Source organism: Phalaenopsis equestris, unplaced genomic scaffold, assembly GCF_001263595.1.
Source record: "Phalaenopsis equestris unplaced genomic scaffold, ASM126359v1 Scaffold000867, whole genome shotgun sequence".
Taxonomy (NCBI): domain Eukaryota; kingdom Viridiplantae; phylum Streptophyta; class Magnoliopsida; order Asparagales; family Orchidaceae; genus Phalaenopsis; species Phalaenopsis equestris.
The window spans coordinates 474,479-544,533 of NW_018165307.1; the positions used below are offsets into that span (position 1 = coordinate 474,479).

At 35.8% G+C, this 70,055-nt stretch overlaps 1 protein-coding gene across 1 annotated transcript; it reads left to right on the forward strand.

The window, feature by feature from the left end:
- Positions 1–15,869: 15,869 nt before the first annotated feature.
- Positions 15,870–54,391, forward strand: LOC110031920 (probable L-ascorbate peroxidase 4). Its single transcript, XM_020735362.1, has 9 exons — positions 15,870–16,156; positions 31,880–32,004; positions 32,079–32,128; positions 45,225–45,290; positions 45,374–45,422; positions 46,980–47,062; positions 47,148–47,227; positions 47,319–47,421; positions 54,054–54,391. The coding sequence occupies exons 1-9, from the start codon at positions 16,044–16,046 to the stop codon at positions 54,252–54,254; spliced, it is 870 nt and encodes a 289-aa protein (XP_020591021.1). The 5' UTR covers positions 15,870–16,043; the 3' UTR covers positions 54,255–54,391.
- Positions 54,392–70,055: the final 15,664 nt, after the last annotated feature.

A 70,055-nucleotide genomic window follows, 5' to 3' on the forward strand; every position in this document is an offset into this window, starting at 1 on the left:
ATAAGTGTGACTTTACAATTATTGAATATTTATTACATCCATATTTATCGAATCTATAACTGTTATTAAGTTTTGGTACAGTTGCTGAGGAATTAATTCTTTTAGCAGCAGTATTAAATGCTTATATTTTTAAGCATATATAAAGTCGCAATCAATTTACATATGAAATGTAGACACGACTCCCGAGTATCAAAATAATTTATAGGACTAAAACATCAAATAATTTCTCTTTCAAAGATGTAAAGCCAAACCATAGGTCGGTTAGAGATGACACTGAATATTCTTCAGTATCTTCGACATCTCCTACTTTTCGCTTCTTTGAATTCCGGAAATAACTCTTCCTATTTGAACCCATCCCACTTGAATTTTCCTGTAAGTAATCATAGAAACCTAAACGCTGAATTCTTGAAGATGAAACCCCAATCTTAATCGAGAGTTTTCTTAGGTGACTTTAATTTCCTAAGATGTAATTAACTATAGGGGCATGCCTCTATCGAGAATTAAGAACCAAAGTTAATCTAAACCCTATCTAATATGTGTATTAGATAGGGGAATTTGTTGACTATAAATTTGCAGACCAAAATAGAGCCATAAACTTTTAAGTTTAGATAGTTAAGCCTACTAATAAGTGATACGATCATCCTTCGAGATGATATATCATTTAGGGTATCGTGCTCAACTATTTAAACTATTAGATATATGAGGTTTATTCAGTCTCACCATTTTCCAAAAATAATAAAAAATACCATTCTCACAAAATTAAAATTACATTATATATTATACTAAATTTAAATTTTAAAAAAACTTATTTAAAAAAAATATAGCCGACAATTTTTGGCGACTCCGCTGGGGATTAGTTCCTCTCTCCATTTTGATCAAGAGGTTTTGTTTTCAAACATTGGTAGTGTGTTCATATCTCTAGTGGGCCAGACTATCATTCTTCCGTTAACGTACTCCGTTCATTTCTTCCTTGAGTGGGTATTGTCAACTCCCAATACATATACATATATACATATATACATACATAGATATATATATATATGTATATATGTATATATGTATATGTATAGATATATACATGTATATATGTATATATGTATATGTATAGATATATATATGTATATATATATATGTATATATATACCATTTTCACAAAATTAAAATTACATTATATATTATATAATATTTAGATTTTTTATCTTATTTTCAAAAAAAATAGCCAACAGTTTCTAGCAACTCCGCTGGGGACTAGTTCTTCCTTCATTTTGATCAAGTGGTGTTGTTTTCAAATATCGGTAGTGTGCCAATGTCCCTAGTGAGCCAGACTATCATTCTTCTGTTGGCGTACCTCCCTCATTTCTTCCTTGAGCGGGTATAACCAACTCTTTTGGGATTCTGGAGCCACTGTTTAATCATCCTTAAACAGCGAGGTTCCGGAATCTTTAAATATAAATGGGATGGACCCATAATAGATGTGGTAGGTTAGGAGCAGTGGGTCGAAATGAGTTCGACATGAAATCGACCTCCTCTAGTCTTGGATAGAGTCCTACACTAAATTCCACTCTCACAACTTTTCATTTTCAAAACAAAACAAAACTTCTTAAAGCATTGCAAATATATAGTAATAAAACAAGAAATAAAAATTCACATAAATAAATTTCAAAGGATGCCTAGTTTATAAGACAAGCGCATTAACTAGTACTGTCGTTGAAATTGCAAGGCACGAGACCCTTCTGATTTTAGGGAATTCTTCAAATAACAAAGATGATGTCAAAGCCAAAATTAATCTCCCCGTTCATCGACAGACTACCCCGTGGCAAAGCTTCCCTGTATGCGAGATCAAAGATCAAATTCGGAACTGGCTTCGACGAGTTTTGAGTCATTCTTGGAAAAAGCACCTTATGTCTTCTTCAAAACCTACAATCGAGTTTAACCTGAATTGTAAGCAATAATTTCCTGCACTCAGGAGGCTCAAGACCAAGGAGACTCTTACCAGATCTGATACTCCAGCCATCAATATCACAATTACACCAGAGCCCGACACAAAGAAGGTAGATAATCCAAAAAACTTTAACTGACCTCAAGATAGTCAAGGGAAAGTCTATCAAGGATACGTTGAAGAGACTCCGAGCCATTGTCTGAAGAACAAAGAAAAGATAAATATGATAAAAACTATGATATATCAAATTATATGGAAGAAGAATTCACAGAAATTAACATCATCGAGACGATGACAACATTATCCTTGCGTGATGCTCCCTAACCTACTAGGGAGAACACCTCAGATGAATTTCAAATGGTCATTGAACAACATGATGAATAGACCAACCGGCTCGAAAAGAATGGAAACATAGTGATCTCGAAATAATATTTAAGAGAACCTAAATAAGGTTCCATTAATATGATTTTGATTGATCCAATGATTCCAATGAACCCCGACACACTAGAGGAAAGATGGAGTACAACTTGGGCCAAGTCATCAAACTGTTTTAATGCAAACTGTAAGGCAGAGTTCAAGGACTGTTACCTTTCCTGCCACCACAAGTAGAAATATTCCGACATCATATAACAATAAGAGCTTACTTGACAATGTATCTAGTTTGCACACCAGGGACTGCACTTCTGACCAATGGGTCGATGTTATTAACAGGACACCCCGTCTTGAAGCATTGACATCGGATAAGAAGTGGTGTAGACCTAGGGCTACCAGACTGATACTAAAGGAAAGGTCTGAGGGCTACCTCCTTGAAGAGGAACATGAGTCAGATGTTATGGTTGCCAATGACACAACACTATTGCTTGATGAAAGGAACAATGCTCATAAAAAAAAAAATTCTTTGCTGAAGGAGTTCCTCTTCCGGAAGAAACAGTTACCAAGTATCATCGATCAATTGAACAAAAGTTATCCTTTTAAAGATGAAGTTGTGGAGAAGATGTTCTGAATTATGATTAAAAAGTTTGAATTCAAGCTCCCTGAATTGAAGAGACCATACGAAGTCAACCAGAAAGAACATCCAAGATATTGCTTGTACCACAGACTCATCGGACATAACATAGAAGACTATTTCGTTTTCAAGGATTAGTTAAAATACAACTTCAAGAATGAGAACAGAACGATCTAGAAAGGTATTTGAAAGAATCTGAAAGAAGTTCGATCAATATAACTTCAGCTAATCTAATTGTTCAGTTTGACTCCTACACAACTGACGACAAGAGGAATACAGTTTGGGCAAAGCCTTCAAAGATATCAACGGGATTCTTGTTACTTTGTCCCGACCCTCCCACCATAATGAAAATAAAGAAAAGAAAAAAACTTGTTGTTATCTAGAATTCATTCAACATTTGAAAAGCTTATTCAAAAGGAGAGACGCCGTGTTACCCAAATACTGCAGATAATTTGACACCAAAACTTTTTTTTGGAAAACAAGAAATTAGCTCTGACATTCAAATTTTAATCAAGAAAAGGAGTGCTTCATGATAAAGATTCTGGTGTTTATGTAATTATAATTCAAGGGGAGAATGATATTAATGTTTTATCGATTGAGTCCATCACTTTAAGGAATTTCGATTGGGTCCTGAGTTAATTTCAAAATAAAATAGTGTGCTTAAAATATGAGTAATTGACTCCGGATATCACATGCCTTTTAATATCTCGCCAAATGATTGGGTCCTAACTTTTGAATGGACTACAATATCTCAGAATTCACATTAAGGAGCATTTCTGAATTATTAATTAAGGGAGTTCAGACATTCAAATAAGAATTATGTTCTACCAAATATAGTGATTCTCAGAAAAAAAAAGTGAGAGACATGAAGTGTTAAATTATTTATGGCCTAAGAAAAGAAAAGATAAATTATACGAAAAGCCCTTAATTTATAAGAAGGCTTAATTTATGAGAGAGGAAATCTCCCTGAGAAAAAGCTTGAGGTGAGCATAAAATTCAAAATTGGTGTCTGAATTCTCCCATAATTAATAAAATTTAAAGAGCCCTCTTAATAAAACTCTTTCGATATTATATTCAGGAAAAGAGTTTAAGTGATCATGATCTTCTTGGTTGGCTGTTAATTGGCCCCAAGATAGCTTGGGAAAATGAAAAATATTTTAATCACATGGTCAAAATTCTGAAATCTGCTTAAGCCCAGAAAGAAAAAATTAAATTAAGGGTTGTTGTGTTAGAAATTAATGAAATTCAAACCTGAAGTCAAGGCTTTCAATGCCCAGAAAATTTTACTCCAACTTCAACAGAAGAACGTCAGAATATCCTTCCAAGACAACAGGGACAATTTGTGCGAAACAAAAAAAAATCAGTTATAAAGAAATGACATTCACTACATGGAGCTATACATTTACAATCTTTCGAGTCAAACAGAAGCTCTACCAGTCAGACAAGAAATGAAGATGAAGTTTAAAAGGGTTGAGACATTATTGGTTAATGATAATGACAAATTACATGAACGTTGTTATGGGTTGTCACCATTGTAAAATACACAAAGCGGTCTTACAACAACCTCCGAATGTGCTACACTCTACAATTGTGTCGTGGCCATTCGAGTGTTGTTGCAAAGATATCGTGGGCCCTATAAACTCTCTGTCTTCAAAAGAACACTGGTTCATTCTTGAATATACTGATTATTTTTTTTAAGTAAGCAGTAAAAATATTGTTAAGGGAGTTTAAAGCTCACAATGTCTTGCAATTCTTTCAAAAAATCAAATCGTCTACAGATTCGGTTTACCATGACAGGTCCGCATTCAAAATCACCAAGATCAATAATTTCATGATATGGCATAGTATTGATTGGTGATACTCCATGATTTACTACCCGAGAGCAAGTAGACTGGCGGAAGCTTTCAATAAGGTGCTCGTACAGATCTTAAAAGAAACTTTGAATAACAGCAAAAGAGGATGACACGAACAGTTGTTGGAAGCCTTGTGGGCATGCTGAACAACTTTTATAACTCCTACACAATATATGTTGTATTCCCTCGTGTGTGGGTCTGAGGCCACCTTTTCACTACAAATGTAGCTCACTTCCTTCATGACAGTAACAAACAAAATCATGATAGAAGACAACACCAAACTCCATCTTGAAAAATTACAAAATCTCAAAGGAAAATGAATGTCGGCACAACAGATTTCCGAGCTCTAGCAGGCCAAGATCATACAAGCCCGCAATAAGCTGGTTCTCCCAAGGACTTTTAAAGTCGGCAATCTAGTTCTCGTTCTCAGGCGGCCTATTCTTGCACACTGCAACATTGGAGTGGGTCCTACCAACTCTTGAATTATCAAGGTAAGAAGACTGATGTTGTTGATAAACAGATGCTACTTGAAAAAGTACTGTACATCGTGATGTTTTAAAGAACAAGTTTTAGAAATAAAATATCGTTCTTAGAAACACCGACGTCACGCTTGTCTAAGACTGGGTCCAAATCCTAAAAATGAAAATAAGATAAAAAAAATTACAACTCACAAAACTCAAATCGAAATAAGAAATGAAAAAACACATACATCAAACTATAACAAAAATAAACTCAACATCAAATCAAATAAAATCAAAACATTCAAATAAAATCGCAACAGTTTTTGCAAAATTTAAAATTTACACTGCAAATCTTTGCACTCACATTCTCACAGAACATCGCATTGTATAAATTTTCACCACAAAATCTCTGCAAAAATCTGCGAATTTCACAATTTCATAAATTCACATAGCCCACAAACTTCACAATTCACGCAATATTCAACATTACATCTCGACATATTGCCACACAATTACACACAAATCACTACATCTCTACAATTTACCCAAAAAATCACATTCCTACATAGTCTAACTCAATACATCACATTTTTTTGAAATAAATTCTCATACACATGACATTCCGGGATCGGTGCAAGGATTCTGATTCCTTTCACATATTTCCACATTCTATTCATATATTTCTTCACATTCACGATATTTTAGGATCAGTGCAGGGATTCCGATTCCTTCCACATATTTCAACGTATTATTCATATATTTCTCCACATTCACGATATTTTAGGATTGGTGCAGAGATTTTGATTCCTTTCACATATTTCCACATCTTATTCATATATTTCTCCACATTCACGATATTTTAGGATCGATGCAGGGATTCTGATTCCTTTCACATATTTCCATATTCTATTCATATATTTTTCCACATTCATGATATTTTAAGATCGGTGCAAGGATTCTGATTCCTTCCATATATATAGACTCTTTGGGATAGGCTTAGCCCTACTCCTTTCCCAACACATATTTTGGGATCAGAGTCATATTTCTGAATCCGTTCTCAACACATATTTTAGGATCAGAGTCATATTTTTGAATCCTTTCTCAGCACATACTTTGGGATCAGAGTCATATTTTTGAAACCTTTCTCAGCATATATTTTGGGATCAGTGCCATATTTCTGAGTCCTTTTTGGAGCCATATTTTTTAATCTTTTCTCTGCACATATTTCAAAAATCATTTAAAAATTCAAGTTCATGACAATAGTTGAAAATATACTTGTTAATCCCCAGCGAAAATGACTTCACCTCGATTCAATCTTTGGTTTGTCCCAAGTATGGTTACTTGGACATTCTTGCGGGATTGGGTTCATCATTTCGGTCAACGCCAATAGGCGCGACGTACTTGTGCAATACACCACACCTATTGGGATTCCATTTGTTGACCTCAATTTTGAGTTCTTTTTTTTCCCTTTCCTTAGATATCTTAGGATATTGTCTTAGGATTTTTCCTATTTTGACCCTCCTAGAGGACTAGATCGACACCCATAACATTTAGAAATTCAAGCAATTTATTCATTCCTTGAAGTTTCATATGGGCGGTTTGTAATCCTCGACATCTAGTTGAATCGATTAAAGCCGACATATTGAAGCTCTTGTTGAGTTCCCATAGGGATTTGAAAACCATAAGGTGGACCCTAGGACGTTCGACGTCTGACTTTCTACCGAGAGCAATATGCTTGACTATAGTTGTCATTCATACAAGGACCGATCATCGATATATTTATTAAGCAGCTCCGATCGAACCAAACTAAATCTATTTCTCGTGATGCGCACGAGTTATAGTTAAATTGGCGCAATCATCGGTGAACTTTTCCCGATGACCTCAAAAGACGAAATTGACAGCACGATCACGTTTGGAACGACAATTTTACATAGAGAAGATACCCACATTTGTATAATTTCATGCACTACAAATAACATATTATATAAAATAATAATAAATAAAATTTAAATATCTTTATATAAATGCAGGCACCCATCGACTTTGTCCTTTCTTTCTAATTCACACATTATACTTTGGATGCTCCATATTGATTATACTCCATACTTAGATTCACTCAAATTTGGCCATAAAATCCTTTTTATAATATTGTTAATCCATTTCAAATTTTCAAATCTAAGCCAAGTTTAAATACCTTTGACTTCACCAAATTTTGAATGAATTTGGACTTTTCTTAGAACCACATACTTTGATGAACTTACTTGAGCATTACAACAATTATTTGAGTCACTTTGAACACCTTGAAGATCACATTTTGAGTTATTTGAAGCTTCTCCAAGAAGCTTCCTCCTTGGCACCAATAATTATACATTTGGATTACAAGCTAGCCCAAGCTCACTTGTTGGCTTCTAAAACAAGCTACCACCAGCATCTCCTCCGACTATAAATAGCGACTTATTTCTTTAAAACCTAGAGGCTTCTCCTAGTGGGCCGGCCTCAATTCTTTTTTCCCCGCCACTGTTCTTTCCCTGCTGCGTGTGATTCATTCTCCGGCAAGAAGGGTCATCTTCCTTGTCGCAAGAAGATCTCCCTTCTTTCGCCTTATTTGTCGCTCATGTGGTATCCTGCTTCTTGGGCATGCTTCTCTTAACATTAATGGCTATTCTGCCTTACTTGAACCCATCACCTTACACTCCTGCGTCCCCTTGGGACAAACCCTGCTGCGCTCTCCTTCCCTCTCAGTCCTCCACCACCGTCCTTGAATGCACATCAATGGCGTCGTCAACGCATTTCTCTCATCATTCAGACTTTGAAGAGTGAGCTAGAAGGCAAAGATGACTACCATTCAACCCTCAAAGCCCTCAATTAAAGAAACTGTATCGTCCCTAGAAAATCTCTCGGACAGCATTATATGTTAAATTCCAGCATTAATGAACAGCTCTCCGGTGTAGCAAGAGTTGCAGAAGGAGATGTGGTTTTGGAGATAGGGCTTGGAACTGGATCTTTGACGAACATCTTAATTAAAGTTGGCGCCACTATTGTTGCAGTTGAGAAGAATCCACATATGGCTTTGATCGTGAAGGAAAGTGAACAAAAAAGGAGTGGCGAAATATGAAAAGGCGATGGATAATTTCTGCAGAAGTCTGGAACAAGTTATTCTATGATCACAAGCAAAAAATGACAATTATTGACTAGTTCATTACCCAATCATGTTTGAGGATGAGACAGATTTTTGGCTGACAACATTCCAATTACACTCCTCAGACTATAAACTTGTTTGTGAATGTAGGGAAGCAGGAGTTTGAAGCTCATCGCAAGAAGAAGGATTTGCTTTTGGTGCATTTACTTAACCTCTGGGTCTGAATTGAATCAGGCAACTCTATCAAAATAATTTAGCATCAGATACGATGAGTGAACACATTTATTGTGATTGGAGTTACAATGGCAGGAAGCATCACTTTCCTAAAGAGAAAGAGTGATTATTGATCCTGATTTTTTATATGTAAGAATTTATGAAGTTGACACCACTACAACGCCAAAAACTTGATCCATATATGAAACGTAAGTTGTGTAAAATATATATGATTATAGACAATTAATAATGAGAATCTATGCAAGTATAAGTATCGTTATCAAGTAATAAAGGACTTTCTATTTAAACTCCAAATATCGATTCCATAGGGAATGTGTAACTTGACAATTATAAGTTTTACTAGAAAATTTACAAAAAATAAAATGAAATCACTGTCACTAATTTTGAATGTTGAGATGTTATTAAAACTAAAGTACTTAACTATTAGCAAAACAGAAATGCAAAGTTTAAAAAGTAAATACTAATATAAAAAGCATCATTCCCACTACAATGAGGCTATGGTAAAATGAGATGAGATAAATGTTCATAATATGTATTGTGCCAAATAGGAGCAATTTTAATTCTCTACCCTGATATAGTACATAGAAAATCATTGGTTAATCTGAGTGTTTAGTCTCTAAATCTATGGCTAGGCTAGGAGGATACCGACTCCCACTCTAGAGCCCCCACTTCCCTTTGCCTGAAGGCCAACTCTCGCTTTAATTTTTAAACACTAAGACCAAATTGAGGATTTTAGTCTGTCACCCTAAAGATTCTCCAATTCTACACCCAACAAAGAATATTTCCTTATTTATTTGCACTTAATTTCATGAATGAGTTTATCCTCCATGAAATCAAATGTGATCCTCACTCTGTTGTAGAACTCATACTCCATTTCCCTGATCATATGTTTCATAACATATTTTAATAATTTAATTGGTCAGATTGAAATGTAAATTAAGTTCGGAGTTGAAAAATCATCATAATTTATTTTATATTTTAATATTGACACATCATATTACCTCTTCATTTCACCATATCTCAGAGTAGGGAGAAAGATAGAGTGAACTACTCAGACTTCATGAGAAAGACACAATAAAACACAAATTTCATATATAAAAGAAAGTTCATACAACACTAATAAACAAACAAAACTTATCTGAAGCTCTTTCTCAAAGCAAATTCCTTGTAGCCTTTCCTTAGAAATGCAGGAAGAAGATATCTCTCACTTTTCTCCTTATCCAACACTCTTACAGAAAGTTTCACACTAAATCTCACCACACAAACTCTAAGCTATAAAATAAAAATTACTAATATAAATCACTCATTGACTCTAATATGGTAGTGGAATGGAATGATGTGGAGCGAAAAATGAAAGTATAGGAGTGAAAAACATAGAGGAGCTCATTTTCTGATGAATTTCTGCCCCATATAAAGCCCAAGGTCAATTCTCTAAGAGGTACCTCCAAAAACTCTTAAAAAATCATCCAAATACATCGATCCTTCTAAAAACGAGGGTTGAACCACCGTCGGCGCCATCAGCACTGAGTAAAAATTTCAGCTGTTTTGTTATTTTGTGCCGTCAGCGCTGCACTTAGCGCGGTCGACATTGAGTACTTCTTCAAAAACTCTTTCCTCCTGAGGTCTAACAATCTCGCATGTTGTTTGGTCTTTATGTTGTTGTGGAGTCGTCATTTATCTACCAACGTATAGCCTCTATCTTCGAATAACTCTCTCTAATCGTGTTGATGATCTAAAGAGAGGAGAGAATGGAGGGCTAAGGCATACAATGACGGAGATAAACAAAAGAAAACACATGGGGGAAGCTTTCATGAGGTGGACTTCATGTGGATAGCTTCGAAGAATATATCTGATGTACAAACGACTTAAAATACTTTGGAGGCATACTCGTGAAGAAGACCTGATGAAAGCAAACCCACAATTAAAGATTCAAGTTACTGTACCTGTTTTAGGGTTTACTTCCTCCTATAAGGGCAAGCCACTATAGTTAATTATATATTAAGCAACAAGGGAGTACTTAAGAAAACTTCCAATTAAGGTTGTAATTCATCCTCAAAAAGTTTGACTTTTATTGTTTTCATGGAAGGGGTTTCAAAGTTTCATCCTAAAGGAAAGGGTAGGGGATGCTTAAGGGCTTGGTATAACCCTATCAAGGTCTCGTACTATCCTAAGATTTTATATCACATTGAAATGTAATTTCGAGTTTTCCTCCTAATGTCTTAGGATGTTAGGGCTTATGCTGCATGTCATATGATCATGCAGATGCCTAAAATGGATGATTAACATCGTAACTAGACGAACAACCTTTGATTTGAAGCCCAACAAAGAGGTAAGGTTATGAATCCCAATTTGTTCATGTTATTGTCAATCATTTAGTTGAGGTTCATTCCTTCACATCGTGTTATGCATAGTTTGAATGATCGCCCCTGCAAATCAAAGTTAACACACTGTATTAAAATGCAAAGTAAATCTAACATCCGCTATTTATCTTCAGCGGTCCTGTAAAATAAATTTAGCATAATATATTTTTAATTTGATTGATTTATTTTTTATGTTTATTTAAGATGATCTGGTAAAGATGCCCATGATTTTCCATCGTCTCGGGTTTGTCAGGTTCCGTGATCTATTTAGTTTGAAGAGGCTGTCAAACCTACTTTGACCAGAATTTTCCTGTCAGCAACCATGGGCTTTGTCGTCCAAGAGACCTTCGTAGACCCGGGAAGCTGACACGGAGATTTGTATATGCAAATATTTATGAAGTTGACACCACTTAACGGTGCAAAAAACTCGATGCAGATAGATTTATAATAAATATGTAATATAATCCTAACAACACACCTTTTATAAATGTAATTTATCCTTTAAAACTCCTTTTAAACTGTCAAATCTCTCTTAAATATCAACACAAGTATACGTAGATATCGATCTCACAGTAAAGTTGGAAAATCCTAAAGTAAATTTTGGGAATTATTTTATAATAATAATAAAAAAAAAAGTAAAGTGTGAAATTTGAAAATTGACTACTCAAATGAATGCTAATTAAAATACAGATGTAAATCACAGAAATTAAACTAAACTAAATACTAAAATTTTTAAAGTAAAATTGCAAAAAATAAACAAAGTTTTTGTTGTGACAGAAAGTTCAAATTTGAGAAAGCATCCTTCACATTTACAATAAGTATATGGTTTGTAAGAAAATTGAAAAACATTTAAAAATATACATAAAAACTGTTTTGTGCCAAATAGGAGCAATCCTATTGTTTACCCTCTTCCAAGTGCTATAAAAAACATTGACTAATCTAGAGTTTGGTCCCTGATTCTGTGGTTAGGCTGGGAGGATACCGGCTGCCACTACAAAGCTCCCACTACTCTCTTCTCTGAGGGCTAACAATCTTACATTAGTTTCCAATCTACTGAATCAAATTGGGAGTTTTAATCTGTTACTTTAAAATCTCCTATTCTGCATCCAACAAAAGTATATTTCCCTATTTATTTGCACTCAATCCCAAGGATGACATACTCTCACATGACATCAAATGTGATTCTCCCTATGTTGTAGAAATCATATCTCATTTAAGAACATATGTCTCTCAACAAGTTCTCTCAACAAGTTTTAATAACAAGTTTTAATATTTCAATTGGTCAGATTAAAATGTAAATGAAGATCGGCGTTAAAATCATCACAAATTATTATCATTTAAAACCGTAAAAAAAAACTATTCTTCACAAAACCATATAGGGAGAATGATAAATAAGACTACTTAGAATTTATGAGAAAGATACGATAAACACGATTTTCACATATAAAAACAAGTTTACAAAATAAAAGAAATAAAAATACAACTTATCTCACAATCTTTCCTAAGCAAATCCCTTGCAGTTCTTTCCAAGTCTTTCTCTCTTTACAATCACTCTCAATTCTCTCTTAGAAATGTAATGAAAAAGAAACCTCTCACCTTCTCTCTCCTCTCACAAACCTAGAAAAAAATCTCCTCTTCTCTCTCTCTCTCTCTAACTCTCACGCCACACCCCAAAAGCCTCTTCTTGTCATCCCCTCTTTGCCTCTTCAAGTCTTCTTCTTTTATTTTGGGCTGTCTTATTTGGAAAAGAATTCAAAATTCCCTAAAAAAATTCCTCCTCTTTTGAATTCAAAAGATGTGACATTTGATTTATAAGTCATATCCCTTCATAAAAGAACCTTTTAAAGTGTCTAGATGCATTTCCCTTCATAAAAGAACCTTTTAAAGTGTCTAGATGCATTGAATTACTCCAAGAGGTGTGTAGAACAAGTGTCCCTTTGAAAATTCACGCAAAATTTGTCTCGAAGTGCCTTAATTTGAAAAAGTTATCTCTGGCACATCATGCACCAGCTCTCTGGATTCTGGCACATTCTGACGCATCATGCGCAAGAATCCAAAATTGGCTCTTTTTGCTCCAAAACTTTGTCATTTTTACTCCAAATGCCTAAAAATGATATACCTGCAACAAAAAACATAAAAATACCCTTCTTTAAAGTACAATATCATTAAAAAATAAGCATAAAATAGGTACTTAAAACATTATATTATTTTGGTGTATCAGTAGCATGATTAAATTTACATTCGGTGATCTTGTTTATTAGTGTTTTATTTAAGTTTTAGTGTCTTTTTCGGATTTTAGGGGGTGAACATTTTAGGTTGCTTAAGACTTCTTAGTCGATTAGATTTTGTGAATTTTTTTTTTGTATTTTATTTGAATGTTTGGGACAATATCCCATGATTCCATTCTCCCGGGGTCATTGGGGTTTGCAGTTTGATTAGTGATAAGTAACTGGATGGTACTTTGTTAGCAGTCATGGGTTTCCTTCTCTAAAGTTCCTTCTTGAACCATGTTGCATTTTATAGTTAAAGTTTAAGTTTTTAGCGATGTTTAGGCAGAATTATGTTCTGTGTCTTTAATGTTAGTTTGGAATGTTAGCCCAAGTTGTTCTTAATTGATGTTAAGTGTGCTTTTGTTCTCTAATGAGATGTCATACACTCCTTAAGCTCTATTCATCTAAGACTGAGTTGGTTTCGGATTAGCCCGAGTCATATCAGATTAATGGTTGAGTTCCTGACTGATATGAGTTAGCCCAAGTTGGGTTGATTTTGCCTCACGTTAGTTCTGAATTGGTTTAAGTTAACCTGAGCTTAATAGGATTGACCCAGGTTAGCTTAATTTGATCAAGGAACTGGCGATTAGGGTTTTTTATAGCCAAAGAGAGAAAATACCTACCATAAAGCTTACTGGCGACGAAAAGAAGGCAATAGGGACCAGGGAAGTGACGGTTAGGTTATGAGAGTGGAGAGCGAGTAAATCTCTGACAAGGAGATCCTCCCACATGAGAGGGAGAGCTCGCGGTTCTGTTAGGGCACAAAGAGTTTTGGACCGAAAAGGAGGGTGGCTAAGGCGTCGAGTGAGGCGAGGGTAGAAGTGCGAGGGATTTATTCTCTAAAATGTTATTATTATTATTATTATTATTATTATTATTATTATTATTATTATTATTATTATTATTTTGAAAGAATTGATTTATGTATTATTGCCCCGCATATGAAATTATATCAATGTATATGTCCTCCTTAGATATAATCAACTCTCGGGACGTGTTTGTTCGGTCTGTTTTGTCGTCCGAGGTCTTTTGGACAAACTTGCCATCAATCAAACTAATTTAGCTCTGATTCACACACTACGTGACTAATGAAGTCGTTTAATTTGATCAGAGCTGTTCAAGGAGCAAAATAGCTGACAGGTCCTTGCTTAAGCAACAACCAAAGTCTAGCAGACTGTTCGCAGAGGGGAATCGCTTTTCACATGCTAAGGGTTTTCTTATGGGTTTTTTTAGTCTTTATACGAACTCAACTTGAGTTTTAATATGTTAATTTTAATTGATTCAACTAAATGTTGAGGATTTAAAATCTCCCATATGAGATTACAAGGAGTCAAGACGGGTTCAAATTTCTAAGCAGTGTGAGCCCCAATACAAATTCTCCAGGAAAGTAAAAAAAAAAACATAAGGCTAGATTCTAGGTCTTAGAGAGTGGAAAAGGAAGACCTCATAAAAATGAGGTCAACAATGATCCTGAAAGAGTATCTCATAGATCCATGCCAGGATTTTGTGAATGTCATTTTAGGTGATCCATACATACATTTCGTTTCATTATATTTTTTAAAGTTCATTACTTCTTGTGAGCATCTAAGGCAGCTAAGGGCTTATTATTCAGAATGACCGAGGGAGCTCTGTTACCATTAAGCAGACAGTTCAACAACCAACAATTCCCCACGATGTTAGGAGGGTAGCTAGACCAACTATTGTCACTACTCTTGCACCATTTGTACCTCATGTTCTTGTTTATCTTTGTATTGTGTCTGCGGATAACGGTGTCAAACCCATCATTCTGCTTATCCTGTATGACTAATACTTTGTTCCCTCACGATCTACATCAATGAAATAAGGTTCTACATATGTATTGTCTATCTCCCCTGTTATCAATGAAAATTTGTACTAATTTGTAAAGATTTTGAAAATTTGTATCAAACTTAATAATTTCTCACATGGTTCATCATTGCAATTATATAAAAGTAGGCACCATATCTAGATTACCCACCACATAACTACCAAGTACTCTAATGTGGGGTTCAATTTTGTCTTTCAAAATTGCCTTCAAAATTTAAGCACTAATAAAAAATTATAACAATATTGCTAATCATAAATATGACACTACTTAAAAAAATACAGATGTAAAAACATAGCCCAAAATGATCACTCAATATTTGTGTCGGCTTGTAAAAATATTCATAAATTATTATCAGAAAAATAAGATTTTTATAAATATTATGTATACTTTAGAAATTTTCTTTTTTTTTGAAGAACTCAAATATCAACATTCTCATGCTGACTATATTTTAACATTTTTAATTATTAAAATTACCTCTAAATATTAAACATTATGAAAATAAAAAAATATGACCAATTAAAATTATAATAATTTATATCTTAAGCATTAAAAAAGAACCAATCAAAATTATAATAATTTTAAGATCATGATGAGCGACCGTGGCCTCCATGCGCCATGGATCCAGACAAAGGCCCACTGCAATAGAATATGCAACTTCATCAATCTCAGCCGTCCATCAAGTTTTCCCAGGTACCACTGCAAAAATTATGCCACGTGTCCGAAATTCTGATCGACCCGACTCTTCATATCCTTGACTGGTTATCGATGAGCCATCAATGGAAACTTTCCCATCCCTTCGCGATTAATCCTTTTCTTGGCTGCTGGACAAATCCCATTCCTTGCTCTCTTCTTCCTCTTCTTCTATTGCTTTGTATTTTTCACTTTGCACACTTTCTTGTTAGTGTTGGACCGAGTGAGGTGCTCGAGGGTAGGAAATGGCACCGCCGGTGATCGACGGGGAGTACTTGAAGGAGATTGAAAGGGCCCGGAGGGATTTGAGGGCGCTTATCTCTAGCAAGAACTGCGCTCCTATCATGCTTCGACTCGCGTGAGTGCCGTTGGCCCGTGAATTTTCATTGCATTTCTTTCTTACTTGATTGTTTTGTTCTCTTTTTTGCGAATCGACGCTATTTCGGAACGGTTTGGATGTAGTTTATGTTTTATTTTTCTGTTCATGTGTGTTGATGTGATGGTTATTTTTCCAGCAGAATTGGGTTCTACAGACCAACTGAACGGTACCTGCACTTCAAATTTGTTTTTTTGTTTTACAAGTGTTTTTGCGTACAAAAAATAGGACAATTTTTCGATCGTGGAGATGATATTGAATAGTGTTGGCTCCTGAATTTGTACGGGAAAGGTGGAAGGATGTGGTCTGATGTATCCGTTCATGATCGTATTGCATGCTTTTCTTTTGGCGCCTTTTTGGTGCTGCTCTATGGGTGACACCCGTCCTTTGAGGACACGGTCAGAAGCTTTTATCCGATTTCGGGACCTTTTCTAAAGGTTTTTATTGTGAGAGTGTACTCCAGTTGCCATCAGTTGTGGTTTTTGTGGAAATAGTTTGAAACTCGTCACTGAAAGATCGTTTGCTGCGCTTACTTAGCAGATGGACCCTCGGCGACAGATGGTTCCGATTGGAGGCCGATTGGAGGAATGTATTGGGGATAGGCAACTTCTTGGGGAAGGATGAAGAAAAACATGGCATACACCTCTTGGTATGGAGACATGAGTAGATATCTCCTCTTAGGAGATGCTGAGAATGCTAGAAATAGGAGGGTAAACTGTGGGAATGCTTGTAGAATGCAGGAAAGAGGGGTTTAATTCCTTATGCTTCATGTGGAGAGTGTTTATCTCACTGTGAGATGTGGGAGGGGTGGTGAGGGAGGAAGCCATTGTACATTGTTTGCTATTGGGATTTACGGAAAAAAAAAGAAGAAATTATGGTGGGGGTAATTCCCTTGAAAGGCACGGTGTTTTTGTTGGCCAAATGCACAATCATGTGTCTAGAGCTGATGGACGTCTGCTTGGTACACTAAAACACACAATATTTGAAAAGGGTTGTTAACTTATCCCAAAATTTGTTCATTTTAGGAGAAGCTAGTGCTTAGTTGTTTGAGTTGAAAGAAAAATTTTCTTACTAACTTAGAATGGGCTGGCTCTTCTTTCATTGCATCATTTGTCTCCTTGAGGATGTCACTACTTTAATTGTAGCTTAGGCCAAAGTTTAAAAAGCCAAAATCAAGAATTGAAACATTTTGCTTTGCTTAAGGGAAGTGTAAAATTTAAAGTAGATGGAGGTTTAAGTCTTTGACTAAAAATTATAAAAAAACTCGTATCATCATAGTTAATAACCATGCCATAAACAATCAACAAGCAGTTAAAGATTCAAAAAAATTAACCATAAATATTATAAAAACTAGCCAATGAAATGAAAAGGAAAAGAAACTTAGTTAAAAAGATAATAAAACATAGTTACAAATGAAATAAAATGAAAACCAAACAAACGAAATGAAATTTAAAATGAACTTAAAAGAATGTAAAAAACTAACAAATTTTAATTAAAAAAAAGTATAAAGAAAACCTAAAAATTTAAGTTCATGTCCATATGAATCTAACCTCTGTGTATTTTGTTTTCCAATTAAATGTTAATTTTAAGTGATCACTTTATGCACATTGAGGCATATTGCCTATAGACATGTCTTGAATCAAATCAATTTCTAATTCACGTAGATCATAAATTTATAAGCCTTAATGAGTTTACAGGGAGCTCGATGGAGAGGATCACTTTGAGTTGGATGTCTTAAAGATCTTTTTAAATAAGGGCTTAGACTCTATAAAAAGATATTATTGGGTTTGGAAGGAATTATCTTGAGGTTTTACTCACTTTGAGTATCAACTAACTTTGATGAACTCAAAGTAATGTAAACTATAAAGCTTAAAATGATTGAAATGTGTATCTAGGATCTATTTTACCATTCATAGACCTTGCTTTGTCTACTCTTTTTTACCCTTTCTTTTGTTTGGTCAATGTTTCTTAGGGTAAATGCTATATTTGAGGTACAAAATTGTGTTATAACATTGAAGATTTATTATATTATTATTATTTTTAAGTCGAGTTATGAGCTTGAAATATTTTTGTGGCATAAGCCTCAAAATTCAATAATTAAACTATTAAAAATTAAATAATTTAAAAAATAATTAAAAAAATAAAACATTTTAGAGTAGTAAATCAAATAATGATGTACCATCTTAAAAAGTGATACAAACTCTCACACTACTAAGTAATTAGTATTGAGATAAACAATTAAAAATAAAGAACTGTAAAATAAACATGTACTAAACATATGTTTAGTTTGACTCGGGACTAGAAATCATTAATACTATCATCACTTAGAGGAGTTTTCCTTAGGATCATCATTGGAATTGATTACTTTTTAACATATATTTTTTTTACTTTTATCAACATTCTTTTAATCTTAGTTATTATTTTTATTCTTAAGTATCTTTTTCTTACCTAATGAACGAAATTTAGTTACATTATTCTTTACAATAATAATTATGCTGACATTTTATAATTTATAATGTATAAAATATTATACTAATATTTTTTGCTATTTTCTCATTGACTTTTGCTTGTGTAAAAAATGATCTTAATTTATAAGAATTCAATGGAAATATGACACTCAATAGGGCACAATGGAGAAAATTAATTCATGTAGCCAATCCCACTTGGTGGGTTAAAGGCTTGTTGTTGTTGTCTCATCAAGTTTTACTATTTATGTTCCTTCTTTATCAAAAAAATCAATATTTAGATCTTCCTCATATAATTATGATGGTGAACCTCCATTTTATTCTACACAAAGCATGCATTATTTAATGATACACTGTGATGAAAATTATGTGAGACTCAACAATTTGATTTTAAATTTTGCTAATTTGGGACTATCATCTCCAAATGAATCCACCACTCAATTAATTTAGTAAAAAATACAATGAGCATAATATGCAAATTTAAAAATCTTCACTATTAAAGATAAATAGCTAGCGTATATAGAAATTAAGATTTTACTTATCATCAAAACTCCCTTATCTCATTCATAACATTAAAATGAATCTCAATTTTAGCATTTTCACTGTAGCAACCATTCTTAATACGTTAACTAAAGAGCTTTGTAGTTGTGAACTTTAGATTTATTTGCTCATACACAACTTAACAACTGTGTAGAAGTGAACTTGTAAATTTTAAATATTTCCCTTCTTCTAGGATACTTGTATGGAGAATTACATCATCAAGGCCAAAGCCTAACTATAATTTTAAGTAAACTTGCTTATCCTTTTTCCTTTTTTTCAAAGCGTACTTATGTTGTGACAAGTCTCCAAGTTTCTTAATTATTAAATCGATACAATGTGCAGTGCATAGGTCCATTAATTTATTCTAGAGACCTTATATGCACTTGCATTGTAACTTGGACAACATGTTCTCCATTTTTGTCAATAGCCTTGCCAAGTAATTTAAAATTTCACTCTACATCTTTTATCTTTTATGATGTTTTATTACACTTTAAAAATATGACGCCAAAGGGGGTGTTATTGATAGGAATGAGACTAATTTTCACAGAGATTAGAGCAAAATAAAATATTTTACTCCATTGATATAAACTAACACAATCCTAAATATATAAAAGAGACATACAATTCGAGGTGTTGGCGATTCTCTCCCAAACCTTAACTCCTAAGATTGAAAACAATAATTACATACCCTAACCCTTATCATATTATGACCCACGAATATCAAATATTAATATTAACAAATGACCATATAGCCTTTTTAGTCTTGCGCCTAAAATAAGTTTTCAAAATATTTGGCAGACTCGATGAGGTTTATTATGACTACGACACCTTCAACCTCGCGTCATACTGAGTTGAGTGATCCCCATAACACTTCTCAATGGGATGGGGATTTTTGTGATTACACTCTATCTCCTACTGCAAACTGCACATCCCTTTGATATCTTTCAGTTTATTTCTTTATAAATGTTCAAGCTCTTAATAAATTTCCTATTAATTCTACCAACACCTTATCCCTTTCTTTTAAGTTCTGATCCACCAGGGATATTAGCATGGTGTTAGGTCCATAATGCATCAAATAGGGTGGATTGGGACCATACTCGATTTTAAAAGGAGTGCAGTGAGAAACTATATGATATGAAGTGTTGTAGTAATCCTCTTCTTAGGTAGCCATTTAGCTCGTAGCTCGGGTGCGTCCGATACAAAGCAACGAAAATAAGTCTCCACACATTGAGTAACAACTTTTGATTGTCCATCAATCTTTTTGTGTTACACTATACTTCTCTTTAATACAATCCCTTGCATTCTAAACAAGTTTCTATATTAGTGACTCAAGAAAATCTTGTCTCAATCCAACATTATCAATTATGGAATCCCATGCAACGAAAAAGCTTTCGTATAGAAATAACGACGACCTTTCATATAGAAATAACGACAACCAAAATAATAGTGCAGGGATGATGTAGAGAGACAGAGTGTGCGTACTCACTCAACTTTCCACCACCACCAAGAAGATCGCAAATCCTTTTGATCGACGTAAGTCTTAAATGAAATCCATCGTCACATCATCCCATTCCTTCTCCGGTAATGTCAGAGGTTTTATCAACTCTATGGTACTAATGCCATGTGTTGTTGGTGCACATAACGCCTTGAGATCATGCCCTCTACATCTTTTCTCTTTCCTAATCTAGATAATTTTGCTTTTATCCTCCAGTATATTTTGAGCACAATTGAATGTCTTTCGATAGCCCCGCCGTGAAACTTCTTTATTAATTTTGGTATGCATCTTGAATTTCAGGGTAATTATAGCTTCCCTGGTAAAGTAAATGTTGGTCATTCAATGAATATCCTAGATTTTTGTTCTTGCCATTCAATAAGCCGACCGAATCTTGCCTAATTTCTCATTTGCCTCACTCTCTTGCCCTAGGACCTCCCAATCTAAAACCAAAGGTAATGGCAATGCCAACAATTGAGGTTCCTCCATTCGTCGTGATATGGTATCAATGACCTTATTCATAAGGACCGTGCTTAACCCATAGCCTGAAGCATCGATCTCTATAATAAATTGATGGTTGAAGGCAAGTAATGTTAGCACCGATGCACTTGTCATAGCCTTCTTTAACTTCTTAAAATCTTGGTTCAATGCTTTCCCCACTAAAAGTTATTTTCCTTAAATTTCTTCGTTAACAATCCTGCAAGTGAACTGTAACCCTTCAAGAATTCTTAACAGTATCTTGTAAGTCCCAAAAATTCTTTACAGTATCGAGCACTTATTGAAGTTACCGTAAAGCTGATGCTCACCTAGTTTTGTCAACACCTTCTTCAAGTGATCAGTGTGGTCTTTAAAGGGACAATTGTATACTAAGATGCTGTCAAAGAGCACCTACATAAACTTTCAGAGGAAAGGCTGAAACTCCTTGTTCATCAGTAACTGAAATGTAGTCGTGGTGTTGGTGAGCTTGAAAGGTATAACTAAAAACTCTTAGTGATTATCATGAGTTTGAAAAGCAGTCTTATGCTCATCTGTTGGCCACATTTGAATATAATGATATCTCGACTTCAAAACAATCTTGAAAAATATCACAACCTCAAATAATCTGTTTAATAACTCATCAATCGTTGGGATGAGGAATTTATCATGTACTGTTTTCTTATTCACCGCTTAGTTATCCTCTCACAAATGCTAACTTCAAGAATCTCAGCCCTACATCGCGAATTGTCCTGATCATGGTCTTGAGAGTCACCAAAGTAATGCATAAACTAATGTCACCACGAAACACTAGTATCTTGTCTCCCTCATGAAACTCCATTGTCAGGAACTTCTAGTTCATCTTAGTCTCCCCTAGGGATTACAATTAAGTCCAAGGAAAAAAATCCTCCACCTAAATAATTTGCATTATCAAATTCAACACTTTACAAACTCCTCTGCTCTTCTCCACCAGTCTCATCCCCATCATCACTTCAAAAGTTCCTGTGTCAACTATCTAAAATTGCAATTATTCTACTACTTAGTGGAGATGAAGTTGCGGATGGTTCCATTATCTACCAACACCACTACGTCCTACTCTCTAATATGTTCATGAAGTTTCATAATATGGTTTGGTGTGAGCCCCCCACCACTGAGTTTGATGAGACTTCTGCCACATCCAAGTGAGGGTCTGCCTCCTCCTAACACAACCTTTCCTGTTTCTTCATCCTTTGCCTCCTTCCCATCACACATTGTGAAGACGTATGAGGTCTGTGGTTGTTTCAAATTTTAGTTTAAAAGTTGCTGTGTAAAATTTTGCTGTTTGAAAAATTTAGTTTTGAAAATGTTGTCTGTGGATAAATATATGAAATTTTCCTCTGATCATACTATATTGAATTCATAGTTTTGTTTTAGATATATGCAATATGTACAAATATATGTAAATTCACAGTTTTGTCAGGTCAGTTCAGGTTTTATCTATATGTACAGATCCAAAAATGCTTATACCACTCACTGTTATTGAAAAAGACTCACTTACATGCCAAGACATAAGAGAATGCTCCTTTGATTCAATCAAAGATCAGCTGGTACAATAAACAGTTATCTCTAATGTTCAACATTCTACACATGTTCGACACACTTTAGACCAATCCACTAATCAGGCGAGCCAATCTTCGGATGAAGAATGACAGGTCTATTTCAGGAAGAAGAAGAAGATTGGAGGCCGACTCAAGCTCGGGAACTTATTGGATGATACTTTAGTCACTATGGTTACTACTGACAATGACACTCATCTTACCAATTTATTAGCTAGTTCCTTTCTTAGAACTAGAGGTAGAGACAAAACAAAATTGGGTCGCTTTCTAGCTACCTGATACTATGTTTTTTTGATATTTTTTATTTTTTTCTTTAGGTCTTGTAATTTTCTGTATTTTCTCTTTTTTTTGGAACCATTTGTATGTGATGGTTATCATGAGAGAACGGTGTCATGCTTGGGCCCTTTCTCACAATCTATATGTATCCTTATTTCTTTTTAATATTAGCCTTTGGGCTTTCTCAATATATAATGTATATATACACACACACACACACACTAGACAATACATTTATTTTTATTTGGCATCAACATATTAGACTTATCATATTTAAAGCAAATTATAATTATAACATAAATAATGATACTTCCATCCTTATGAAGGATTTGTATATTAAATTTATTATTGATTATAATGTTAAAATTATACAGAATTAATGCAGTTTTTATTTATAAGTTCTCTTTGATTGAGAAATCAACATTACAACATCTTGAGAACTCAAAGCCACAGCTTGGAGGTTATATATATATATATATATAGATATATAATAGTTTTATATATTATTATTTATCATTCTTCGACTACAAACTTTGTCGTGCGTTGCTCATTAAATATCACATATTAGACGTTGCGGAGAATCATTGGCGAGTCATGGGAAAAAAATTTAGACGCGGGACACACTCACGGATGCGACAAAAGATCTGCGGTCATGATTTCAATACAACGAACAACCACAATTACAAATGTGATCACCCAAAGCTGTATTCAAACACGTGATATTCATGTTCGGTTCGGAAAGTGGGTTGGAAAGTGGAACGCGACTTTTGTTCTTGGGCGGCAAAGTTCTCATCACATCGAAAGCATAACCCTTGACCTACTTCTTGAATCTCTCTCTAAGACTTGAATCTCACTTCTAATTGTGGCTCATTATTCCTGTCCCATCTTCCCTTTGTTATCCCAAAGTTTGAGTTTTTGGTATCTTCGTGGTTGCATCATTTCAATATGACACTTAATTTGTGTTGTTTTTATTAGCCCGTTCCATTGTATTTTTATCTTCAACTAATTGTGTTAGTTCTATAGCTTCTCCCATTCCTTGTGGTTTCAACAGACTAAGCACTGCTCGAATTTCTGGCTTCAAGCCCTTCATGAAGTTTTCTTTGAATACTACTTCTGATATCTTTTTCAAACGACCAGTTAACATCTAAATTTATCTATATTCCATGACAGACTCTTCTCGGATAAATGCAAAAAAATTGCTCGTGTAATTCCCCTTTCCCCTTGGTTCTGAAATACTCCAACAATCAATCCGTGAACTGTTCTCATGTTCTAATTGGTTGACATTGCTCTCTCCATTGATACCATGCTATAGCCTTCCTTCCAAACATAGGGTTCCCGCCATCAATTTTTCTTTATTTGCCAGTCCATTAACAACAAAGTATCTCTTCACGCAATAATCCCAACCATAGACATCCTCTCATTCGAAGATCAATAGCTTCAGTTGTGTTATGCACAAGTCACCTCCTCAATTTTGTTGACTGAAGCTTGTTCCACCCATGAAGTGGTTGTTGGATTCCCTTCTTTTGCCTATATTGATTCCCCTTTTTCCATAAGTTTGGCTTGCTCCATATTCTACTCATCCATCCTCATAGACTCCCGAATCAGCTTTTGATTGGATGGCCGTCACGGTTGTTGTAGCAAAAAACACCAATGTGGTTGGATGCATCCCTCAGTTGGGGCCCCACCCACTGTGGTTCCCTTTTCCAAGTTGAAATCCATCGAATCAATCTTTTCTAGCTCTGAACTGCACTTCGCCATCCCATTCCGCCTGATATTGTTCATCCCGTCGTCTTATGTCATGCGAACCCAATCAGTCGCTCCTTCCAACCTAAATACTACTTAATTCCGTTCATCTAATGCTACTCGAGCCCAATCCACACGTCGTCGCTTGATTTTGCGGTCCTAGATCCATCGACAATAGCGATGCTACACTCTATGTGTTCCCTCGTGCGTGGATCGTGCCAGTGAGTGTTTTCAGAGTCAAAATCGCATCCCTTAGCGTCGGCACTAGCGTTTTTGCCCATCGTCGATGCTATCACATGTGACAACTCCTTGAGCCTTTTCATCATTTCTTCCATGGTCGTAAAAAACCACTCATCCATGGACGAGAACCACACCTCTTCCGAATTTTTCCTCCAAGGCATTGACCTTTTTGGCTAATATTACTACAACTCCGATACCAATTTGATATGAACGAGACCAGTTTTCAGGATGATTAGAGCAAAATAAAATATTTTACTCCACTGACATAGAACAATACAATCCCAAATGCATAAATGATAGACCTAAAATTTGAGAGGTAGACAATTCTATCCCACTAACTCAGATTATAGATAACAATCACATACCCCAACTCTAATCATATGAAGCCCTATTTATCCCAATCAATAATAACTAAAAATGAATATATTGTTCATGTAGTCTTGCGTCTAAAATTTGTCTTCAAAGTATTTGGGGGGCTCGGTGTGACTTCTATGAAACCACTCGAGTCAGTGGGGCATGAGGCGGAGGGCAATGGTCTAACAATTATCTAAAATATTGATTTATCTAATTTTCCTGATATCTGACCGACCATTCTATTTTATTGGGACTCTAATTTGTGATTATGCGTTTTTAATCTCCTTAATGACATTTGCAGGCATTTTCATTTCCTTGTTAAAAATCCAAGTTCTATGGTCATAGATAGAAGGTGATTTAAAGCCTCAACCATATAAATCTATAGAATGATTCACGTTAAAGTATGATTGAGAAGTTGCCACATTAGGAGGAACACATTCTCAAAGAAGAACCTCCTAGTGTCTATACAAACATCATCATGAGCCTCTTTAGCATTTATGGAGTTAGTCGAGCAATTGCCTTTGTGCTGCCATTTTTCTCATACTTTGAATTCATCATATTTCAGTCTACAGTTCCCTAATATCTCCGTTGGAAATTTGTAGCCTATGTGAATAAAGAATCTGTTAGATATGTCGAGCCTGCCAGATAATTTGAAGACTTATTTTAGATGCAATCAATTTAATAATTTATTCTTTATTATTATGTGGTATAAATATGGTTAATATTTTTGGGTTATGATTATGATAAAATTATTATTTTGAGTCTTAGGACCAGGCTTTAGGGGAGACCGCCTATGGCTCAAATTGTAGGTGTTAGGTCTAGGAATTGTGGAGAGTTGATCTACCTCTCAAAACTGTAGATCACCCATTGTATCTTGTTTTTTTGCTTGAAGGGTAATCAAATTAGCCATAATTTGGGTTTTCCCATATATTTCTTGCAATTTTTTTTGCTGATTTTAACCATGATTCATATCAAATTGATATCAGAGCAATTGACTCTTAGTAAACAACGAGATCAATCACGATACAGTCGCAGTAATAGCTAGTTGGGAAGCAAGAAGCCAAAGGCCGGATTGATTGTGATACAAGCACGATAATTCGGAGGGATCAATTGCGATACAATCACAGTAAGAGCTAGCTACAAAGCCAACATTAAGATCAAGACGTACATATCTCGATTTGCTTCAGGATCGCGTCGTCTTCGTGAAGGAATATTTCGGTACAGTTGCGAATGGCGAGTGATTCAAGCAAATGATGGGATTGTGACCACCGAACCTCGCTATACAACAAAGCAGAAGCTTCCTGGGAAGCCAATGATATATTGCGTACAGGAGTTTCGCGATTCAAACAATCTGGGAAGCTTAGGACAGGATCAAGGCTTATGACCTGTCGATATAGTCATGATTCAAGTGATCTGGCAAGGAATCGTGGCTTATAACCTTGTGGCACAGTTGCGGTTCGAGCTACCTTGGAAGCCAACGATCGAATCCCAACATATAAGAGTTCCGCATCCGCGATCAAAAATCTTTTTGGGACTAACTTGACCAAAAAAAAAGAGGTTGTGGAGGATAAATTAGAGTGAGAAGTGAGCCAAATCAGATTGAAAATGCAGTGTTTCTTGTCCAGGGAGATACAACTTTCGTCCTTGGAGGGGAGAGTCACATCCCGGGATGAAATAATGAGAGAGATCGTGGAGTTTCACACAAACCCATCTCCATCTACTGTAGAATCGAGTGATGTTGTTGGGAGCAGACTTGAGCGACAGCAATTAAAAGAATTAATGTGAGATCAGGGCAGTATCACTGCTTTAGGAGAATCTGGGGCCCCACAGGATCAAGCAAAAGAATCAGGAGCAAACTTATGAGCAAAAATACTTGGATGAAATAATGCGATATCCAGAAGATTGTAACGAACAAAAGTGGTTGGATTTAGCAAAGAATTTGGGAGCAAATTCGAGCGGCAGCATCAAAGGGAATTGCGTGGCATCATGATGTTTGGAAAGAGCGACAACAGGTGAAATGGGAAGACGTGTGATTCGGGGTTGGAGAAGATCGATTTGAAAGATTTTGACATGGAACAAGGAACCATGGTGGGTGGGATCCATTTAGAGGGTTGCATTTTACTATTTCATTGCCTTTTGTTGTGGTGCCTTCCAAGAAGAAGGCATGAGTAATCATTGGAAAGGGTCAGGTGGAGAAGATTAGGGGACTTTGTAAGGGATCAATTTTGACACTGCAGAGTGTTCAGGAGGGAGACAAAATGGCAGTTCTTCGTGGTTACCTCACTTTATGCAAAACTTTGGCGACACTCAAGACATGGTAAGTGCAGTTTAGGACGTAGGGTTGAGATTTTTAACTTGGTTGCTTAGCATTGAAGAGATATATGATATGGATTTGACAGATATTAACTTGATTGATGAGCTAGTGGTTGAGTTATTTGGGGCTGCGGTATTCTACATGATTGATTGGAATTTATGACACTATCAAATTTAGATGATGCCGAGGGATTTGTACAATTCAACATTCCGATCTTATGCGAATGACTATGACTCTTCTATTAAATGAAAATGATTATCAAATGATGACGCCACATCAGAGCTACACAATTTGATTAGCTACAACTTTCTTTTTTCCATCTTGAGGGCAAGTTACATTTTTGGAAGGGGAGTAATGTTTGACAAGTCGAGTCAGCCAAATATTTTTGAAGGCTTATTTTAGGTGCAAGGCTAAAAGGATAATTTAGTAATTTATTCTCTATTATAAATAGGGCTATAATATGTTTAGGGCTAGGGTTATGATGAAATTATTGTCTTGAGTTTTAGGGTTACAGTTTGATAGAGATTGCCTACCTCCCGAATTGTAGGTGTTAGGTCTAGAGATTGTAGAGAGTTGATCTACCTCTCGAACATGAGACTACCTATTGTATCTTGTTTGTTTGTTTGGAGATTAATCAAGTTAGCCTTAATATGGGTTTTCCCACATATTTCTTGTAATTTGTTAGTTGATTGTGACTCCGATTCGTATCATAATCTTTGCCACTACCATAATAGAATATATTATCATATTTATAATTAAATTGCCTATATGCTAAATGACAAAATGATTGCTTTATTTACCAGAACATAAATTTCTTATTTCACTTGTACTATGGTAGATGGTGCAACTTTTTCTTGAGTTAGAAAGATGTTATTCCTTTCTTGCAACACTTCATCTTTTTTATCATAATGATTACGTTTCAATTGAATATTAGTCTCACGTGCTCAAACATGAACTTGAATGCTATGCTTCTAGTTCTGTCTAGTTTTAAATAACCAAAAATTGAAAAACTCAAGAACAATGAATAGAAAAAGCTTGCCAGTAAAATGAGTCAGAGAACGAGAATGACGACAAGCTAAGAAAGAAAGAATGGAAAAGAATAAATGAAGGAGTTAATGATGTTTGTTCACAAATATGCTTAGATTGCATAAAAATAAAATAAAATAAAATAGAAAAACTTCATGTTTGTGGCAAAATAGCATCAACGTAATTTTACCCTTATTGTTGGTTTTTGGCTTCAATTTCTTTGTGGAGGTCTCATTCAATGTTTTAAAAGGCAGAGGGCATTGAGTGGGGCATTTTAACTGTTACAGGAAGAGACGTAAGTCTCAAAGCATCAGACACAATGATTACTTTATTTGTGAAAACACAAATTTTTCCTTAACCTTTTGCGTATAACGAAGTCGTCTTCTATATTTAAATTGCTGACAAATAATTTACTCTCATCATTCTAGGTTTTAAGCATGTTCTCATCCAATGTTTTGAAAGACAAGGGGCATTGAGTGGGGCATTTTAGCTGTTACAGGAAATAGATGTACGAGCAAAGGCTCTATCATATAAAAATTAGAGAAAAAATCCACTTAAGTTTGCATAGTATCAATAAAATAGTCACTTAAAGTGTCTCAATGTATCAATTTTGAAATTTACTGCACGTAAATTCATGAAGAATGCATTGATTTTGAATAATGAATTAATTTAGGAAAACAAGAATTGTAGTTGATAGTAAACAATACAAGAAAATATGCCAATCATGACTTCTCATGTTGAAATCTTTTATGTTTGTTAACGCACTGACTTAAGTTAGATGCATATCTACTAGAGAACTTAAAAGGTTGCAACCATTTACATATTGTTCATTGTTGATCCAAGATTAGACAATACTTAACTTTTGGCTTTATCAGTTTACATGCAGTTTCTCTTGAAATTTTTACTCCCTCGCTTTGTAATACCTTTTTAAATCAAATCTCACTTTAGCATTGTTTTTGGTTTCACCCTTAATATCTACCACATGTTTAAAGATATTATTAAAAGAGTTTTTTTTCAATATAAACGACATCGAGTTTTTGTCTAATCAACTTAGTTCTCTAGTATGGTAGGCTTTAGAAAATACTAATTTTTTGTTCAATTATGTGTAACATCTAAGTTAAGAAGACATTTTGAATGTGGTTCTAGGGAATCATTAATCTCCAAAATTTCACTAACCTTCTGCCATAAATCCTCCCTAATTATCATCGACGGAGGACTAGATTTTCAACTCTATTTTTTAAGAAGACGTATTTATTCCTTCTGAATAAGTAATCAGCGGGTAAGAACATTTGATGACAGCCTAACAATATATTTTTCCTTTCATGCTTTAAACTAAATGCCTTTGACAAATCCTTACAGTAAGACAAATTAATTTTCCCGCAGTCACATATGCTGGATAATCTCTTATTATTCACATCAGGACAATTTTCAGCTGAAAATTTTGTTTCGTAGCAATATCATAAGTCACCACGCATAATTCATATAATGTTTGAAGTTCATCTATTAAGTACACATCAATTTTTTGCTTGGTGCTATGTGGACTTGGTACGATCAACGTCATAAATAAGAAAATGTGTGATCATGCATATATCACGTGGTAAATTATATGATGTAAAAATCGTTGGCCAGCATGAGGGGTGATGCATCCTGACTGTATGATGCGAACTCATTTGCATTCAAGTCAAGTCTAATGTTGTGTGATCGGCTGCAAATTTAGGATAAGTATGATCAAAATATTTTCAGGCTTCTCTTTCTGTCAGATGACTCAAAGAACTGGTATCATCAAATTTGTTTTGGTGTCATGTCATGTGAAGAGCTGTACACATATAGTTGAAAAACCTTTGAAAATGAGGACTAAGAGACAATTAAAAGAATACTTTTAAGAAATATTTTTTTTGTTTTTAAGCTTTTTGACCATGTTGTTTGAATCTCTTAACACCACAAAATCTTTATTACATCTCTGTTGAATCTGTCCTATACTATAACATTAAGTCATTAAAACAACAATCTATCTTCTCAAGTATCAATCATAACTTTGACACTAATTTATTTATTTTGTAGATGTTGATTTGCTTCTTCAGTAACACACCGACTTGATTTCTATACATATTATAATCTGATTTAATGTATAATATTATAAACATTGTTGATAACTGTGAATGCTTGGTGCAACTTTTCAGCAAAGGCTGTTGTGCTTCATCTAATAAATTGTAAAATCTTTACTTTTCACTGCTCCGTGGTTGATCATCCTTAGAAATGTTATTAGCAAAATGAGCCCTGCTTGCATGAAAACCATATCTTCAAATGTGCTAGTATCATATTCAGTTAGAGGGGCAGAATTTGATGAAGCATCAATGTGATCATACTCAACATTTGGTTCATACTCTCAATGTGTTGTCCATTTAATAAATAGGTTGAAATAATTTACAATTCAAATTTAATTTACTTCGTATGGTGTTGGGAATGTTTGTTTTATATGCTTCACACATGAGCATTGAAATTTACCATTTGAAAGGTGAATGTGAATTTGTGATACCACTTACACAAAATATTCTACGTCATTCAAGAACTAATCAGTGAGTCTTTTTCTTCCTGGATAAAATCTATTATACATATTCAATCATAAATCTCAGATAATCATTATCGCTGCCAGAGCCCTATTATCGGCGGAGCGGAAGAGAGAAATGTGAGTAGTGCCAGTGAGTGTGGCGGGATCAGGTTAGGTTTAAAGAAGTTGACATCGAATTATTGACTGCAATTTCTGTCGCTACTACTTTGCGGTGGAACTTTCTCTCAGTAATCTATCCCTTTTAAGCAATGTGGCGGACACTGCAAACTCGTTTTCCTCCTCAATAACTTTGTGGATGAAATTTCAGCCTCATATTTGAATGCTAATTATTTCTAATGCAATTCAACTTCTGCAAAATAAACGTCGGTGTATTCCTTTCATTTCAAAATAAAATTTTTATTTTCATATAGTATCTATTTCATCCTCAAATTTACATTCTGAAGTTGGCAGTCCTTAAGCACAAATTGTTAGCTTTTAGCTTAGGCCCTTGTTATTTAAATGATGTTTCCAACTCCAAATTAATTGGTATAAACGTACTGATGATGATGATTTACATGAAAAAAGGACTTTGTCAATATATTGCGATATTTCTAACCAAAACTCTCTCTCTCTTGCAGGTGGCATGATGCTGGAACTTATGATAAGACAACAAAGACAGGTGGCCCCAATGGGTCTATTAGGTTTGAGGAAGAGTACAGTCATGGATCCAATGCTGGCTTAAAAATAGCCATAGATCTCTTGGGTATGCTCTACTATCTTATTGCTAAACTATATCTATGTCATTCATGCTGACTAACTTATATTTTATTTTGGCAGAGCCGATAAAGACAAAACATCCAAAGATTACATATGCAGACCTTTATCAGGTGAATACAGTTAACCAGCATGGTTTAAGATCTCTGTTTCTCATATTCTTTGCTATGTGATTTCCGGGCTTGCAGAATTATAAATGTTGACTGAAGGAAGGCGCAAAATTTAGTGATTGCAATCTGTTAAAATTTATTTTTTGTGATTATCACAACAACTTATGAAATTCCAATTGCACTTCATTTGTAATCTTGGTTAAATTTTTTCATATTTTTCTTTCCATTTATATTAGATGTTCCCCGTTTTTGTTTCATATTTTTTCAAGCCAAAACTTAATTATAGCACATCCCTAGTTTTGGAAACTCTTCTGTACATATCTTTATACATTTCGGGTTTCCCTGCCAAGGAGTTTTTGATACTTAAGCCCATGTTTTTGGTAACATACTGTTTATTAATTTTTTTTCTACATTACCCTAACAGAAGATTGAAGTACCAGCTAGTCATTCTACGTGGGCAATGCATGTTCATCTGTAGTCAATAAACACTTTTTATTTGTAAGTATAGTTGACTTAGATTGGTTTGAATTAAGCAAAGGCTAGTGGAATCGTAGTCTTAGCTTTTTGTGTGTAAGCTTAGGTTCATTTAACTCATAAAAGAAAACTTTTTGCACGTGATCACTGCATTTTCATCTTTAATCTCAATTGAGCAAACAATTGCAAACTCGGAGAGCCAAATGTAGAAAAATCTGCTAAATTACTAGATCTAGATTATGTTCCAGTCGGCCTTTGCGTGAGGGCTAATGTTTCAGCAGTTTTGATCCCTAAAAACTAAGGCTTTATTTGGTATTTAATATAATTGGAGGGAATATAATGTCATTTTACCAGAAGAATTTTTTGGTGCTTCGATTGCATGTAATTACAAGTAATTGGGTTTTCTTGGAAATCTGAATCGATGTAGTTTTCCATTGACAATCCCTTACCCAACTGATGCACGACGTGGATTCCGCGCCTGTGGAATTGGTGAAGGGCGTGATTGCAAAGGGAGTAGGGCCGAACAAGCTGGGTTTCCTTTTTCTGTACAAATTTCCTTCTTTCATTTAATTTTTTTCTAGTTCTTTCCTATATGTGTTGTATTAGGGTTTAAATTTTAATTTTTGGCGTGAATTTATTTAGGACAGCTGTCGACATCCATTTTCTCTCTTCGAGGTTTGTGTCCGAGAGTTTGGGTGGCACTCGAGCTGTATCTCTTTCAAAAAATAGTGATTATCTTCCCCATCCCCTTCCATATCCTCCATGCGTCGCTCCCAATTGCCCTCCATGCTTCACTCAGCTCCCAATTGCCCTCCATTGCTGCAGTCGCCCCAAACAGTCGTCGTTGCTTTTTCTCTATTGCTTTCCTTGGCTACAACCTTTTAGAATTTTCCTCCCCCGCTTTTGCGGCCAGTGCAGCCGCTCCTACTACTGTCTGCCGTTACCTTATCTACTGTCCAACCCTCCCCTATAGCCATTTCCGATAACCAGTAACTCTTCCAACCACCCTTGCCACCATCCACCACTACTTAGTTGTTGTCCCACTCTTTTACCACGCTAATCCTTGTTGCTGGTCTAGCCACCTCCCCCACAGCCTAGTTGTTGTTCCCCGCCATTATCTTGTTGTTTTTCAGTTGTTTCTATCTTATTTCTGTTTGTTTACACCCAGGACAGCAAATTTCCATCGGCAGGTCGCTGTTCCCTAGCATTTCACCACATCCTTACCTTGCCGCCACGTCTCCAAGCCCCCTAACGGCCGCCACGTCTTCAAGTCCCTAGCCGTATCTCATGTATCGTGTTGTTATTTTCGTTCCCGTGTGTTGGGTGTAACCGTCCATTGACTTTTTCAGTAATAATATCGGTTTGCTTATTGTTGTTTGGGTTGCCTCTGGTTTTATTTGGTATTATAACTAGTCTAACCCTAGTCCTAACTTAGGTTTTTAGCATCCACAAATACCCAATCCCAACTCCACACAAAATTCCTTCCCTTTGCTGAATTTTCAAAACAGTCACCCAAAAATTTTCTTTTCCACCCCATATCTTTGTACACCCTCTTCCACTTACCCAATCTCAATCCCAACCCCAACCACACCATCAAGGATACAATCTCCAAAACTTGATCAGGAATTTCCATGGATGGCATTCAATGACTCGATGCCATTGAGAAATGACCTAGGGCGGGATCACTTCGATCATGATAGTGAAATCTGTGAAGGAGAGCGAGAAGATCATTTGAATCCCTTTCTTAAGGATTATTTCAATGGAGAGGAGGATCAACTAGGGTGCTTTGGAATATAGTATTAAAAGAGGCCGAGAGATGAAGCGATATTGGAATTAGCTTAAACAATAACAAATCAATTATATTATTGTTGAAGTTCAAATGAGAAGTTATAAACAATCAACTCAGATAGGAAATAACATGTCACTCTAAAATCTGAAATTGCAACAAATGAAAGCACTAACTCAAACTTGGGTGGATCTTAGGAGGAAGGTGGTGATCGATGAAGGTTTGGACCTTTAGAGAGGTAGAAAAGGACGGTGCATTGGTTGGAAGGTAAGTTGACAGCTAAGGGGAGTTAAGAAACTGCTGGAATAACGAGAAGGCGGGCTTTCCTGGGCAGTGGAAGCAATGGCGAGGGGCTGGGCAGCGACCAAACAACAAGAGAGGTGCTATTATGGACTGCGGTGGCAAGGGAGGAGGACAGAGGCAGAAAAGGGGAGGAGTTGTGGCAATGGTAGCAAGTTGAACAGATGGCTAGGTGGCTGGAATTGCAGAAAACAGTAGGAAACAACTCTTTTCAAGCACTGCAACGAGGGCGAATGCCGATAACAATGACGGGGAATGCAAGGGGACCTCAAGACAACAAGAGGACGGTTATTCGTGGTGGCAAACAAGTGTCTGGAAGTAGCGAACTGCAGGAAATACAACAATATGTGGTTGTTATAGGCGGCTGCAGGAATGGAGGGCGGTCGAGAGTAAAGCGGGGAGGATACAGAAGGTGATAGAGAGGACAATCACCACCTGGAGACCAAGTTACAGCCAAAGCACAACCTGAAATCCTCAGATATAGCCCTCAAAAGGAAGAAGAGATACCAGCGGCTCTCCCGATATAAAATAAAAAAAAATTTTACCCCAAAATACGAAACCATCATATTTATAGGCTTGGGGTAAATAGGAGTGGGCCTCACTCTCAATAGGAGGGAAATCCACAAAAGGAAATGTCGACCAACCCTATTGAACTGGTCCGGCTCGCCATATCCCGCGACTATTATAGTCAGGGTTGTGGATGGCCCCCTTTGCAACAGCTTTCGCGCCAGTTTCTTGGGGTTGGGAGAGCTTCAGCCTCATCTGTCGAAGCTTTTATGCCCTCATAGTATAACATTAGATCCCGTTGAAAGTAATAGAAATGTAGCAATCTCTTGGTAAGTCAGTTATCTTTGCGCTGTCATTCTAAAACACATTTTGATAAAATAAATATCCATATTCTTTTGACACAATCTGAGCTGGGCAACATAACCTCCTAGATTTTCATAATGTAACTCCCGAGCCCTTAGATTTATAATTTTCTTCTTTTTTCCATACTCATTTGATTATATTTGATAAATAAGTGTATAAGGAGAAATCAACTCTAGAATAACATCTTGGACTTGCTAGGCCACACTGAAGAATAATCATTTAGGAACTACATCTTTATCATATTTTCTGATAGGGTTGGATCCTACTATAGAATTTTGTTCCCATTAAGCTCATAAGGCAATTTCCATCACCGCGGGTCATCCTTGTCTGATCATCTAATTGTGGATACACTGTTGGCTAGCTATACTGCCCAAATAACTCCATATAGTCTTCTTGAGGTAGCTCCAAAGCTTTTCATCTCTGATATGTTAGACCTCTCTTAGTAGAGGCAACTCAGGAGGGAGGTTATATATCTGAAAATTCTGAAATCTTCTTATTTGAAGTTGTCCTATGTCGACTTGTATCGGCTCAAACTTATGACCCTTTTGGACATCCAATGTCAGTCTAGTTGCTGCTACTTCGAATGGTTGCAATAATGTAGTTCGAGGCACCATAACCTTATACTCTGCATGAATGCCTATTTCTTCGGACTCGATATCTTCTAGAATAGCTTCGATTGATCCAATCAGAATCCTTGTCTGCTTGATGTTGAGGTTCATCTTTGACATCTTCATATTCTCCTCTCTCATTGTTTATTTATTCAACTACTCCCATCAATGAATCCTGGTTGTGCTATTTGATTCAATATGCCGAAATTTGTGGCACTTGAAAAACTTTTTGGCTGAAACCGATTTAGGAATATTGTTTTATTCCACCTATTCTCTGGTCTGAGTCAGTTTCTCCTTAGGTGGGGTTAACTTGGATGTTCGCCTGGATGTACTTTGGCTGTAAGATCTTGGTTTGAACTGTCTGTAAGATGTGATGATCATCCAATAATGTTCTTTCTCCATTTTTGAAATTAGGGTCTGCACGTTCTGTCTGAAATGAACTGGTAGGTATTGACACTACATCTCTCATCTCACAAAGTAGTGATCTTATCTTTTCTCCCACTCTGGCGTTGGTGCTTCAAATTTTGCTAACAAAATAATGTACTCTTTTTTAACTTGCTGGCGGCTAGTTTCAGTATTTCGTCTGATCGGACTTCTTGATAGTCAAAGAAAAGTTTCATGGTCTGAAGCCATTCAATAAACTTGTCCAAATCTAAGTGCCCATCAAAATATGACAAATCCACTGTTACCTCAAAATCCTGGTTTCTATATTTCAGATCAATTCTTTAGGATAGAGACTCTTCATCTCTATAATCTGTAATAGACACTTCACCTTTGTATCCTCTGACATACACTTCATCTATGTATCCTCTGACAAACACTAACACTTCATCTCATCTCTGTAACTGATTGGAGTTCGGGTGACTCCAATGAATGATGATCTTTCCTTAATTTTATCGAGTCGTTGTAGCAATTAGTGTAGTTGTCGTTGTTTCTCTTTCATTTTGCTCTTAATTGGGGTTTGACACTTACCTCGATGGTGGTGTGGTTAGGATTTTGGATTTGTGCATGTCCAAGAGGGTGTATAGCGATGATGTAGGGTGTAAGGAGGTTTGAGTGGAAAAGGAGGGAAAAAAAAATTCTAGGGCAGCTAGGATAAGACTATGGTTAGACTAGCTCTGATACAAAAATGATATTGGAGTTAACTCAAGCAACAACATAATAATAATATTATTGCTGAAATTCAAATTGGAAGTTTGAAACAACCAATTGAAATAGAAAATAAAAACATGTCACGTGGAAATATGAAATCGCGACAATGACAACACTAACTCAAACTAGGATGGTTCTAGGGGTGGTGGTGGTGATTGGCAAGTGTTCGGACCTCTGGAGAGGTAGCAAAGGAAGGTTAATGGTTTGGAAGGTAGGGTGGCAGAAAGGGGCGATGGTGACCGCCCAGGAGAGGTAAGAAACCGTTGGAACAAAGAGAAATGCAAGCTGCCCTAGGTGGTGGGGCAGCAAGGTTGAGGGTCGGACGTCGACCAAAAAGCAGGAGAGCTATTATTCTAGACTGCAACAACTATGTAGGAGGATGGCAGCATCACAGGGGACGAGTTGTGGTAATGACAACAAGCGGGAATGAAAGGAACAAATGACTGGTTGTTGGAATAGTACAAAACTACAGAAGATGGCTATTTCCAGGTGGCTGTAGTAACGGGGAATGTGGGGGGACTACAGGACAGCAAGTGGACTGCTATTCGGGGTGGCTATAGCGAGGACAGGTTGCTAGAATTGGGAATCTGTAGAGAAAAGAACAATATGCAGTTGTTCGGAGGTGACTGCATCATGGGAGGACGACTGGGTGCAACTTGGGGAGGATGCAGAAGGGGATATAAAAGATAATCACCACCTGGAGACTAATATACAACTGAAGCACCACTTAGAATCATAGTATAGAACTATTGAAGGGAAAAGGAGACCTCGACGACTATCCCGATACAAAACACACAAAATAACTGGCCTAAAACACAAAACAACATATTTTTAGACTTACGTGGGGGGACTACAGGACAGCAAGTGGACTGCTATTCGGGGTGGCTATAGCGAGGACAGGTTGCTAGAATTGGGAATCTGTAGAGAAAAGAACAATATGCAGTTGTTCGGAGGTGACTGCATCATGGGAGGACGACTGGGTGCAACTTGGGGAGGATGCAGAAGGGGATATAAAAGATAATCACCACCTGGAGACTAATATACAACTGAAGCACCACTTAGAATCATAGTATAGAACTATTGAAGGGAAAAGGAGACCTCGACGACTATCCCGATACAAAACACACAAAATAACTGGCCTAAAACACAAAACAACATATTTTTAGACTTACGGTAAATAGGAGCTGACCCCACTCCCAATAGGTGGGAAATCTACAAAAAAAGAAGTGTCAGCCAGCCCTCCTGGACCGGTCCGAGTCGTCATCTCCTGCGGCTACTATAGCCAAGTCACAGATGGCCCCTTGCGGGTTGGCTCTCGTGTCATGAGGTGCCTGGTGGAAAATACAGAGATGAGATGCTAGTTGGAAGATACATAGATGAGGTATCTGTTGGAGGATACCTAGACTCAAGAGTCGAGGGGAGAATAAATTCAGATGATTTCCTCAAGCGGATGTAAACAGTTGAGAGGATATTTGAATACAAGGAGGTTTTCAATGACAAGAATGAAGCTCGCCACCATCAAGCTGAAGAAAAAAGCTTCTTTGTGGTGGGAAAATCTGAAGAGGAGAGACAGAGAAGGACGGGACAATTAATTTTTTTGGGAGAAAATGAAGATGAAAATGCAACAACAATGCCTACACTATCGTCAGAATATTTTCTTGAAGCTTCAGTACATGCAGCTGATAGAGCTATCAATGGAAGAGCTCACGATAATTTATGCAGCTTAAATTGAAGTGTGAGAGCCAGGTGAGCACACCATAGTTAGTTACTTAGGAGGCTTGAAGTTTGCCATTAATAATGTGGTCCAACTATAAACTTATTGGACATTGAAGTACGTGCAAACCTTAGCACTGAAAGTTGAGAGACAACAGAAGAAGAGCAAACAAACATTGTCAGTCAGGAAGCTGCCCATAGGGAGACCTTAGTAGGAGTGCCTCAGAGACTGAGCAGACTGGTCAGAAACATGACAGAGCCATTATGAGTGAAAATTATCCTCAGGAGATTAGAATGTCAATTACAGTCCCAACCAAGAAAATTTTCAAATGCCATGGTTTTGGACACATTGCTTCTAGTTCCCCAACAAGTCGAGCTATGTCCTTCACGGAATATAGTGCAATTGAGGAAGTGAGCGACAAAAAGGCAGTTGGAGAAAATGTGAGTATCAGCTTCCATCGAATGAGGGCGAGATGCTGGTGGTTCAATTGGCCCTTCTGACCGAGGCTACTAAGGATCTGTGCTAGCTTCATGATAACATATATAGCCATTGCAATGTGAAGGGAAATGTATGCAGTCTCGTAATTTGGAGGCAACAACAAGAATGTAGTGTCTACACATTTGATGGACAAGTTGAGCCTCACCCAACCAACTCCCAGTTGTGGTTGAGAAAGAATATAGTCAACATTGATAGAAAGTTTCTCATGAAGTTTTTCGATTAAGAATTATCCGCAGGATCAGGTTTGGTGTGACAAGGTGCCAAGGTGCCCATGGATGTCTTCCATCTTTTGTTGGGGAGTTTGTGACAGTTTGATTGTCAGAATCAGCATGACTAGTTCAAGAATATCTACTCCTTCACAAAGGATGACAAGCGCATAGTCCTACCTTTTGTGGGGTTCGAGATTACAATTGCCCTTGCCAGCAGAGACGTGTCAGAAGAATCTATTTTACTGATGACAGAGGAAAGTAGGACGGGGGTGTTGATTCCATATACAAACCTATCACTGCAGAGATCATATCAGGACATCATGATTGATACCTTACCACCACGACAATCATCGTTAGAGGAAGTTCGGTCTGTTTTCTTGAAGATTGTGCAGGGTATACTTGGCACGAAGTCTTAGTTCAGTTCAACAATACACCCTCATATGGTTAGACCAATATGAGTGGTTACTCGCAAAAGGGGAAAACTCCTTGGGTGTTATGAGGGACAGTAAAGTCAACAGTGGGATCCATGTGCTTCTCGGGCTGCAATCGATGATTCTTCAACCTCGAGAAGTTGCAGTAGGTTCACAATTTTTAGTTGGGTTAACCTAACACCATACTATATGTATATGGAAGCTTCGACAGATGAGGTCAAAGCTCTACCAACCCTGGGAGATTGATGTGGGACATGAGTTCTGCGTTTGTGGAAACGTGGAAGGACGCCATCTCAAGGGGAAATGAGCTAAACAAGACCGGTTTTCGATGTGAGTGTGTTTACCGCAATCTTTGGTGTCTTTTTCTCCCCGTTAAGGGCTATATCCGAGAGTTTCGGTAGTGCTCTTGTTATCTCTCTTCTGAGATGGTGATTATCTTCTCTATTCTGATTCACATTAATACTAGATTTAACAAAATCACAATAGAAGGAAATGTTATTGCTTAAAATGAAAAAAATGGTTACAATCAAAGACATTTGGAAGAGAAATTACTACTATACAAGACACAAACTTACACTAGGGCTTAATCCCGGGGTGGGGGAGGTCGGCTGAGTGGTCAGGGAGTGGTGGTAGGACGTTGAAATGAGCTGTGGGTAGATGGGACAGCAAGAGAGGCTAGAATTGTATTGGCGGTGAAGCGGAGGGCCTGGAATGGCAGCAGTAGAAGCCAAGGGGAGAGCTGGGACGTGAGGGGCAGCGAAAGGAAAGAGTTGTGAACTGCAGGAAAGCAAGAGTGCTGTCTCGGGGTTATCTGTGAGAGAGATGGATGTAATGAATGAAATAAGTGGCAAGGTGGCAAGATTACAGTTGAAATGACACCAAAGTGGCAAGGGCTACTGTAGCAAGTACGGAGGGCTGGGCTTCGGTCGAAACAACGAGGCGAGAGAGAGAATTCAAGCGGTGGCGAAGGTGGAGGGCTGAGACTAAGAGGGCGTCAAAGAGGAGGGTGGGGATGGCAGTGGCGGCGGCTAGAAAGATGGCAGAGGAGTTGGGTAAGGATAAATACCCTATCAAGAAGCAAGCTACAATTGAAGCACCACTCAATTCCTTAGAAGGAGATCACCACCTCGGATGAATTAAAGTTTTTGCTACGGTTCTAGAAGAGGAACCCCTAGATGCCGGCGACTGTCCTAACAAAAAAACACTATAAAAACTGACTTTCAAATTCTAATATAACACATTTACGAAATGACTATAAATGAATGAAATATAATAGAAATGAAAACATGAATGTTTTTACGGGACGTCTATCATCTCCCGTGATATTGAATCTAGCGCTACACTACCGCAAAAATTCTCTGTGTACTATGAAAATTCTATGTGGGAAAGTTCCTATGTCATACATCCTCCTCCACTGCATCCGGTTGCCCTCCATTGCTGCAACCTCCATTTAGATCCGCCACCGTTGTATTTTTGCAATTCAACTCCATTTCCGCTTTTCAAAATTCGCCCCCCTCGCAATTACAACCAATCCAACCGCCCTACAACTTTCTTATGCTACCTATCTGCTGTCCAGCCCTCCCCCTTGACATTTTCGATCAACCATAGATTTTCAACCGCCTTATCACCCTCCGCCACTACCTTGTTATTGCCCCACCCTTTCTTAGCGCTGTCTTGGTTATTCCAAACGCTCACACCCATTCCCTCTGAAGCGGAGGGCCTGGAATGGCAGCGAAAGCTAGGGAAAGGGCTGGGACAATGAGGGGCAGCGAAGGGGAAACGTTGTCTCGGGGTTGTGGCAGTGAGAGGGATGGCTGTAATTAATGAAATAGATGGTTAGGTGGCAGGCTGCAGTAGAAAACAGTAAGGATGCTGTCCTGGGCGGTTTTAGCAAGTACGGAGGGTGGGCATCGATCGAAATGTGAGGCGAGGGAGTGAATTGAAGGGGTGGCGAGGGTGAGGGTTGGGACTGTGAGGGCATTGAAGAGGAGGGTGGGAAGGCAATGGCGGCGGCTGGAGAGATTGCAAAGTTTGGTGAGGATAAATATCTTATTGAGAAACGAGCTACAGTCAAAGCACCACTGATTAATTACAGCCGGAGCAACTTTTCACCTTTTGATACGGATTTAGAAGGGGAAACCCTAGACACCAGCGGTTGTATTAACAGAACACTATAAAAACTTACTTTCAAATTATAATACAACGCATTTAGTAAATTACTAAAAATGAATGAAAGATAATAGAAAAGAAAACATAAGAAAGGAAAATATAACTATTTTTTGCGGCTTGTCTCTCGTGATATTGAATTCCGCGGCATTGTAGCTGCCACATCTTTCTCCTGTCGCTCCTGCTCGCGCTCCATTGTTGCAACTGCCATCGAGATCCGCTGTTGCTGTTTTTTTGTAATTCGCCTCTATTGCCAACTTCTAAAATTCACCTCAGCCACCCCTAAAACTCTTTGCTGCTACCTACCTACCTGCTGTCCAGCCCTCCCCATGCCATTTCCGGTCACCCGCAGATCTTCCAACCGCCCTTACCACCCTTACCACCCTCCGCCACTACCTAGCTACTGTCCCACACTTTCCCATCCCTCGTGCTGCCTTATTGCTGGTAGATCCGCCTGAACCACCTCCGTTGCAGCCTAGGTGCTTTTCCCGCCGTTGTTTTGCTGTTTTCAAGTTGTTTTCATCTTATTCCTGTTTGTTGCCGCCCAGGACAGCATATGACCACCGTTGTGTCGGTGTTCCTTTGCAGTCCACCCCATCCTTACATTGCTGCCACTTCTCCAAGCCCCCTAACGGTTTCCACTACCACCCAAGATCAACCCTAGCTATGTGTCATGTGTTGTGTTGTTGTTATTATTGTTCCCGTGTGTTGATTGTGACCGTCTATTGGCTTTTTCACTAATAATATTGGTTTGCTAATTGTTTGAGTTAACTCCGATATCCCTACCCCTAGTGAACTCGGGGAGAAGATTTAATTCAAGCAAAAATTTGGTAGGTTAATTTTGATTTGGCCTGTGGATGAGATTATTAGTCCATGGAATCCTAGTTAGGCTTGATAATTAACCATAATTTGATGCTTATCCCAATTTGCAAGATTACGCTTTTTATAAGACCCACTAGTTGTATAGTTGATTATTGATTACTTAATTTAGGACTGAAAAAAGCCACATTTTATCTAAAAATTCTCTCTACCTTTTTGTGCACGAATCTTACCACAACACAAGCAACTTGAGGTTACTATATTGCACTAACAATTCGAAAATCCTAAGAATTTCATTGTTCCCACAATCTTAGGATCCATATGAATTGTTTTATCTGTTCCCAGATTTTTCTTCCAAATATAATATTCCATTTTATACTCTTTTGATGTTAGTGGAGTGGGTCTCAAGTTCACATTGGTGCAATATTGGTGGGCATTTAGTCCCAATGAACTCTAAGCTTTTGGGTAAGTAGTAATAACTTTGATATGAATATTTAATTATTCTATAATCTAATTTATGACTAATCATGCCCAACAGCTCTTATTTCCAACCAACCAGTGCTTTTTCTTTCTGAGCCAATCAATATACTCGGAGAGCACGTTGATATAGTGAATAAAGTTTGGTCTATTACAAAAATTATTCTATTCGCAAAATTTCACACCCAAACCTTAAGGGGACCTCTATCTTAGATAAGGGAAGCTATGGAGAAACACCCAAATGTGAGTCTTAAGTTACAGCAATCTCCTAGCTTACTGCTAATGTTGTAGCTAAGGTTGTATAATCTTAAGACCAGTTCAATGTTTGACTTAAAATATGTAGTCGCTACTATAACTTGTTGATTTATTTAATTGGGGTTCACCTAGTTAAACCATGGATGGTGGAACTATGATAACACAGTTTATTATGCACTTCATAGCCATTTCCAATGCTTAAAGCTATAGTCTCATGAGACGTGAATAAAATGTCATTGCACGCCGTAAGTGTAGAGTGGTGCAATTTGCTTAATTCAGTGCTTTCCTAGTAAAGAGGTATGGTTAATTTTGAGTTTTTGTACCATAGGATGTCTTGAACCGCATTATTACATAAAATTTTAATATGAAAGGGTCGAAACTGATTTTTTGTATGTCAATCAATCTCTTGGGAAAATATCATAAGTTTCCTTAAAGGAACAAATGGGAGTCTTTTCTCAGAACTTGTGTAGAAATTCCTAAAATAACCTAAATCATCATAAATATGGCCTATTTTGCACCTTTCACTAGATCTAAGCATAGTGTAACACGAAGCACCACAAATTTAAGGAGCCTTGAGATCTATGTATTGATTTTGGAAAATTTCTACCATGAATATGCAACTGAAGCTTAATGTGACAGGTTTGTTTTCTATCAATTTATGCTGGAAGCTTGTTAATTTAGTATTCTAATGAATATTTAATACACAATCTGGCATAAATATGCAAATTATCCGGGGCACTAGCTGTTAGTCTTAAACTATTATTTAGCACTTTTGATGAAAATTGAAAAAAATTAGAAATTCAATTCTAATAAACTATTTTTGACCTTTAACAAGAAATGAATAAATAGAAATTAAAGATCACAACTATCATCTTTTCTTTAAAGAAATTTCTGCCTAGCTCTTGCTGGTTTGCTATTAAAGAATTTCTTACGAAAACAGCCCTTTAAGACTTTAATCCTTGCATTATCATGTTGGCGTGGTACAGTACAGACCATCAAAATTAACAAAAATGGTCAAAAATTGATAGTCTTTGTCTGACTTGATATTTTCTAAGTTCACCTCTTTGCACATAATTTTCTCTTTTTTATTATTTCTATTCCAATGAATATTTCTATTTATTATTATGAAACAAAAATTGATTTTGGATATCCTGACCGAATTTGGTCAAGTTGAGCCTTTAAGTTATTAGATTTGCTTCAAAATGAGTGCAATACAAGTTTTTATTGATTTTTTATGTATTGCAATCATCTCGAAGTGAATCCAATGATTTTGAGACCCATCTTATAAAAATTATTATTAGATATTCTAAACTAATTTTTTGCCATATTATTACATTCAGTTAGCTGGAGTTGTTGCTGTTGAGGTTACTGGAGGACCAACTATTAACTTTGTCCCAGGGAGAAGGGTAAAAAATGTTACAACAATTTATAATTACTGTTTGAAAAGCATTAGTGATTTATCTTAGAATTGGTTATTGGTCTTGTGCAGGATTCCTCCATTTGTCCAAATGAAGGACGTCTTCCCGATGCAAAGAAAGGTTCCAAATGACCATTTGGATTATAAATTCATGATTTTTTTTTACTTTAATTTTGGATATATTACATAATATTTCACATTTAGCCTTTTCATTCAATATGCAAATAAAGTTGCTTCAATTGATTCAATCATTTATATATAAAATAGATGGCTAGCCAGTAAATTAGGTTGAATTTAGGATATTGCCATGCATTGGAAGAAATAGGCTCTGAATTTTTTGAGTTACAAGTGATGTGTGTACAAATTTCTCTATGCCATTAAACTATAATGATATAGGCTATTCTATATGACAGTTAAAATCGTGGATGAACATTATCTGTTATTTACTTACATCTCCTGGAAATCAACTCAAAATGTTAAGATTCAAATTTCTCTGTGACCAGTCTGTCTGTTCCAATCATGACATGCCTGGTCTTGTTCATTTTCTGTTTATTTGCTGTTTTAAACTGATGAAATGCCCTATGAATTCTCCTTGCACATAATAAGGTAATTTTAATTGTGCTGGTCAGAATAGACAATTTGCTTTAGCATGGAACATATATAGAAGTACCTCTGAGCTCATCTATTTGCAATGAAAATGATGGTCCTTTTCTCTAAAAATTACAATTTTCCTGCCAAATATAACTGTAAATTAAGTTTCATTTTATTATAATGATCTAGTTCTTACGTAGTTGTGGACAGCACAATAAAATTATGAAAAATAAGGCTTTTTATGGTTACTTCTGTGACATGTCCTAAGAGGCATGGATAGGGATCTCATTTTTTAACCAAATGACAACTGATAATGCTGTTTTTATTTTCCTTTGTTTCAAAGCATTCAAATTATTTATGTTTTCATGGATTCAAATAAGTACATAAATCATTGTAGTTAGCTATTTGTTTTATCAAAATAAGGATGAGAAGTTGTTATTTTCGGCATTTTTATATGAATTATGTTACAACTGAGTGTGATTTTACGTTTATAGGCTGATAAACTCTATAGTTCCCAACCCACATGCAGAGTAAACCGGAATTATCCCTGTTCCATTTTCAAAATATTTTGAATGGTGGAGCCATCAGCGTAGAGGAAAGTAGAACATTATACAATGTAATTATGATAATTTGATTAGTCAGTACACGTTCCTATTTATGGCAAATTTTCCAACATCAATACATTTGGATAGAAACAGCATGATCAGCTGCTTCCCAACATGGGTCGGCATTAGTTATTTTCTTAACTTCAATCATAAATGTTATTTGCGCGTCTACCAATATTTATTTATAGAGCTTTCTTCCTCTCTCTACAATAACAATCAATACTTTTTATTGGATTCTAAACACTTAATGTTTTTTTGATTTTCTTTTTTAAACCTTAAGATTGCCCTTGTTCTTATCAAGGGCTGCTTTGCTATGCTTTTGTAATTTGTTTTATATGAAATGTCGTGGCAAAAGCCATGGATATTTGAATCTCTTTTTAGTCATTTGATAACTTCCATTCTGTTTTTGTTAATTTTTTACAAATTGACATTTGTGTAATGATAATTGGCTTCAGCTATTGCCTTTTTCTTCTTGTTTTTAGGTTCACAGCATCTGAGGGATGTATTCTACCGGATGGGGCTAACAGACAAGGATATTGTCGCTCTATCTGGCGGCCACACTCTGGTAACATTGCTGTTAAATGAACCATCGGAAAATTTTCGTTGTAGCAAACTTCCAACTTTGGTAAACATCTTTCTTGTTATTTTAGGGGAGGGCTCACCCCGAGAGGTCAGGATTTGAAGGTGCTTGGACAAATGAGCCCCTCAAGTTTGACAATTCTTATTTTGTGTAAGAAAACATGAAAAACTTGTTAAGCAATCAATAATATGACATTAAAGGTCCACATTAATAAATTTTTTCCTTTTTTTTTTTTTATCAGAGAACTGCTGAAAGGGGAATCAGCGGGGCTACTGAAGCTTCCCACTGACAAGGTCTTGGTTGAAGATCCAGCTTTCCGTCCTTACGTTGAGCTATATGCAAAGGTATTTTTTAAACATGCAGATTGTTTTGGGGGGTTCTGCACTCTATTTAACTCCGCATCGATGCTTCAGGCGATGTTTAAAAATTCAGTTTCGTATTCAGCCACGTTGAAATACTTATAGTTCTGTACTTCTTGTTTCGATTTATATTTTACTAAAAAAACCTTGAAATTATAGGAACTTAGATGCCAAATGTTTTTCTTTATAAAGTTTATATTAAAGCATAATCCTATGTAAGAAAATTTTCTTTATATTTTATCATATAGTAATGTATATCTCATTATCTTTCATTATTTTAAGAAATCTTGAATAACCCAGCAGACCAAATGTTTCTAGCGTTAGTGGGCAATATTAGATAACTTGCCATATAACATTTCATCATCTTACTACATAGCATATCTGCTGGTTGTTATCTTATTACATAGCATATCTACTGGTTGTTGTAAAACATTTACTAAAACTTTAACTTAGGGTCTGTTTAGGGCAGCTGCAGCTTATCTAGCTTCTGCTGATAAACAACTTTTTCTGATAATCTGTTTATGAGCAGCTGATCCGGATAAGCTGACTGACTGTTTGGTTTGTGCGTTTGGAAAACAACTGATTCTGAATACATGACTTTTCTGCCCTTCTTGTGGATAAGTTGTTTAGCTTGTGCATTTTGTAAAAGGCTTGTATCAAGAATTTTTTAGTTAAATAAACAATCTGTCACGCAGAATTTATAATTTTATTAACAAAATTAAAGTTCAAACGTTAAGACATGAAAATACAAAAGAGTTGTTACATTTATATAACTCAAATATTTCCGATCACATAAAAGAAACATAGTTACATATACAAAAGTAAAATACACCTTCACATATTAATATGGAGTATGAGGCCTGAATATATATATATATATATATATATATATATATATAATGTTGCCCAGTTCTGACATCCCAGAATCCCGAGCAAACCTGTTCGACTGAGATATCGTAGAAACGGAAGCACTTGAACCACAAGTGGTGTTGAACCACAAGTGGTGTTCTCAAGTTGTGACACCATCAAACTCTGAGCGACGGTGTCCATTTGTTGGCCCACCTGAAGAAATTGTAGTCTTTCGGTCCGTTTCCCCACCGCGGGCACCTGTAAAATTGTTGTCCGTAGCTCGCGGTGGCACGTCACTTGCCCAGACTTCCCTGAATACCTCGAGAAATATAGTAAATAAAGAAATCTACTTACCAAAGTTTGGATGCAACGGTTGCTAAGGAGAAAAGCTCCGTGGCCATCCAAGCTGCTCCATAGTTGCCAAATTAAATACACAAATCATTAATTTAAAAAAAGATCCATGTAAATGCTGCCTTTCATCTTTCCTGTGATTTCAATTGGAACAACTCAATCCATAAGAGTTGAGTGGTATGAAAACAAAATTATGCATGAATGATGAATAGATAGTTCCTGCTTCCAGATAACTATTAAGTTTCTTGCGTCCTTGAGCATCAATTAACAGATGTGAAACAGAAATGTGCTTTAAATATAACCATCATATATGAATTAATCTTTTCTTTTTTCTTTCCAACGAAATCATACTCTACGCTCCAGAACCACAAGTAGTGTGAAATGATAATATCAAGTCTCTTAAAAGATATCAGATCTCACAAGATCATTAACTAATAGCAAAGACGACCCATTCAAGATCCATATAAATCAAAGCAAACATTAAAAGGAAGAAGTCTTGCATGATAAGATTGCAGGCTTGCTATTTATCCATCACCAAAAATGATGTGGCTGGCCAATGTCATTTTCACTCCCATGCAGGATATAAAGATACCAACAAATGAAAATTTTCTATATATATATAGCCATCAACCATGAAATGAAAGCCAAAGCATCAAAATGAGCCTTAGCTTATTTATCAAGCCATTGAAACAAGTTGATTAATTGAGATGATCGAGCAATTAGTTTAGCCTTAAGACGAGCCCGAGCTAGATAGGGGGAGAGGAAGAGAAATAGGGGGAGAGAGATAGAAGTGGAGAGAAGGGGCCGGCCATCTCACCTAAATGGGAGTTGCTTACCCCAATACCCCATAGGTAAAAAATTGGACAACTCAGCAAACATCCAGCCACATGCAAATCCAAACTAAACAATGAGGACATCCAGCCACATGCAATTCTGTTTAGCCTTGCAAATTTTCATGCACTCTTACAAAGTGAAGATTGTAATCTAGCCAATGAATCGACTAAGTAAATACAACACAGAATACTTAATAGTAAATGTGGTTTTCAAGAAAATTGAAATTTGTTTTTAGTAAATGTGGTTTTCAAGAAAATTGAAATTTGTTTCAATTAAATGTGGTTTTCAAGACACCACTCAGAATGCCAAACCATTCAGATAATCCTTTTCAACAATAGTTTTAGAGAGATGAAATTTTTTTTCAAGCATGAGCCTAACAAGGATACCATCACCTCGGCCGTCAGATGATGCCATCAAATTTGTTTTTCATTTACACAATTAATTAGCTCTCTAAAAAAATAAAGAAGACCTGCTCACTTTATTTACGGTACTTATGTATTTAATGGTCAAAATGAACTATTACGCATCATCTGCTTCCCCAAACACATTTTCAACAGAGTACTGCTCAGATAACCAAACAACTCAAACAAAATGTAGAAGGCAGCGGCTGCCCTGAAAGAAGGGCCGTTCAAGCTAGGCACCATCCAGTTTCAGAATTCAGTTATGGATCATAATCAAAAACTCATTGAATATTGGATCATAATCAGAATCAGAAAGTCATTGAACAATGAATATTGGATCATAATCACCTAATAATTAACATTGAATATTTACTATTGCATAAAAAAGAAACTCAGGCTTGGATCATAACCAGAAACTCATAAAATTAACAGGGTCATTAAAATGTGTTTCCCAAATTGATTAAAATATTACAGCCATCAAGTTCTGAATAATACAATTAATTTGATCAAACAGTAGATGTCACAATTGTCTATATTAATTGGCTTATGTCATCTGCTTTTTGTTTTCTCAAAGCTACCATCTCCGAAGCACCTTCACCATCTAGGGTGTGTGCCTCTACTGAATCTATTTCGATTTGAGGTATAATACGTCCTGCCTCAGGTGGGATCTGCAGTAAATCTTCTTCAATGACAGCAAATTCTGCATCAGTTCCGGAGTGATGCCGTCGAATGAAGTTGTGTAATGTCATTGTGGCCACTACTATCTGGACCTATTTTGAAAATGGATAATTTGGAATATCACGTAAAATAACATATTACATCTTCCATACCCCGAATGATCTTTCGATGACACCGTGCAAGGACGAATGTCTTTTGTTAAATATTTGTTTTTTGTCTCGTGCAACTTTGCTTGATCTTTCAAAATCAGGGATATGGTATTTCGTATTTGGATATGACTTCAGATATCTCTTTTATAAAGGGTACCTAATACTTCCGTGTTTAGTTTTTTGTGATTAACAGATTTAGAACAATTCATATGCCCAAAAGTGAAATACGACTCTCATACCTGGTGGTGGATAAGGGAAACCATATCTTCTGTTTCTAGTGGCAAACTTGAAAACACGGCTGTCATGTGCGTTACCTTCCCATCCAGCCATTGCAAAGGTGAAACACATGTTAAAATCACACACTGTCATCATATTTTGTGTTGGGGATCCACAGCGTTCAATGTATGCTACTTTCTCTGTGTTAGACAGACGTGCATCGACATATGTTCCCGTCTATGGCTCCGATGCAGTCCTGTGGTGCACGAAATACTTAATAAGAAAATCACATGTGTAACTTTGTAGTATCTGAAATTTATATTAGGTAAGCACCTTGAAGAACGACATGTATCGAGGGTCATTTGCAACATGTGTGGGAATGGACTGGAACGTTGGATCCTCTGGCTTGACTATTTCACATGCCAGACTCGCTAGCTCATTCAACCCAACTGAGAAATATCTCTTGATGGTTTCTGATGAATGTTGAAACCGTTCTATTGCTCCTCTAAAAGATTCATTCTGGGATAAAATGTATAGGGCAATTGCCAACACTTCTCTAGCTGTCGTTCTTGATGAAACATACAATCCATGAAAGGTCCGAAGTTGGTTAAGCAGGTCCAAAAATATTACTTTGTCATACGGAACATGTTTGCGAAATGTGTCGGGTGACCATGTAATAACTCTCTGACTCATCTATCTCCAATATTACTCGACGTCATGCATGGGTTTTGATCAACATATGCATGGTAGTAATGGTATAGCAATGTAAGGTTGAGAGCAACAATGCGGTTGTGATTAACTTGTTCTTCATCCATTGAATAAAATATGAAAAATGATAGATTTTTAAACAAGCTAATAAATAACATGTGACAATGGCAACGATACATATACGACATATACATGATTGAAAAAATAAAATAAATAACACGATCAAAGATAACCAAATGTGCATCCATAAGAAATAAATAGAGAAGAGTATCACATAAATAGTGCAAAGATATGACAATAGCAATGAAGATACAGTAAATAACAGTCAATCGTTCATGAAAGAACGCAAGTGGACAAGTCAGAATTCTGGGTCCAAAGTCGCAAAGAACTGTCCGCGAGTTGAGTTCCCTAGCAACTTCACATACTTTACATACATAGCTTCGTCTGCCTTAATACCAGGATGTGTTAAGGATCTGTATACACTCCTGAATTGTATTGTCCTTCGCTGGTTTGGACTTTGTTTGGTTTGGACTTTGTTTTACAAGGACTTTGTTTTACAAGTTTCAAGCAATGTCTCAATAGTACCTCTAACAAATGTGAAACTTTTTTTCTTTTATTCAGGTTGGGGATGTTTTGTTCCACCAATGAATTGAACATCTGTGTAGATTTGGCTGGGACCTTCTCCTGAGTCACCTATATGTTTGGTCTCCTTAAGCTGGCAAAACCCTGCTCATTTGGGGTGAAAGCATGAGCTTTTGTTGCTACAACGCCAGTGAACGTAACATCAAACCTCTCCTCCAAAGCTGGTTCAATGCCAGTCAATTTGAATTTTTTTCGCTGCTAGCACTGCCTGTAGTAACAAGAAGAATGTATTCAATAGTCAAAATATTTCACTCTGAAAGTATGTGGAAATAGTCATGTAATTACCTCTAACTTTTCTGCCCACCATTCTTTAGGTGCATCAATTGTCCGCTTTAGTGGATCCCATCCCAATCCAGTTGATCCCCTTTTGAGCTTCTTCTAAATTTTCAAGTCCTTTAATTGATCCCACTTGTTTTTTAGTTTCATCCAATCGTAATCCCTTTTGGTTAACTCCTTGAATTTAGTTGTGAGATTCTGTCAACTTTATTAAAATAGGTGGTGGGTCTATTTCCCAACTCGACCTACCTTAAACAGAGATCACAAAATATATTAGTAGTCTCTCTATCTCACATGGTCGATGATCGGCCTCTTTAAGTTTACTCATTTTTTACTGTGATATAAACGGATGGTAAGATGACATGTATGTAAAAAAAATAAATATACCTTATATGTAAACGAAAGAGGGCATGTATGTTAAAGATAGAATGCTGTCAACCCTCCTACAAACCAAAAAGTTATGAATGTATATATGATCAAAAACAACAATGCAACAAAGAAGCTATTTCTAGTGAGGCCTACGAATCTCGACACATCAAAAACTGAGAAGTACCAAATCTGAATTAACCAAACATTTGGAGTACCTACCATATCAAAAACTGAGAAGTATCAATTTTTCCACTTCTCCAACGCATCAATAACATCAAACAACAAATAACTGATGTAAAAATACATTTTTCTCGGTAACTAGGGCACAACATCTTTCCAGCAAATGTAAAAATATGTAAATGACCAAATATTTCTGGCATTAAACTGAATCAAATGTAGGAGCATATGTAAAAATAAGGTTTCTGAAAATCCTCAAAGATCTCAAGCCACAAAACCCTAAAACAACTGCTCCTAGCTAACACGATGTTGAGGTTTATGGATCTAACAGTAACCATGAACCTCAAATATGTATCACACCAAAAAGCAATGAAACACAAAAATCATTCTCGTAGGAGATACTACAGATCGAGATAGGACGAGAGGGGAGAGGAGAAAAGAAGACAAGGAAAGAAAAAGAAGAAGAGGAAGGAGAGGAGGGAGCACAAAATTTTTTTACCAGAATACACCTCGGTAGCTAGGGCACGATAGATCGAGCGAAGAACCAGGGCAACCGGGAGTAGCGAGGGCAGCGAAGGAAAATAGTATACCCCAAACGCGATACGCACCTAGCCCCGCGTTCACTTTATAGCCTAAACAGTGAAAAAAATGCCGCCGCACTTCTGAACTCTGGGATCAAAACTTAAGAGCCGTGCAAAAGTTATTTTGTACCACATAACTCTTATATATTTAAATATCTAACATATAAACATTCATAACTCTTATACATTTAAATATCTAACATCTAAACATTCATAGTTACGTACATTCTGACTTCTCATATATACTAACTTTTTAAAAATGAAATGAACTTTTTCATCAATAGATTTTTAATACTATGGTGTTATAAATGGAAATCTCAAACTTTAGTTGTGAGATTCTTAAAATACATAGATTCTCTTATTCATGTAAGTCTATTTTGCTGTAGGATGAAGAAGCTTTCTTCAAGGATTATGCTGAATCACACAAGAAACTTTCGGAACTAGGCTTCACTCCACCATCAATTGCAAAGGGTACAAAAAGTGAAGTGAAGACGAGTACGGTATTGGCGCAGAGTGCAGTTGGAGTCGCTGTCGCCGCTGCAGTGGTCATCTTAAGCTATGTTTACGAGATCTCGAGGAAGAAATAAAGTCTGCATTCAGTGCTTAGTGTCAATATTCTGAATCACATGCAAGTAAATCTAAGATACAATTATGGGAGATTGTGTGGAATGTATTTTATCTATATAAATTATGCATAATAGAAGGGATAATTATATGGATATAATACCTTCAGTCTTTTAATTTATTTTTGTGATGTTTTCGTACATTCCACCTTAAATATTGTTATTTACAAATAAATTATTCGGGTTTTTCTTTTTTGAAATATTTAACCCAAATGTTTTGGCTTATAATGATTAAATCATCATAAAAATAAAAAGCGTGATGAATTTTGATATATGAGTTGAATTTGAAAATAGTCCGTAAGAGTGTCACGATTTGTTCTGGAGCTTGAAATTATTAGAGGCAGGTAATGATCGGACGGTGAAAAATAATTTTTTTCAAATTTATTTTTGGGAACTTATATTTTATAGTTGTATTATTTAGAGCTCTAAATAATATAATATCTCTAAATAATATAATATCAAGTGATGATTTATATTGAAGATTATAATATGAGAATAGCTCTAAATAATATAATTGAAGATTAATAATAAAATTTTTAATAAAATGACTGATTTAAAATCTGATAATTATGAAAGAGTAGGATGTGTCTGAATATATAGAGTAGCGGCTTCACTTATGTGATAGATCATAAAATGCTCCAGATTATTATATTTCGAGCAGTAGAGTCTTACTGCCTAGACTACATCTCATATGTCAATGAAAAGGAAAAAACATCACATATATATATATATATATGTGACAATAATGTGATGTATTTTCCTTTTCATTGACATATGAGATGTACTGAACTTTACTTTTATTAAATGAAGATTTTCAGTACATCTCATACGTCAATGAAAAAGAAAATACATCACATTATTGTCATATATATATATATAAGGAAAATACATCACATATATATATATATATATGTGACAATAATGTGATGTATTTTCCTTTTCATTGACATATGAGATGTACTGAAATTTACTTTTATTAAATGAAGATTTTATTTATTCTCGTTTTCATAATTTTGGTTCTCATTTATGAAAAATTGGAAAACTATAACTCACGAAGAATTTAGAGTTTTTATCAATATTCATAAGTCGTCAATAAAAGCAATGTAAAAATATTTCTTTATACTTCCTAATTTTTTTAAAATAAGTTTGTGCATAAAAATATTCATTTTAACTTAAAAGGTCAATTTTTAAATTAAATTACTCATTCTATCTAAAAAAGATATAATTTGTTTCATAAATTTGAATGAAAGACAAAATTAGCACTACGCACGCATACATTAGTAGATAATTATTTCTTGATTGGACATAAACGATTTAACTTCTATTTACTGAAATGCAGCATTATGGTGTCACGCTTTCACGACTTTTGACTGAGGAAGCATTCAATGTTGCTGATCTGGCTCACTAATTGTCTGCGATGAAGATTTCACATTGAAGTGATCATTATATTCTTTTATATTCAATAGATTCAAGGATAAAAAATCATTAGATCATTACAGCTCCATGAAATCGTTGCCATGTTTGGAGTCTATAGATTTTTATATGCGGAAAACTTTGCCATGTCAATTTGTCTGCTTCCAATGGACTTCAATCTGTTTGTCCGGAGCAATTAAATTCTTACTTATTTAAGTTGGCCAAAATTATCTTGTAGGTAATCCCTATTTCTTTGCATTTACCCGTATACATCCCTTTAAGCTGATGACATTATACGTTTTTTTCTGGTTTTAATTACTGTTTGTAAGTCAAGTGGGAGTACTGTTTTACTGTTCATGTAAATTATTAAAGTTACTGTTCATAGTCACATGATCATTACTGTTCACGTCATGGTTGTATTATAAATAAGCGGGCAATCCATCCACACACTCATCCACCCCCTCATTCTCTCATTCCCTGCTCTCCTCTCCACTCCTCTCCACTCCTCTCCTCTCCACCACTCCCTCATCCTTTCCAAGTAGTGTGTATGGCGGATGTGACCTTATGGTTCCTCTCCACCTCTCCACTCCTCTCAGCCATAAGGTCACTTCTTTTTGAATCATCCGTACACAAAACTATACGAGGTCACATCTTTTTAAATTATCTAATCATCCGTACACATCTTTTTGAATCATCTGTACACATCTTTTTGGTATCAGAGCCTAAACATTTAAAATTAATTTTAAATTTAACCTTAAAATTTAATTTAGAATTAATTTTAAATGCGCGGAAGCGTGGTGGGTTTAGGCATTATTACACTGTAAATAATTACTCTGAAAAATAATTTTAAATTTAAAATGGAATCTGAACAAAACATTGAATGGTTAAATTTAAAAATATCAAATAAAAATAAGAACATTCTTTCCTTAGATCATCATAAATTTATATGTAAGTTTTCTAAAGATTTTAGACATGAATTACATTCTGAAAATAAAATAATGAATAGTATAATAGATTTACAAATATCTTTAGCGGAATCTTTAAAAATACATCAACAAAAAGTTTATAGAATTCTAGAAAAATCTACAGATATCTTAGGTGATATAAAAAGATTAGTTTTAAAAAAAAACTTAGAATACATTAAAAGACAAAATGATGATATATTAAAAAAAAAATTGGACAGATCAGAAAAACTTAGAAGTATTAATTTCCAAAATAGAAACTTTATTAAAAGAATCCAAACAATCTAAAAATATTCTAGAAATAACCAATGAAAAAATTAAAAGAGTTGAAACTTTACTTTTAGAAATTAAAGGAATTATTCTAGCTTGAGTAAGTTTTAAGAATTTAAAATTTACAAAGATACTTTAGAAGAACCTAGAAAATATCATGATGAAGCACTAGGATTAACAAATTACTCAGGAATACAAGGTAGTGATAAAACCTATCCTAAAATATTAAATTTTCAGACAATAATATTAATAGAATTATATGAAAAAATAATGACTATTGAAGATAAGTTAAAAATTATAGAAACAAATATTATTTCTAAAGGAAAAGAGATTGTTCCATACAGACCAATAAGTTATAAATCATGGTAGGTGGTGAAAAATCTATATCCATATTTAGGAAAAAATCACCTAAATTTGATAGAAAAATATCTGAAATAGTAGATATTGAATCACAATTAGATAAGTTTAATAACAAAAAGATAGATCTAGTTAAAATTAAAAATAAAATATATGAAAATTCTTTATTATCCAAGTCATCTATAATACAAACAATAGCTGAACAGAAAGTTAGTTGTGTATCAAACTTAGATCAATTAAGTTTACCAATAATAGTAAAAGATAATTGGGAGCAAATTAGGCAACAAAGAATGACACAATTACATATAGACTTAATCATGATTGGAGTTAAAGGATTACATAGAAAAAATTTAGGAACAAAGGCTTTGGTAGTACTACTGGATAATAGATGGAGTGATTTAACAAAATCTATAAATGGATCATTTGAGATAGATATGAATGATAATGAAGCTATCATATACTTTGTACCAAATTTCATTATGGATACTAGAGAATGTATACAATATTTGAAGATAGGAATCAAGACTAAGGGTTATTATATGATTGCTGGATCTCTAAACCTTAGAATAACTACATGATTCATAGGAAAAATGCAAGAACATTTTAATGTCAAATTTAAGTTAAATAATGAAGAAATATAATTAATGTTAGCCAGTCAGGGAATTAAGGCAATAACAGGAAAGAAATTTAGTTCAGAAATATACGCAGGTACTGAATGGAGTATTAATACATTTGTAGATAAGCCCATATTAGTACCAAATGAAAGTACTTCTTATGAAAATCAAGATGAAACATTTAGCATGAGATTTTTAGATTATCAACATAGACAAATTAGAAATGAATCAAAAGATGATTTTGAATCCATACAATCTGAATTAGAGATAAAAAATCAAATTAATTATGGAAGAAATTAATTTTAGTATGATAAAGACATATGAGCAATTGCAAGATTATGTATTTAGTATGAATGCATCTTATTCAGAATAACAAGAGAGGTATAATTTTGAAATAGCATATGAAAATAACTTTAATCCAAGTTTTGATTGGAAGAAAATAGATTCAAAATATGAAAAAGAGGAAATTAAAATGAACATGGAAATGGGTGAAGTAATAGCAGGACCATCTAATCCTACTATAGATAGAGGTAAAAGGCCTAGATTTGATCCAGTTCCACCATCAGGAGAAGATAATGGACCAGGAAGGCCATATAGGCAAGGTACATCTAGAAGATATTATAAAGAAGATAATAGTTATAATTATAAAGGAAATATGGAGCCTATAGAAAAAATAAATTTAATTCTTGCCCATAGAAATGGAACTATTTTGACTATAAATCTTAATAATCCATGTGTAGTGAGTAGTTTTCCTTACTCTTCCCTCTTACAATGAATTAGTATGCAAGTGTAGGATATAGAATTGATTAGAGTGATAATATATTGTGATGATTTTACTTTGTTCTTTGTTTACATGTAAACTTGATCAACCTGCATGTTAAAATCTGTTGTGAGAACATGTAAGATCCATGATGGTATTGTCTCAATCAACTAATGGTAGAATCACATGAGATTGTATGGATGAGAATGTAGTCCATATGATTGAGTGCAAATAAATAGAGAGATATACTTTGATGGTTGTAGAATTAGAGGAATTTAGAGTGACAGGCTAAATCCCACAATTTGGTTCTTGATTTTAGGTCTTAATACTAGATGTTAGCCTTCACGTGAGGGGACGAGGGGACTCTAATGTGAGAGCTAGTATCTCTCCTTCCTAACCAGCCTTTAGGATTCTAAAACTATGAATTAGGAAATGTTCTTTATATTACTTGACCGAGGGATAAAGAATATAATTGCTCCTATTTGTCATAATCTCTCTCATTACTTGTTTTACTTTTATACATGTAACTAATTTCTTTGCAACTTTTAATATATTAAACCCCACTTTCTGATCCCCACTTTCTGATTTTCACTATTTTCACTAAGTATTTAGTTTAAGAGTAGAAGTAGTATTGTAGTGATAGTTGTATGATATAATCAAAACCAAACCTCTATCAACCTTCCAAACTAGGGCATGTTTTTCTAGACTAGAACTTCTCTTGAAAGTCGTCGTGATTATCCTCGATCTCCGTGCGATCGATATTTGGGATTTAATTAGAAAGCTCAATATTATTTGATAATGATACTTATACTTGCATATAATCCCTACTACATAAAGATATAATTGAAATCTTACTTTACTTGGGATCAAGTTTTTGGCGCCGTTACCGGGGATTAAAATCTTCAAGTAGTGGTGTCAACTTCATAAATCCTTACATATAAAAAATATCGGATCAAGTTTTTGGTGCCATTGCCGGTGATCGAATGACTAATCTTGACTTTTAGGAGAATTTTAGTTGAAGTTATTAGGCTTAGACTTGGAAAACTATAGTGTCGTAAAAAAAATTTTTGTGTGAAAAGTTTTTTTTTTCTTGTATGAAAAAGTGTTGTGAAAAAAAGTGTTGTGAAAAAATTGTTTGTGTGAAAAACAAGGTGTTTGTGAAAATGTTTTGTTGTATTGAATATATTTTTTGTTTTATTTATTTAATTGTTAATGCATTGTTTGTTGTGTTGTGTATGCAAAATAAAGGATCTGCAGGACTTATGCCTTATGATTCCAAGTTAGAAAAAAGGAAAAAAATCAAAAAATAGAAAAGACTTGAAAAACAAAAATTGGAAATAGAAAACATTCAAAATAATAACTTGAAAAATCATCATAAATCATTGAGGGACTGTAAATCCTATGATAGATGAAACTCAATCAAATATACAAACCTCTGTCGTAGAAGCTGACTCATTTGAGCTAAACCCAGTGATTATCCAACTGGTGTAGAGTAAATAGTTTGGGGGAAGTCCTTCGGAGGATCCCTACTTAAATTTATCAAGTTTGCTATAACTTTGTGCTACATTTCGTTATAACAACATGTCAGACGATGTTGTCAGACTAAGGCTTTTTTCTTTCTCACTAAGGGATAAGGCTAAAATGTGGTTATACTCATTAGCACCTGGCATTAAAAATTGGGAGGAGTTAACTCAAAATTCCTAGCTAAGTATTTTCTATCTTTAAGGACTACTAAACTTCGAAACAATATTATCTTATTTTTTTAGTATAAAGGGGAATCAATATACGAAGCCTGGGAAAGATTTAAGGAACTTCTAAGAAAGTGTCCACACCATGCTCTGCCTGATTGGTTAATCATTCAAATTTTTTATAATGGGTTAGTAGGAACCCTTAGGTCTAAATTGACGCTGCCGCTGGTGGATCATTAATGTCAAAACCATTTGATGTAACATATGCGTTAAATGAAGAAATGACTATGAATGAATTTCAATGGCCCTCTACAAGGGTAATTCTAACTGATGTTCATGATGCAGATGCGATTGAAATTCTTGCATCTCAGGTTGCTGCAATATCAAAGAAGTTGGACCAATTTCGAATGAAGCAACCTCAATTTACTCTAGTAAGTGAGGAAAGTTCTTTAGGGCATATGATTGACTCTAACTTATCATATGAGAATTTAAATACTATAAACAACCTGTATTCTAACTTTTACAACCTAAGTTGGAAGAACCATCCTAATTTTAACTGGCATCATACTATTCGGGGTAGAAACCAACAATGAGAAAATAATCATGCAAATCCTAATGGAAGTTGGAATAATAAGGGGAACACAAACTATAGGCCTTCATATCACCCGGACTCTAATAATGATCAACAATTTGAGGATAAGATGATGTCTATAGAAGAAGTGGTATTAAAAATGGAAAACCAGTTGCAAAGTCAAAATGCTACAATTAGAAATATAGAGAATCAACTGAGATAAATTGTTAATCCACTTAATAATAGACCACAAGGAACACTTCTTAGTAACACTGAGATCAACCCTAAAGACAACAATAATGAACAAGTAGAAGCTTTCCAATAAAGAAGTGGAAGAGAGATAGGGGATGTGGTTAGAAATGAGAAAGAAGTTATGAGAGAAACAAGGGAAACTAAAAGACCTGAAGAACATGTTTATAAGAATCTGGAAAAATTAATATCTCCAACTAAAATCAATTTAGAAGGACCACCACCTCTATTTTCTCAAAGACTTAGACAACATGAGTTGGATAAACAATTTTCGAAGCTCATGGAAAAATTTAAGAAAGTAACGATAAATATTCCTTTTGTTGAAACTTTGGAACAGATGCTAAGTTATATAAAGTTGGAGATATTAAACAAGAAAATGAAATTTAGGGATTACAAGACAGTTACACTAAGTGAGAAGTGCAGCGCTATACTTCAGAAAAAGCCTCCTTAAAAACTTAATGATCCTTGTAGCTTAACAATTCCTTGTGTAATTGGAGAAAGAATATGCAGAAAAGCTTTATGTGATTTAGGAGCAACATTAATATGATGCCTTTATCTATATTTAGAAGGTTAGTTTTAGCTGATATTTCTCCCACTACTGCAACCTTTCAGTTATCTGATCGATCTATCATTTAACCAAAAGGGGTTATAGAAGACATGCTTGTTAAAGTGGATAAATTTATCTTTCCTATGGACTTTATCGTATTAGATATGGAGGAAGATAAAAAAAATCTAATTATTTTGGGAAGACCTTTTATTATTACTGGACAAGCTATGACAGATGTGCAAAAAAGAGAGTTGACTATGAATATTAATGACTATGGAGCCACTTTTGATGTTTTAAAGACTGAATTATCCAACTGAGAGAAAAGATGATGGTTGTTTTTGGATGGAAGAAATTGAATATCTAAGTAAAGATCATTTCCAAGAATTTCTTAAGAGTAAGTTGACAGATGAGATTGAAATGGACTTTCATGATGAGTTGAAAATGTTGTTTAAAGAAGACTGTATGTATGTTTAGGAGAGGCGCAAAATGTTGAACATTACTAAAAATAGTAAACTTTTAATTCCATTTGTTGAAAAATCTCATGAACTGAAGATGAATGTTCCCCATATAATTTTAAAGCCTACCTATTTAGGGAATTCATCTACACCACTAGTCTTTATATTTTCAGATTCGACTTAATCACAAGAAGAAACTGAATTGAATGATGAAATCAGTAAAAGATCTCCTAAGAAAGAGTTTTTCAAAATCACTAAATGGCATATTCCGTGGTGTACAGACAAAATGAATGAGATTCTGATGTTGGGGCAACTGGAGTAAACATTGGATACATTGGGTCGTTGATGTTAGACCAAGCACTTCATGGGAGGCAAACCATAGTTATCTTTGTTATCTATTTAGTGTGATTGTTGTTATGTGGATTGGATAATAGTGAGATGTTGGACTTTGATTTGTGTTTGATGTGTAAGAGTGGATTGGATTAATGTTGTGAGGTAATTCCTTCGTCATGACTAGATTTGTATATGATTTTTGGTAGTAGCAGGTAAACGAGTCTGTTACGACTTAGTTCTCAACTGGAGTTGAGCATTGTCTTGAAGCATGTAGAGTTTGGACTTGGACCACTCCATGTCAACTCAATCACTTCCTTTATCCGACTTTGTCTTTACTGAGTAGGGTCATAAACTTAGTGAACAACATCTGAATGAACTGTACTATTTTTATTTACCAGATTGTGCATACCTTAGATTTAGAGTAACCTTGAAATTGGTAACACATGAGGGAATTCTGGTCCATGGGTGATAACCATATAAAGTTTTATAATACACTCATGTTATTAGTGTAGTTTCTTCCTTTAGAAATTGAAAGGAAGGAGGGGAAATGTGAGTAAAAGGGAGATCAAATTAACCTCAATTGTTATTTGTTTATGAATTTGTGAGTCTATGTATTAGAGTTTATGTGTCTATGTTTGTGATTCAAGTTGAATGAGTCATTGGAGATGACAAAAGTTGTCTCAGTATTTTAAACCTGTTAGCATCCTACAATTCCTTTCTAAAGTTTAAAATGTGTTCCTGTTTAATCTTCAGCTTGTACCTGTTCTACTATTTATAATTCCTTTATAGTGTTATGCCAAGCATGTTTAGGCTAAATTTACTTTCTACTGCAATATTTTTACCATGTTTTGTAGGATGTGTAATAAATTGTAAAAGTGATTTTTTTTTGCCACATATTTTTGTACTTCATTGTTACACATGTTTGAGCTTAAGTTTGGGGGGAAAAGAAAAATGTTTCAAATTTAAACCTTAATTGGTTTCAAAAGTACTACAAATAAATTTGTATTTATTTCTAATGTTATTTCTAATGATTATTGTTATGTGGAGTCATCATAAGGATCTTAAAATTTTAAGTATAGAAATGGAGTAGGAAAACTTAGTTGATAATTTTAGTGAAAAGGGTGAACCTAGAGTTAAGGATATTTATTGGATAATTTGGGAAAATGAATAACTATCTTTAGTAGGAAGAATTGTATTTTTGAAATTAAGGATTCTTATATTTTTTATTTTCAAACATGTAAGGCTCTTTTAGAAAGTATTTAAAGAAAATACATCTTTTCAAGAAAATACATATTTATTGGATTATTTGGTTTCACTTGAGCCTTTATAGAGTAAAAAACTTAGAGCAATCCTAAGCTTTCTCTATATACTTATATTAGTAAAAATTATTTTTAAGAGAGTTCTTTAGTTTAGAAAGTAAAGTTTATAAAATCCGAAGTTTGAAAAATCTGCATATATTTCTAAATTAGATAGGAAAACAAATTCCCAAGTTTGATGATAAATATTTTAGACCTTGGGCTAGTCTGACTCATTAGAAGTTCTTCTAATTTGAAATATCACATTTTTAGAACAAAATTTTAGCAATTCCAAAAGAATGACCCATTAACTCTATTCTACATAAATTATTTTAAAAAATGTAGTATTACCTGAAGACAAGTAATGTTTAAGTTTGGGGGATTTTGATGTGCCTAAAAATATTATTTTTCATGTTATATTTTATAATGATATTGCACTTTAAAGGTATGTTTTCTTGTGTTTTTGTTTGAAGGTACATCAAACTGAAGAATTTGGAGTGATTGGAGAGAAAGGAACAAAAATGGACCAAAACAGAGCAAGCCGGAGCAAACCGGGTCGAACTGGGGCACACCAAAGCCATGGGGGCCAAAACCAGGCACTTAAGTGCCTTTGCCCAATGCTTAAGCACCAAAACATGGCACTTAGGCGCACCAGACAGAGAGGAGGGCGCTTAAGCTGGGCGCTTAAGCTCTCAAAATCAGTGCTTAAGCGCCAAAAATGGTTTTCAACATATCTTCTAGAATATACATCGGATTTGGACGATTTTTTAAGCGGTGCTTTGTATATCTCTTGGAAAATTCATTGGAAATGATAAAATGGAATTTAGAGAAGGATTTGGGGGTGGTTATAAGGTGGGTTTTGAAGACTTTGGAAGAGGCACTTAAGGCATTTTTTGGAAGATTCATTGAATATGGACACTTTTGAAGAGACACTTAAGCACCACTTAAGAAATTATAAATAAGACTTGGAAATATTTTTAAAATGACTCTTGAACTAATTGAAAGAGGAGAAGAAGACTTGGAGAAGAAGAAGAAGGCTTAGGTGAGAGCCCCGAGTGGGCGACAAGGTGAGAGAGAAAGAGAGAGAGTGAGAATTTCTTCTTTTCTTTTCACTTTGTTCTTGGAGAAGATTGTAAGGAGATTGCTTTTAATATACAATGAGAGTTTGATTTCCATCAAAGATAAGTATTTTCATTGTATTTTTATTTGAATCTAGTACTTTGTTTGCATGGTTTTAAAGTCTTGTTCAATGAAATGTCCTTATTGTTTACTCATGTGTAGTGAGTAGTTTTCCTTACTCTTCCCTCTTACAATGAATTAGTATGCATGTGTATGATATAGAATTGAGTAGAGTGAGAATATATTGTGATGATTTTACTTTGTTCTTCATTTACATGTAAACTTGATTAACTTGCATGTTAAAATATATTGTGAGAACATGTAAGATCTGGATGGTATTGTCTCAGTCAACTAATGGTAGAATCAAATGAGATTGTATGGATGAGATGTAGTCCATATGGTTGAGTGCAAATAAATAGGGAGATATACTTTGATGGGTGTAGAATTAGAGGACTTTAGAGTGACAGACTAAAGTCCCCAATTTGGTTCTTAGTTTTATGTCTTAATACTAGATGTTAGCCTTCAGGTGAGGGGATGAGGGGCCTCTAGAGTGAGAGCTAGAATCTCTCCTGGCTCACCAGTCTTTAGGATTCTTAAACTATGAATTAGCCAATGTTCTTTATATTACTTGACCGAGGGATAAATAATATAATTGCTCCTATTTGTCACAATCTCTCTCACTACTTGTTTTACTTTTACACATGTCACTAATTTCATTGCATGAGGAACGGTACTTTTAATATATTAAACCTCACTTTTTGATTTTCACTAAGTATTTTAGTTTAAGAGTAGAAATAATATTGCAGTGATAGTTGTAGGATATAATCAAAACTAAACCTTTATCGACCTTCCAAGCTATGGTGTGTTTTTCTAGACTAAAACTTCTCTTGAAAGCTGTTGTGATTAACATCGATCTCCATGGGATCAATATTTGGGGCTTAATCAGAAAGCTCTATATTATTTGATAAAGATACGTATACTTGTATAGAATTCCTACTACTTAAAGATATAATTGAAATATTACTTTGCTTGGAATCAAGTTTTTGGCGCTGTTGCCGGGGATTAAAATCTTCAAGTAGTGGTGTTCATAAATCCTTACGTATCAAAAATATCGGGATCAAACCTCAACTAAACTATCAATGAAAAAACAAAACTTTAAGATAGTTTGGAATCTTTAACAATCTGCTACCCTTAGGGTAGGATCTTAACATTCCTTTCCTTGACAACAATACTTGAACTTTTTGAGAAAAAATTATAAGCTCAAAAGGGAGTTTTCTTAAGTAGTCTTGACTACTTAAAATGTAATTAATTATAAGGACTTTCCTTAATAGAAGGATGTGAACCCTAAAACAGGTACATCAATTTGAATTCTCTAGTAGTTTTTTTTTCATAAGGTTTCTTTCATAGTTATGTCGTTAAAGCATACTGAAGTGATCTCACTTTAGACTTATGCTTTGGAGCTATCAATGTGAAAATTCACTTTATGAAGGCTTCCCATACAATTCTTTTATTTTTTCCTCTTATTGCTTGCCCGGTCCTTTAATTTCTCATCTCATAGTTCATTTATAAGATGTGAGATGGAGAATTATTCAGAGAAAAGTGTAACATAATGTTGACATCAATTTTTGGATGTCATGGGCATAAGTTGTCCATCTGCGATCGACGAAAATTAGTTATCGCATCGCGCACGAAATTAGCTAAAATTGACCCGTTTGTCGGCGAAGTTATCCAGATGACCTCAGACGATGAAAAGGACTACATGAGTGCGTCCGAAACATCGATTTCACCTACGGAGGATGCTCATTTCACCACGATTTCGTGGCGGGGTAAGAATGTGAAAATTATTATTTTGGACCAAATTGCTAAAAAAAAAGGTTCGAATGACCCTGGATGACGAAATTGACCACACCGGTGCGTCCAGAACGTCAATTTTACCTAGGAGAGATATTCATTTTGTTGCGATGACGTGTTCAGCGAAAATGTGTGGGGGGTGTTAATTGAATAATAATTATTATTATAATATAATAATATTATTATTATACAAGTTCTTAAAAAAACGTTTTTTTTATAAAACCTTCTCTCCCTCTCTCTCCCTCATGGATTCTTCCCCATCGCACGCGACAATTCGAGACACAAAACCGCTGTCACCCTCCATTTCGCGAAAACCGCTCGGGTCGTCGCTCCCTTCGGCCGGAGGCACACCCCCTAGGCCAGCGACGCCACCGGTGAGCCTGACACCGGCCTTCCAGCCGACCTCTGCCTCCTTCTTCGGCCACAGGCTCTCATTTCTGAGAACCTCGCCGAATCTCCTTTTCTCGTGCCGTCCACCGGTCTCCTCCAATGCCGGTGACCAGATCCGACAAAATCTCAGTTTCTCCCTGCGTAAAAATCCGACCCTCGCGCCTCTTTCTTTCTTCTTCTTCTCCTTTCTCTTTTTCTTCTTCTTCTTCTTCTATTTCTTCTTCTCCTAATTTTTCATCTTCTTCTTCTTCTCCTCATTTTTTTTTCTTTTTCTTCTCTTTCTTCTTCCTCTTCTTTTTCTTCTTTTTCTCAGCCAACCTTGCCATTTTACCTTCCCAGTGATCGGATACTTTGCCTGAGCACTTTGACATTGCCGGATAGCGAGCGTTGCCGCTGTTTGAGGAGGTGCAAGCATCTCTTTCTTTGCGAGGAAAACTCCCCCTCTTTCATCATTGTCGAGCGCCCCTCGAAGGTATGTTTTGGTTATACTTATATATGCCAAAATTATTATTTTTATATACTTTGCACCTCACTGATTCCTATCTCTTATTCTCCTCGTTACATGATTCATTGTGGGATACATTGGAGCACGAGCTCGACGTCGACAGCTTGGAGCAAGTAAAGAGAATGCGCCAGCAACCTTCGTGGTGGTGAGTCCTCTAAACTTCTAGCTAGCCTTAGGTTAGTGGTGTCTAGGCATGTGGGTTCGATCGCCCATACGGGGTGTGTGCGTCTGCATGGGTCCGTCCGTCAACGTACCCATGTGATTGATCGTCGATTTTCTAGAGCCAGCCTTTAGGTTAAGACTTCCTGTACGTAACCAAACGCCCTCCGTAGATCCAAGTGTCTCCCATTTATTGTGAACCTTAGCACAAGTCCCGATGGGTTGGAGTCCCTCACTCCCCTTGCTTTGGGTTTCCCCAGCTTTACTTGGAGAAGCTAGGAGGTCGGACTTGGCAAAGCGAGAGAAGCTTTGTAGCTGGCTTTGCAAAGTCTGGTGGAGATCGCGAAATGGTAAAATGCAACGCCGTGGAGAGTTTCCCCCTCGGAGATCCGGGGAGAAACTCCCCACATTTCCTTACCAAAACAAGAGGCGGCGATGCCGCATTTTCAAGGGTCTAAACCTTAGGTTTCCTAGGTGAGGTCGTTAGTACGAGCGTGGCTCGCTATCATGTGTGGTCATTTGCACTTCATTGTTTGCATATGTGTGTCTTGCATTGTTACATATTGTGTGTCATATATCACACTTGCACTTGCACCTTGCACATTGCCCTTACACTTGTATCCTATATCTTGCACTTGCACCTGGCACCTTGCACCTTGCACTTGCACTTGCATCTTATATCTTATACTTGAACCTGCACCGACATCACTTGTGCCTCTATCGGTTATCCCAAACCGATCACATCACTTGTGTTTCAGCCGGCTACCCCGATCCGGTTGACACAATACTTTGGTTTGACCAGATGCTCCATTTGGATCGACCTACCACTTGCTCCTTTGCATGTTGTGTATGTGCATGTACATGTTTGTCTGCATGATCAATATCATCTCTTTGAGTTGCATTCTTTCGGGTCACTGCCTTACCAGTTTACCCTCTTTTTGTGCCCCTGTCGCTACGACATGCCTACCTTCGGGTCACTGCCTTACCGGTATACCCTCTTTTTGGGCCGCTGTCGCTACGGCCATGCCTACCTTCGAGTCACTGCCTTACCGGTATACCCTCTTTTCGGGCCCCTGCTGTCATGGCATGTCCATCTTTGGGTCACTACCTTACCGGTATACCCCTTCTTCGGGCCCCTGTCGTCACGGCATGCTCATCCTCGAGTCACTACCTTACTGGTATACTCTCTTTGCAGGCCCCTGCCGCTACGGCATGCTCATTCCTTCCAGTTACTACCTTCATGACATACTCTTTATCACCACTTATATGTTTTAATTTTCTTGCATTAGCATTTGCATTTGCATGTTTGCATGGATAGCGAGTCAGGTTCGTCAAGTAACCCCGTGTTGGTCGCGATGCCTTAACGAGCATTGCTTGTTGGGTTGATCTCAATGAGCAATGCAAGTTAAGTCATCAGGATTGACACGAGTATGACTGTGCTAAAGATCTAATAGATCTAACTCGTGTCACCATTCTTCGTGACACCCTTTAGATCCTTTGGATCTTTGGGATGGGGCCGGTATGACGACCTTGTCAAAGTCATACTATACCTATACTTACCCCCTCACTTAGATACTAGGTTAACACACCTTCTGTTAGATGGTGTGCTAAGCTAGGACTTAGGGTGTTAGATAGTCTTTTTGATACTTGGCTATTATTCTTTGTTGAATTGGTTGCCCTAGCCAAGTATCTCTAGGGTTGCCCTAGCTAGGTATCTTTCTTTTGCATTATGCTTGTGGTGTGACTGCATGTTGCATATGTGTGGTAGTGTGTTAGGGCATTTTTCTGCAAGGAGTCATGTCTATTTATATGCACACACATATGTACCGCTATTGGGGGAGCAAGTAATGATTTCTGACCCCAGGTGCTATTAGCTCCCCCACCACCCCCACCATTAAGGCATGGTTCATGATACGTTATTTGCATGTGAGCTTTCCCGGTGACACTTGTTTTCATGCAGGATTTAATCTTTTATTTTACTATGTATTTTTTTAGAGTCTAGGAGAGTCCTGTAACAGAAATAAGATACGGGCACGGGTTCCGAGACGTTTAGTGTGGGAACCACGTGGAGGGGACCAGGAGCAGATGCTCGTGCCCCATATTTTAATTCTGCATTTTATATTGATGCATAGAATTAGGACTGGGCATGTATATGCGGAGTCCGACCGCCCTTTTCTTTTCTGGGATATGTTGCCGACCCAGCGGCACCGGCCTGTTTATTATTTTG

Bases quoted from the DNA above. Each gene is read 5' to 3' on its own strand.
- LOC110031920 (XM_020735362.1), top strand. From the start codon at position 16,044: ATGGCACCGCCGGTGATCGACGGGGAGTACTTGAAGGAGATTGAAAGG. The intron at 45,423-46,979 runs GTTCCAAATGAC...TCTTGTTTTTAG, and splicing joins TCTTCCCGATGCAAAGAAAG to GTTCACAGCATCTGAGGGAT. The intron at 47,422-54,053 runs GTATTTTTTAAA...ATTTTGCTGTAG, and splicing joins ACGTTGAGCTATATGCAAAG to GATGAAGAAGCTTTCTTCAA.